Below are 72,089 nucleotides of genomic sequence, written 5' to 3' on the forward strand. Positions count from 1 at the left end.
TTGAATAAATAAAGTTTGTTTTTAAAGATGTCTAAATGTGAATTGGGAGAAACCTCGTTAGTGTATTTGGGACATATTGTTGGACTGGGTGAATTGAAGATAGATCTATCAAAGGACAGAGTCATTGTGGATTGGCCTAAATCCAATAATGTAACAGAAGTTAGGAGATTTTTGGGAGAAACCCATTATTCGAGAAAGTGCATTTCCAACTTCTCATCAATTGCAACTCCATTACATGCCTTGACAAGTGTGAAACAATTTTTTCACTGTGGAGGCAAGCAACAGAAAGCCTTCAATGAATTGAAAGAGAGAATCAATACAACACCAATACTTGCACTCCCTGATTTAAGACATCCATTTGAGATACATACCAATGCAAATGACTATGCCATGGGAGCAGTCTTGACGCAACATGGTAAGCCCATTTGTTAGCATTCTGAAACTTTTACTGGAGTAGTAGTTAACCAATCTAGATATGACAAAGAATTGTACGCATTGGTGCAAAGTGTGAAAAAATGGGAACACTATTTGATAGGAAAAGAAACTATAATTCACATTGATCATCAACCATTGCAATACTTGCAATAACACACCAAGCTACAACAAGTGAGTCATTTGATATGGATGGGTTACCTGCAACAATTCCATTTGATAATAATGTATAAAAAAGTATCTATAACAAAGTTGTTGATATGGTATCCACAACAATTGTTAGTCCATCAATTATTATTAAGCATAATTCTATCATGCATGACATTTGTATTGAAGAGTATGCTTTAGATGACTATTTTAAAGATGTATATGCAACTTTGTGTCAAGGAAACTAATTAGAAGAATTAGATTATTATGTTCATGATAAATTGTTGTATGATCTTGGAAAGTTATGCATTCCATAGGGTGAAAGAATCAACATGATAAGGGAAGCACATACTTCTCTTATTGTTGGCCATTTTGGTGTAGGAAAGAGAGTGACACAATTACCAAGGTATTTTTATTGGCCTTGTATGAATGAAAGTGTGTTGCAACATGTAAGAGGATGTTATTTATGTGCTACTAGTAAGCCTAGCAATAGAAAGTTAGGATTGTATACGACACTTCCAGTTCCTTTGCGTCCTTGGGAAAGTGTTTCTATGGAATTTTTAGGAGGGTTACCTATGTCCAAAAAAAGTCATGATTATCTTTATGTTGTGGTGGATTGTTTCTGCAAGTTGTGTATTTTGATGCCTTGTAAGAAGTAGGTTACAAGTGAACACACTGCACAAATGTTCTTTAAAAATGTATGGGTGCATTGTGGGTTGCCCAAATCTATTATTTTTTATTAAGATTCTCGATTTGTTGGGAAATTTTGGTCAAGCTTATGGGGACTCATGGACACCAAGTTGAAAAAGATCACATCATTCCATCTACAAACCGATGTTCAGACAAAAGTGGTGAACAAAACAGTATTACATCTTCTTTGTGGTTATTGAAACAAACATCCTAATCTTTGGGATGAACACTTACACTACATTCAAAATGCTTACAAACGGGCAAAGAATTCATCGACTCAAACATCTCCATTTGAGGCATACTTGGGATACTTACAAACATAACCTTTAGATTTTAGGTTTGGGAAAGATGCTGCTATTAGTGGAGATAATGAAGATTCATTGAACAAGTTCAATTGGTGCATCGAATGGTTCAAGAACACTAGGAAAAGAGTCAAGCCAAGTACAAGACAAGGCATGATAAGCATCGTGTTGACCACAATTTTCATGTTGGAGATGAAGTTTTACTTTACATGAGCAAGGAGAGACTTCAAGGAGAAGGTAAAAAATTGAAACCAATAAGGTATCGACCTTTTAAGTTTTAGAAAAGATTGGTAATAATGCCTTCTAGTTGGATTTGCCTCCATATATGCAAATGTATTTAGTTGTTAATGTTGAGAATTTTAGATTATATGGGCCTCATTTAATTGAGGATCAAGGAGATAGTGTTCAGATTCCTTTAATAAAATATTTCTCTCCTAAAATTCCTGAATAATTGCAGCAGGATATTATCCTTGACAGAAAAAAAAGAACTTCAAGAAGAGGGAACATGGAATACCTTTGTGTGGGGCTCAATGGTACAAATCCAAGCAAAGCCAGATGGATTGAGATTGGAAGTGTGAGGTAACTATGCCGTCATATTTTTGTTGACTGAAAATAGTCTTTTGGATGTCCAAAACATTCTAGTGTGGATGAGTGATCCAAAGGATTAGTAAACTGCTCAAAATTGAAACAAGTGTTGAAAAATGCTCGAAACTAGTGCCAAAGCGTAGATCTCGCCGACCTGAATCCAACGCAACTTGAATCACTCAAAATCGATATCGTATGCTCCCAATATCGCATTCTGATCTCTTTCCCAAACAAGTAAATTTTTTGCAGGTTGGATGCAGGACTACTAACTGGGCAGTTCATACAATGAATCAACAGGTTGACTGTATAGGTTCACTGGTATTCTCGGACCAATGGGAGGCCACCAAGTGGCCTCATGTGATTAATTTGATTTGGTAAGTTTTGATTGGTGGCTAGAGTTTTTAAGTGGACCAATGGTGGGATGCCACGTGGCACCCCGACACAGCATAAAATTTTGGTATGGGTTGGCCGAAGGCCCGACTGGGTTCAAACAGTGGGATCTGTGAACAAGAAATGCGACGCTCTACTGCATCTTGAATGATGTTACTTAATAAACCATAGCATCGAAATCCTATTTAAAATTTAAGCAATTTGAACTTCGGGGTGGGGGTCGGGGCAAAGCCCCTCGCCCTTGGTCACTACACTACCCATGAGCCCATGGGCAGAGCAACCAAGTGCTCGGGGCTTGGCCCTTACCCACGGTCTAAACCTTGAACCGTACTGGCGAAGGCAGACGCAACACAGAGCTTAGTGGAATGGATGTGGATAATATGGGGGCCAACCCCAAGCTATATGCACCATGGAACTGAATGCTGACGGACTAGGGGGCTAGGCTGACAAGGTTGGGCATTAGCCCCAAGCCTGAGGCTCATTGTCCTATGTGGCCCAAATTTTTCGCCAATAAGCCTTTTTACACATTTAAAAGAAATAACAAATTTCACCTGAACCGACGAGAATCTCACTGATGTTGGGCGAAATTGGCACTTGACAGGCATTGGAATGGAAGAATTGATAGAACAATTAGTAGAGAAGTCTAATTTGTAGAGGAGAGTGAGTAAAGAAGCCTAGTTTGTAGAGGGGTTAGCAGAAAAAATTCTCTAGAACATAACTTCTTTAGTTTTTGGCCAAATTGAGCCCAACAAGAGCCCAAGCGGGGTCTCTTTTTACTATTATGGAGCCATTGGAGACATAATTCTTACACTATGAGCATTGTAAATCTATATAAATACATGTTTGAGCACGTAATGAAAGAGGCCCAACATTGGAAATTGGACGAGGTGATATAGCCGAGAAGAGGGCTGAACTACTTTATCATTTTGTAAAAATATAAAAATATAACACAATACTCTTAGCCTCATAGATAAATTTAAAAGGTACAAATTTTCAATCAAAAATCATATCGAAAATGTGGTGCCTAAAAACTCATGTAAATAATTGTGAAAAATAATATTAATTTATTTTATTTATATATAAAAACAATACTTTCAAATTAATTAATTCCATTGATCAAATTAATACATATTTTTTTATATGACTCTAAATCTATATATTAAACTTAATCTTTGACATCTTCCTAACATTTACATGTTAAAAAACGATTAGATGTTTAACTAAGATTTAAATGTTAAACTTGATCTTAAATTCATATTAAACGTAACGATTAGATATTTACCTAAGATATACATGTTAAACTTGATCTGAAATTCATATGAAACGTAGATCAAATTCATATGAAACGTCAATTCCCAGTTATGATATGTGAAAATACTATTGGAGGAGCAGAGGCAAGCAGCACCATTGTTGTTGTTTACTTGAGAAGACAAACGTGAGTCTGTCTGTCAAAACGAGCAATCAAATTTGTATAGTAATACTCCGCTGCGTTCAGGGCGGGTAATATAACTAGATCCAAGTTTCACGTGGAGAGAGTTCTGAGCAATGTACATAAAATTAGTACATAGACCAATGCAATCGGATAAACTCGTTAATAATTAATAATGGAGGGAAATTTTTAAAACCATATATTTTAAATAACTCATTAATTATGAAAATAGTTTCAAACTATAAATTTAAACAAATATAGAAAATAGTAAAATATTTTTATCTTTTTATTATATAATTATTTTAGAAATAAAAATTAGTTATATATATTATTTTTTTATTAAAAAATTTTGCTCAAATTCATAAATGACTTTTAACCAATATTATAGAATTTTATTTAATATTAATAAAAATAGTAAAAAAATATTAATAGTAAATTAAAATGATTATCAAATTATTAAGTACAAAAAACAAATTCATTTGAATATTTATATTTTTTTAAGGAATATATTAATTTTGCTCTTAAGAACAATTATGTTTTAAAATATATTTATTTATATTTTATATACAAAATGTAAAATTTTTTAAGATGTATTTTTCAATAAAAATATTATCATTACAATAAGACTTGTAGTTGAATAGGTTTGGATTCTCCATCACAACAATACAAAATTACAATTAACAAAATATCTCATTCTACCAATCAGTAAACCCTAAATTCGCTGGATTCTAAACCTTAATTCTAAAATAAATTTAGTATTTTTAATTTAATTTAATTATATTTAAACTAAACGATAATTACTAGCTACTATATAACATTTATTTATTTATAAACAAAAAAATATTATTTAAAAAATAATTTAGATATTTTAGAAAACAAATTTATACGAATAGTTATCAATTATATATTAAAAAATTAACTCTATTACGATAAATTATATTCCGACCACTTATAGCTACTTTATTTATTAAAATAGTGTAACTCAAAGTACAACTTTTTCTAAAAACTAAGACTATTACCCTAAATTATTTTCCTACTACCTTATAACTATTTTAGTTATTAAAACATTACCCTAAATTATTTTTCTACCATCTTATAACTATTTTAATATATTTTTCTACCATCTTATAACTATTTTAGTTATTAAAATAATGTAACTAATTGTACAACTTTTTCTAAAAATAATGTAGGCGCACGTTTTCACAGTGACATGAGGGATTTTCAAACCGCATTACATCATTAGAGATATGTTACTTGATGTTTTACTGTTCGTTCTCCAACAGTTCTCAAAATTTCCACAAGATTATTGATTATTGAAACTTTAAGGTATCAGTCGCTTTCCATGCTCGTCTCATCTAATATTTAAAGTTAGCATCGAGATACATTAACAGGGAGTGAGGATTCTACATCTTGAAGTTATAAATACGAGTTAGCAATAAGTTAACATAAAGCTTGAACAGATATTAAAATCCGTTTAAGCTTATTAAATCTGTATGTATTATTTTTAATTGAGCTATTTTATAAATATATGTATTTATAGGTTGTAATTTGTTGTTGGAGAATTTTATTTTTTTATGTAAAAGAAAGATAGGGTTTTTAGTGGTTTGCTTAATTTTATGAATGGAAAAGGGAGTGTAGCTATCTGTTTGAAGTTATAAAGGTTATATAAATGTGTATAAATTAATAATAATTAAATGAAATATAGTTATAAAAGAAATATGAAATATTTATTTCAAAATAAAGCTCATTCAAAATTTAATATAATTAGGAGAAAATCATTTAACATTTTATTTTGAAAATTTTTCCAAAAAAATGCTTGGTGTCTTGTATAGCAATTCTTTATCTTTCTTCTTACATTATTTGTACAAAATAAGACATGTCTACTCATGCAAAACTTCTAATTATGTATTCACTAATATATTTATTATTCATCCATCCACATGTCTCTTGCATAAATAATTCTAATTTCTAAAAATGTATATTATTGTTTCCTCTCTCAACAATTGTGCCAATTTTCAATGTTTCCTATTATTTTTTCTAACTTTCTTGATTTTTTCATGTATTATTTCATTTTTTAAAAATGTAAAATTGTATATCACATTTATACTAATACATATTGTTAATGTGTAACTTTCATTTTAAATTCCACATAAAAATAAAATTTATTTTTACCCTAATACATACTCTTACTCTTATAAAATACATGTAATTAACCTCACATTAATATTACATTAAAAATTTAAGTATTCATAATATAATTTTGAATTACATTCACATAAAAGATACCTTTCTTAAAATATTTCCCATAGATTATACAAATTATCCTCAAGTGACTTCATAGCACGTTCATGGACGGTTAGAGGGTGGACATATTTGGAGTTTAAGCCTTTGTGATTTATTTATGTATATGTGCTCCAATTTTTCATTTTAATAAAATCTTCAGCCTCTTACAAAATTAACAATTTGTCACTTTTCTCTTTGTATATTAAGATTGCCATCATTTGGATAAAGGCATTATAATGGTGCTTGGGTGGATATTCAATTTAATTAAATATGAGTTTTTTAGCTTAATAAAATGTGAGAGTTTAGGATGATTTATATTTTGTTATTGCTCTACGCACAGGGGAAATGTTTTGCATAAATGATTAAGAGAACTTATAGTTTAAAGAATGTAACACGTGTTTAGTTATAATAAGAATGGACACTCAGGTTTTTTTCATATTTTAAGTTAAGAAAACAAAATATATCACACAAAAAAAATATATATGAATAATGTTTGGGGAATTTATTATTATTATTATAATGATTAAAGTATAAAAAATTAATAATGTATATATATTTTTTTCAATTGTGGTTTAGGTAGATCTATTTAAAGGGATTTATCCGCGGGCTTATTTGATCAGGCCTAACTTGAAAGGTGTCTCGGAAATTTGACCACATAACTTTCCAGTTGGCAAGTTACTTAACAATGAGAATTCTACTAATTAAACTATCCCTTAGAACTATGACGTGTATATATATATATATATATATATATATATATATATATATAATGTAAATTAATTTTAAAAGTAAATAAATATATTAATATAAAATCAATTATATTTATTTTATTTTATTTATTTAATTATTTATTAAAAAATTAATAATAATTATGATAATGTTTAAAAGATAAAAATTAATAATGTAGATTTTATAAATTTCAAATAAAATATAAAAATATAACACAATACTCTTAGCCTCATAGATAAATTTAAAAGATATAAATTTACAATCATAAATCATATCTAAAAAGTGGTACTAAAAGCTGAGGTAAATAATTGTGAAAAGTAATATTAATTTTTTTTATTTATATATAAAAACAATATTTTACAAATTAATTAATTTCATCTTCCTATAAATTAAATTGATCAAATTAATATATATTCTTTTTATATGATTCTAAAGATATAGGTTAAACTTATATATTAAACTTAATCATTAATGATTTGACATCTTCCTAACATTTACATGTTAAACTTAATCTCTTGAACGATTAGACGTTTAACGAAGATTTAAATGTTAAACTTGATCTGAAATTCAGATGAAACGTGAATTGCCAGTTATGACATGTGAAAATACCAGTAGAGATTTGACGGGTAAGAATTAGGATTGGTAAGGCCAATGGTCAGAAGTTCACAATATTCCGTATTTTGTGTGGAGTTTTCCTTCACCATTTGTATCAGTGAAAGAGCGGTACTGCAGTGTCGGTAAGGGTTCACCACTTTCTTTGAAGTTCAGTTTCTCATATCAAAATTTCGACAGATGTGTGAAGTTCACTTTCTTTGTGAGAGATCCTTCCTTGACCGCGTTCAATAAGACTTCAGAAAGCCGCTGCTTGAATGTTTCCAATATCTCATAAAAATATATTTTTTGACGGTTCAGCCCCACGCGAACATAAAAATATGTCGTCGACGGTGGTTTTTAGTTGTCAAACATCACTGTTCGACTTCCAAGTCTGTGCCGTGTTTAAAAGATTCGCAGCTGACGTTTGCCATCTCCCTCCAGTCAATGCGCGTCCCTACATTCCTTAAGCCATAATAAAAACATGCGCAAGGAAATTCATACTGCAATTTACCAAGTGTGATGAAATAATAGTAACGACAAAACGGTGGAAGCTATAAGAAGGCCTCGGCATTTGAAAGAGTGGCTCAGAGCAGAAGCAACCAGCACCAGTGTTCTTAGCGTTGGTGTTTCTTTGAGAAGACAAACGTGAGTCGTGGCTGTCAAAATGAGGAATCAAATTAGTATTTTGAGCTGCATGCTGTTGATTGGAATACTCAGTTGCGTTCATGGCGGCGCGCCAAAGCCATTTGAATCAAAATATGGAGAGAAGTTTATGGGACGGAAGATAGTGGAGGCACCGGGCAATATAACTAGATCCACGTTTCCTGGGGAGAAAGATCAGAGGAACGGAGCGAAAATAGTTCAACAGTAAGTAAATCGCTCACTGCGACATTACGTTCCGTTTTGTTAATCTCTCTGTTGTTGTTTTTTTTAATTATTTGATGTTGGAGGCTGAATTGACACGAGAATGCTTCATATGTGTATTCAAACAGAAGCAGAAGCAGAAGCATTAGTAACAGTACAAGAGAAGAAGAGGAGCTGACCGTGTTGTCATGTGCAACGGGTAATCCCATCGACGACTGTTGGCGGTGCGACCCCAATTGGGAGCGCAACAGAAAACGGCTGGCAGATTGCGGCATTGGATTTGGCAAGGATGCCATCGGAGGCAAGAACGGCAAGTTTTATGTCGTTACGGATGCCGGTGATGATGCCGTGAATCCATCCCATGGCACACTGCGTCATGCCGTGATTCAGACGGAGCCGCTGTGGATCATCTTCCAGAATGACATGCTCATCCAGCTCAGGGAAGAGCTGGTTATTAACAGCTTCAAAACAATCGATGGACGAGGCGCCAACGTTCACATTGGTAAGGGCCCGTGTATCACCATAAAAGATGTGACAAACATCATCATTCATGGCATCAACATTCATGAGTGTAAGCGTCTACGAAACGCTATGGTAAACACCTTTCCTCTGAATAGAAAAATAAATCATGGCGATGGGATTTCCATCTCGACAGCGAGGCACATCTGGGTGGACCATTGCTCTATGTCTAACTGCGAAGATGGCCTCATTGACGCAATCAAGTCATCCACCTATATCACCATTTCCAACAATTACTTCACTCGCCACAACAAGGTAAGCGACCTCACATACTCATTCCTTCATTAATTGCAATTCACTCTATTTTATTCCTTCTCTTCTACCTTGACAATGGCCTGCTTCTCTCCAATGGTAGGTGATGTTATTGGGTCACAGTGACGACCACCATCATGACAAGGTTATGCAGGCAACGGTTGCACTCAACCATTTTGGCAAAGGTCTCGTGCAACGAATGCCAAGGTGAGTAATTATTTGCTATTTCATTCATTTCCCGTCTTGTTTTGCATTTTTGTTGTGAAGGAAAAGTATGAAATAGTTATTATATTATTTAGAGATTAAATGATGAATTAAATGGATGTAGGTGCCGATTTGGATACTTCCATGTGTTTAACAACGATTACACTGAGTGGGGAATGTATGCCATCGGTGGAAGTTCAAACCCCACCATTTTGAGTCAGGGCAATAGATTCATGGCATCTGCAAATCCCTTGGCTAAAGAAGTAACCAAGAGGCAAAACGCCACAGAAAGTGAATGGAAAAAGTGGAACTGGATATCAGAAGATGATATGCTACTAAATGGTGCATATTTCACGCCGTCAGGATCTCAGGTGCTTTCGACCTATGCAACCGCATACAGTGGCAGACCAAAGAGCTCAGCCGTTGTGGAAGAGATCACCAGGAACGCAGGCGTGCTCTCGTGCAAGAAAGGAACTCGCTGCTAACTGCAACTTCTTACCCACAATTATCACACCTGAACTTGAGTAGCCGCAAACATTGCTTTTACTTTTGTAAACTGTGTCTTCTTCAATGTTGCCCTTCTTATCCTTCACATTATCTTTTATAATAATAAGCTATCCGGCATATTGATATTGATCTGCAATTTATTACTTTGTCAATTTCGCAAGTATAAAAGATTCATGTTTATATGAAAATGTAAATTTTAAAAATAATCATTTTAAACTTTGTCCGCAATGAAGGACTTAATCAGAAGAATTATGTGCCGAATTGTCTTGAGTCTTTGGCTAATTTTTTTTTCTAAAATTTTTTTGCAGTAATAGTATTTGAATTATGGTTTTGATGGTGGAAATAGATTTAGCCCCATCGAAAACCTTTGGGACACCCAAAACTTTGAAATTTGACAGCTGTAAAAAAATCAAATTCTATTATTAATATATATTTGAAAATATTATCTATTCAAGAATTTTAATATAATAATACTCATCACTCTTATCTTTTTTATTATAATAATAATAATAATTTAATAATAATTTGATTTTTATCTATTCAAATTTATATCTTAAAAATATCTACAATTAAATAGGAATTATATATATATATATATATATATATATAAATAGTTCATTTTCCAGCCAGCTTTAAATCATATTAGCATGTTCACACCATCATATTCAAATTGATGGATAATGCTCTATCCACAATATAGGTGTGTAACTTACCTCATTTTCATTACATATCCATGTGGTTCTTCATATCTACTTGAGGTCATTAATAGATTTGTAGAAGTAGGCTACCTTAATAGTACAATTCATATATATACAATGTCAAATCAACTCACTCCTTCAAACACCCATTAAAACTATCCAACAACCTTATATAATTGTTGATATGTTTAGGATTCATATATATTCATGGCATGATGAAATTTTAGATTACGGTAATCCCGAACAGTACCAAACATCAATCTAGCCAAAGCACATCAATCAATAAAGTCATGTAATTAAAAAATCTAAAATGCAGTCAATTATTATTGTAAATTATTGTGAAAAAAGACATTAAAATACTAAAATAATGATATTAACTTTATGAACATACAATATTGATACTCTCATAATATGATCATTTATAAAAAAAAAAAAATATCATGAAATTATTAAAACATATATATTAGCCATTATGTACATCCTCCCATCTCTCCCTCTCTCTCTCTTCCCGTTTTATCTCCCACAATTCTCTCTCTCTCTCTCTCTCTCTCACACACACACACACACACACACACAAACACACACACACACATGCTCACTTTCTTTCTTTCCTTGTTCTTCTCTCTTCCATACTCTCCCTCTAACACCCTTCCCCAATGCCCCCTATCCCCCACCTTTCCCTCTCTAAGTCTCCTTCTTCTTAATTCTCTTTCTCTACCTCGTGACTCTATCTCCCTTTTATTCATTTCCTCTCACTCATTAACTCCCTCTTTATCCATTTACACAACTCTTCTCATGTCTCCCCGTCCTTATCATCTTTTGTCTCTCCGCCCTCTCTCCACTCCCTTCATTTCCATATCTATCCCTCCATCCCTTCACCCCTTCCTTATTCCGTCCTTAACAACCAAACCCCAACTCTACCCCTCTCTCCCTCCCTCGCTCCATACATCTTAATGATTCTAGACATAAAAGAACATACAGGTTTTAAAAATAAACACTCATTCCTGAAAGCATGTTTTTTTTATAGATTTCCCACGCATTGTTGAAGCCTAACTCATGCTTTTTGAATGCATACACATTCTTGAAAGCATGCACAAGCAATTGAAATTGTGCACATGTTCTTCAAAATCCAAATTGACATGTATGTGAGGCGATCTGGGGAGTACTAAATCGATAACATTATGAACATGTGCATCTTTTCAAAGATTCTCATTTCTTACTAGATTAGTGAATTCATGAGGGCACCCTCATAATAAATTAAAATCATGGTATAGGGGAACTAGAACAGAATAATTTAGTTAGTAAGTCACACTCAATATGTCACTAAGTATTTAAAATGATGCTAATAGGAATTAGATACTAATGGCATGATTAGCATTGGAATCCAATATTTTGTGAGCCATGTTAAAAATTAAAAATTGAATCGATAGTAAATACAAAAATAGACTAATAAAAGGTTGAATTCAACAAGATTCTACACCCATGGGTTGGCGTATGTGTTACTCTAATCTACTAGATCTATTAGTTGATTTACTCAACTACACAATCAACCATTCTATACCATCAACATATACATTTGGTTTACCCTCTTATTTAGTCCATTTTCAAGCCACATTCATGTATTATTGAGTTAAGTTGACTTCCTATAAAAAGTAGTAATAAAGGAAAAGTTGATTCCTAATGTCCCTTATCTAGGTGATAGTGGGGTGTGAGAAGGTGTGATTCAAATGGAGCCACTCTAGGCCATCTTCTATCATGACATGGTTATATAACTAAAGTAAGAGTTGATAATTTATAGTTTCAAAACAACCTATGAATGAGAAACCAACATCTGTATTTCTAATAGCTTGTGTATAATGATAACAAAAATGTTATAGACATAATAATTCTTGCCATGTGCATTCAAACCTATAAGCATGTAACAAACATTATAGTAAACATATCTCTTCAACCTTCACATGGAGGAAAATATGGGTGGACCATTGCTCCATGTATAATTGTGAAGATGGTCTCATTGACATAATTAACCCATGTTTATTCCCATTTTTAACAATTATTTCACTCACTACAACAAGGCGAACTTGAATATTTAATCACAGACCATGTGTTAACTAATAAATTCACTGGAATTCACACTATTTTATTCATTCTCTTATAGATTGACAATGATAAGATATTTAGGTTGGTATGTTTTTTTCCTATTGTAGGTGTTAATGTTGGGTCAGACTGACAATTGCCATGATGATAGAATTATGTGGGCATAAGAAACCATTTTGGCGAAGGTACTGAGCATCAAAAGACAAGGTGAATATGATTTTTTTTTTCGTTCTACCACTTCCTATATCATTTTGCATTTTTCTTTGAAAGAACAACATTTTTAATATTATTATTTGTATATTAAATTGTGAATTACATGAATGTAGGTGTTGGTTTGGACACATATATGTAATTAAAAATAACTAGAATTCATGACAAGTGTATGTATCCATGGAAGTTCAAAACCCACTATTTTCATTTAAGCCAATTTAAAACAATAATGAAATTAAACAAAATTTAAACTAGAAACCAAAAATTGATGTGGTGCTTAGCTATACATATCACATGAGCTTTTGGGATATGGAATTGCATATAGTTTCACACTAAAGATGGTGGCCCTTATGAAATAAATCACTTGGAATAAAATTATTCTCTCATCAAATAAAAAAACTCAAAGTTAACTAAACTTCTTACCCACTATCATGATTGAATTCAAGCACCCTAAATTTTTTTATTGTTTTCAAAATAGTATCCCTCTCCTTTTAGTTCTCATTTCCACTTTTTTCTTTTTTGGTAAATTGAATTACTTATATTTCATCTAAAAAAAAGTGACTATAGATCCTGACATTTAGATCCATCCAGTAAAACATAAACCCAAAAACCCGAGTACGACAAAGCCATAGAGAAAAATTCTCACTCCATTACATCTAGCATAGTTATCGTTTCCACAATGGAAACAAGCAAGACAAGATGAGACCAAGTCTATAAGTACTTATCTACATTGTTTTCATAGTTGAGATACATTAAGTGGAGAGAAAATGAAGTTCAAAAAAGAAACAAAGTTCCTCTTTGCACCAACAAACCAAAAAGAATTTCTAACATGCCAAAGCAAAGTGTGTCTCCATGAAATCCATAATTCACCTAAAATTGATTTCCATAAAAGAAAATATAATTCCATGAGAACTCTTAGATCACCATCATTTTACTGAGTTAAAAGGTTAAAAACCATATCAAAAACCTTTGGGACACCCAAAACCTTGAAATTTGATAGCTGTAAAAAAAATCAAATTCTATTATTAATATATATTTGAAAATATTATCTATTCAGAATTTTTAATATAATAGTACTCATCACTCTATCTTTTTTATAATAATAATAATAATAATAACTTAATTTATAATTTGACTTTTATTTATTCAAATTTAGATCTTAAAAATATCTATGATATATAATATATATATATATATATATATATATATATCACAAATAGCTCATTTTCCAACCAGCTTTAATTCATATTAGCATGTTCACAACATCATATTCAAATTGATGGATAATGCCCTATCCACAATATAGGTGTGTAACTTATCTCATTTTCATTACATATCCATGTGGTTCTTCATATCTACTTGAGGTAATTAATAGATTTGTAGAAGTAGGTTACCTTAATAGTACAAATCATATATATACAATGTCAAATCAACTCAATCATTCAAACACCCATTAAAACTATCCAACAACCTTATATAATTGTTGATACGTTCAGGATTCATATATATTCATGGCATGATGAAATTTTATATTACAGTAATCATGAAGAATACCAAATATCAATCTAGCCAAAGAACATCAATCAATAAAGTCATGTAATTAAAAAATCTAAAATGCAGTCATTTATTATTGTAAATTATAGTGAGAAAAAAGACATTAAAATACTAAAATAATGATATTAACTTTATCAACATACAATTTTGATACTCTCATAATGTGATCATTTATAAAAAAAAATATCATGAAATTATTAAAACATATATATTAGCCATTGTGTACATACTCCCATCTCTCCCTCACTCTCTCCCTGCTTTATCTCCCACAATTCTCTCTCTCTCTCTCTCTCTCTCACACACACACACACACACACACACACATGCTCACTCTCTTTCTTTCCTTGTTCTTCTCTCCTCCATACTCTCTCTCTAACTCCCTTCGCCAATGCCCCCTATCACCCACCTTTCCCTCTCTAAGTCTCCCTCTTCTTACTTCTCTTTCTCTACCTCGTGACTCTATCTCCCTTTTATTCATTTCCTCTCACTCATTAACTCCCTCTTTATCCATTTCTAGCACTGTTCTCATGTCTCCCCATCCTTATGATCTTTTGTCTCTCCACCCGCACTCCACTCCATTTCCATATCTATCCCTCCACCCCTTCCTTATTCCTTTTTTAACAACCAAACCCCAACTCTACCCCTCTCTCCCTACCTCGCTCCATACATCTTAATGATTCTAGACATAAAAAGAACATACATGTTTTGAAAATACACACTCATTCTTGAAAGCGTGTTTTTTTTATAGATTTCCCATGCATTGTTGAAGCCTAACTCATGCTTTTTGAATGCATGTACACATTCTTGAAAGCATTCACAAGCAATTGAAATTGTGCACATGTTCTTTAAAATCCAAATTGACATGTATGTGAGGTGATCTAGGGAGTACTAAATCGATAACATTATGAACATGTGCATCTTTTCAAGGATTCTCACTTGTTCCTAGATTAGTGAATTCATGATGGCACGCTCATAATAAATGAAAATCATGATATAGGGGAACTAGAACAGAATAATTTAGTTAGTAATTCACCCTCAATATGTCACTAAGTATTTAAAATGATGCTAATAGGAATTAGATACTAATGGCATGATTAGCATTGGAATCCACAGTTTTGCGAGCCATGTTAAAAATTAAAAATTGAATCGATAGTAAATACAAAATTAGACTGATAAAAGGTTGAATTCGACAAGAGTCTACACCCGTGGGTTGGCGTATGTGTTACTCTAATATACTATATCTATTAGTTGATTTACTCAACTACACAATCAACCCTTCTATACCATCAACCTATATACTTGGTTTACCCTCTTATTTAGTCCATTTTCAAGCCACATTCATGTATTATTGAGTTAAGTTGACTTCCTAGAAAAATGTGGTAATAAAGGAAAAATTGATTCCTAATGTCCCTTAGCTAGGTGATAGTGGGGTGTCAGAAGGTGTGATTCAAATGGAGCCACTCTTGGCCATCTTCTATAATGGCATGGTTATCTAACTAAAGTAAGAGTTGATAATTTATAGTTTCAAAACAATCTATGAATGGGAAACCATCATCTGTATTTCTAAGAGCTTGTCTATAATGATAACAAAAATGTTATAGACATAATCATTCTTGCCATGCACATTCAAACCTATAAGCATGTAAGAAACATTATAGTAAACATATCGCTTCAATCTTCACATGGAGGAAAATATGGGTTGACCATTGCTCCATGTCTAACTATGAAGATGGTCTCATTGACATAATTAATTAACCCATGTTTATTCCCATTTTTAACAATTATTTCACTCACTACAACAAGGCGAAATTCAATATTCAATCACAAACCATGTGTTAACTAATAAATTCACTACAATTCACACTACTTTATTCATTCTCTTATAGATTGACAATGATAAGATATTTAGGTTGGTATGTTTTTTTCCTATTGTAGGTGTTAATGTTGTGTCAAACTGACAATTGCCATGATGATAGAATTATGTGGGTATAAGAAACCATTTTGGTGAAGGTACTGAGCATCAAAAGACAAGGTGAATATTAATTTTTTTTTTTCGTTCTACCACTTCCTATATCATTTTTCATTTTTTTGAAAGAACAACATTGTTAATATTATTATATGTAGATTAAATTGTGAATTACATGAATGTAGGTGTTGGTTTGGACACATATATGTAATTAAAAATAACTAGAATTCATGACAAGTGTGTGTCATCCATGGAAGTTCAAAACCCACTATTTTCATTTAAGCCAATTTAAAACAATAATGAAATTAAATAGAATTTAAACTAGAAACCAAAAATTGATGTGGTGCTTAGCTATGCATATCACATGAGCTTTTGGGATATGGAATTGCATATGGTTTCACACTAAAGATGTTGGCCCTTATGAAATAAATCACTTGGAATAAAAGCATTCTATCATCAAATAAAAAACTCAAAGTTAACTAAACTTCTTGCACACTATCATGATTGAATTCAAGCACCCTCAAACATTTTTATTATTTTCAAAATAGTATCCCTCTCCCTTTAGTTCTCATTTCCACTTTTTTTTTTTGGTAAATTGAATTACTTATATTTCATCTGAAAAAAAGTGACTATAGATCTTGACATTTAGATCCATCCAGTAAAACATAACAACCCAAAAACCCGAGTACAACAAAGCCAGAGAGAAGAATTCTCACTCCATTACATCTAGCATAGTTATCATTTCCATAATGGAAACAAACAATACAAAATGAGACCAAGTCTATAAGTACTTATCTACATTGTTTTCATAGCTGAAATACATTAAGTGGAGAGAAAATGAAGTTCAAAAAAAAGAAACAAATTTCCTCTTTGCACCAACAAACCAAAAAGAATTTCTAGCATGCCAAAGCAAAGTGTGTCTCCGTGAAATCCATAATTCACCTAAAATTGATTTCCACAAAAGAAAATATAATTCCATGAGAACTCTTAGATCACCATCATTTTACTGAGTTAAAAGGTTAAAAAGGTTTACATAATTACAAATATTTTCAATATTAGATATAATATGAGTATAAGATGCAAAATCTAATAGAAAGTGATTTCCCTCTTCAACCCTCTGAGGATAGCAGAGGTGATAAACTCTTTCATCTTATGGAATTTTGGAAATCAATCAATACCTAGTTTCACTCTTAACCTCATGATAATTAGTTCTAATATTGACAATGTTCATTTTCTTCTTAGCACTAGTCAAGGAAGAGAGATAATTTTTTTTTTGAGATTGGGGTTAATCACCTCCTTATAACATCGTATTTTTTTCCCTTCCACCTCTTTATTTTCCCAAAATTTCTCCTTGAATTTGGAAGTAATAATATTTTGATTATTATCCAAATTGTCAAATATGATATCCTTCTTTAATTTCTCCTTAAATTTGGAAGTAATATTATTTTTAGTATTATCCAAATTGTGAAACATGATCTCCTCCTTTATTCCTCAATGATATAGCCAATACTCGTGATCCTTATGCCACCCTTTCTTGACTTGAAGGAGGTAATTTTGAGTAGAGTTGGAAGGAATATTGGGAAACCTCTTGCCCTCCATGTTATATGACTTCTTATACATATGAAAACTAGTCATAACCAAGTTTTGTATGTGGGAATGTCTTTCTTGAATTAGGAGGACGGGGTAGAGAGTCTTGTATTCTTGAGGTTTTAGGCAATAAAATACTTTTCGATTGTTTCAATCTTCTTCCGTGAATCTCTAGATATATTTCAACCCCAAACCCCAAACCCCTATAAAACAACAGGAGTGACAAGAGTCTCAAAGAGGATATTTTTTATACCAAATCTAAAAGTCTACCAACTTACAATCATTTTCAACCCATAATAAAATTTCTAGCCTCCATTTATCCTTTTCTCAATGTTATAATTCCAATTGTGCTTATGATGGATGTCATTTCCCAGATATTTGTATGAACGAACTTCTTGCAAGGAGTTGTTTTCATGAATGAAAATATCATAGGTGATATTTTTGGATATTATGACTTTGGTTTTGTTGGTATTTGTAGTCATATCCATTTGAAGTAGAAATCTTGGAGGCTTTTGAGTTCCTTCCCAAGATCATAATAGTTCCTTGGAAAAGTAACAATATAATCAATGTAGAGGAGAAGTTTTATGATCATACAAGTGACTTTGGGGCCAACCCAACCTACATATTCCAAAATCTCTTAGAATTTATACATGTATATGCCAAAAATGCCAAGGGATATGGGAAAAACATACCTGAATCCAATATTTCATATAATTTCCTCCGAACAACCCTAAGTGGCCATAAACTTTGCAATATAATTCTCATATAGCCTTGCCATAAAATATTTGAACTCGATAGGAACCATTACCTCTTCTAGCCTCTTCCATGACTCTTTTCTACGAATAGTGCCAAAAGCTTTTCTAAAGTAAACAAAACCACAAAAGAGATAAATTTGGTTATTGAAGCATTCCTCTCCAATTATCCTAAGAGTAACAAGATGGTCCATGGTTGAATGATATCTCTTACACCCAACTTGGCCATTAGCTCTTTTACCATTGTTTTCAAGCCAAAGACTAATCTTCTTTTCCAAAAATAAGCACATATAGTTTGGCTAAAATATGGCTAAACATCAAGGTCTTGTAATTAGATGGATTATTTTATCCTCGCTTTTAAATATAGAAGCAATAAGGCTCTATATCCAAGTGATAGAGAAGAATTGGTTCACTACGAAATTAAAGTGGTTGTGTATGTGCAAGATGAGGAAATATTCTCCCGTTCCAATAATTTCAACTTTGTATCCTTCAACGTTCTTAGCTTTCTCACTAGCAAGTTTCTTAACCCCAAACTCGATATCCTCCAAAGAAAATATATGATTCTCTATAAGGAATTCAAAATCGTGACCATGGTGTTAGGGGATTCATTGACTTTTAAAGGTAAATATTCTAGTTCTTCAAAGGAATCAAAATTTTTTCTTTAGGCTTAGGAATGACAAATTTCCTCTAAAACTTTTTAGGATCAAACTCAAGGAGGTGTAGTAGTTTCTCTTTCTTTTTATTTGTAAGATATATTTTCTTTCTTTTAATACACAATTTCTAGGTATTTATATTATCAAGCTTTAAGGTTTCGTTTGGAGAATCTCTAATAGTTTTTCTAACAATTTTGAAATCATTATCATACCAAAGATTGGTAGTTCTATTATTCTTTTTATATGACACATTTATTGCTAGAGAACTTGTTAATGGTCATTGTGAAATTATCATGGAGGCTTTCTAGGTATTTATATTATCAAGCTTTAAGGTTTTGTTAGGAGCATCTCTAATAGTTTTTCTAGAAATTTTGCAATCATTATCATACCAAAGATTGGTAGTTCTATTATTCTTTCTATATGACACCTTCCTAGAGAACTTGTTAATGGTCATTGTGAAATTATCATAGAGGTTTTTCAATGTTATCATTATAAGTTAAGAGGTGTAAATCCCTATTTAAATACTTTAAGAAGCTAACATTTTTTGCTCTGTCCAAAAGTAGGTTCCTTTGACTCTCCCAATTGTCATGCATGTGCTTGTTTTGCATGGAAAAGTTTGAAGTTAAGGTTAAAGGTCTATTATGAGAGTCAATATCATGGTAGTCAAGATCATGGTCATTTAATAGGTCAAGATTTACATTTTGGCATAATCTACAACACTATGTTCAAGTCCATAAATACAAATCAACACTAAGCTCAAGTCCATGAATACATATCATTTAGTTGTAATTTGGCCACTTAATTACACCATTACAAATTATAAAACCTTGAAAAATATAAATTTTAACTAACTCTATTTCAAATAAAATTTCAGATAAATCTATTAACTATATAAACTTATATATAATTTAAAATATCAAAATACAAATATTACAATCGTAACGATATCATTTATATATATAAACTTAAACCTTCATTCCTAAAAATATATCCTTATATTCACATGTGCATCTTTATATTCCAATAAAAATTGTTAAGTGTTTTCAAGAAAAGTTTTTCTGGTTCACTTGCATACACGAGCTCTTGTTTTTGCCTATTTTTATGTGTGATTGGGCTGGGCTGAAGTAGTGTTTGTGTGAGGGTGAAGTGAGGATATAGTTTGTTTTTATGTTGTTGACATAGTGTTTGTGTCTGAGTGAAGTGATGATATGTTCTTCTTATGTTTAAAAGAGATCAAAATAAGATTAAATATATTAAATTAGTAAAAAATTAATTAAATATAAATAAATATATTTATATAAAATTAATTAATTATATTTATTTAATTATTTTTAAAAATATATTATTAAAAATTATTATAATGTTTAAAAAATAAAAAATAAAAATAGAAATTTTATAAAATTAAAAAAAAATTTAAAAATATAACATAATAATATTACAATCATAAATAACCTCAAAACATATAAGTTTCCAATCATAAATCTTGTCTAATGAGTAGCCGTTAAAAAATAATTGCGAAAAGTAATATTAATGTATTATGATATTTATATATAAAACTTATATATTTTTAAGTTTATACTTTCATTTTAATTAATTTAAAATTTATTTTCGCTAAATTAATAAATATTTTATTTTTATTATTTTAGCTCAATTTAAATTTATAGATTAAGCTTAATCTTTATTGACATTTTTGTACCGTTTACACGTTAAACATGATCCTTTTAATGATTAGATATTTACCTAGATTTAGGTGTTAAACTTGATCTTAAATTCATATTAAACGTGCAATGCAACTTATGTCATGTGAAAATACTGTTATAGAGATTTGACGGCAAGCAATGAGGATTCGAAAAACCATTGGCTTTCCACATGTCAGTTAAATTTGCATCTGAATACAACAAACTTCGATCTTTTGACTTTTAAGCCTCCAAAAATTCACATTTGATAATTGAATATTGCAAACTGTTAGGGATCGTTAGCTTTCATCGCTTTCTCATGTAATGCTTAAAGTTAGCATCAAGATACAATCGCAGGGTGTGAGGATTGGCCATCCTATAGTTACAAAGATTATGGGAATGTGTACACGTTAGCAATAAGTTAGCATAAAGCTTTAAAAGATATTAAAATGAATTTATCTATATTAAATTTATATGTATTATTTTTAATTCACCTATCTTATGAATATACAATAAGCTAACATAAAATTTCAAAAATATTAAAATGAGATTATGGGAATGTGTACACGTTAGCAGTAAGTTAGCATAAAGCTTTAAAAAATATTAAAATGAATTTATGTATATTAAATTTATATGTATTATTTTTAATTCACCTATTTTATGAATATACAATAAGCTAACATAAAATTTCAAAAATATTAAAATGGGTTTATGCTTACTAAATTTGTATGTATTATATTTTTAATTTAGCCATTTTATGAATATAAGTTGTAACTTTTTGTTGGAGAATTTTGTTTCTTTCGTAAATTGAAGATATGGTTTCTATACTACTTGTTTAGGGTTTTCTTATTGTTTAGTTTTGTGAACGAAAGAGAGAGTGGAGTTACTTTTGAAGTTACAAGGGTGATATAAAAGTGTATAAATTAATAATAATTAAATAATTTCGCTTTTTAAGTAACAAATTATATAGTTATAAAAGAGATATGGAATATTTTTTTTTTTTTTTCTAAATAAGACTATACTATTATTCACAGTAAAAGAGTAAAATTACAACATGTTGAGCATAGTGAGCCAACTAGCCTGAGAGGAAGGCCGTTTGAGACAGACATTGTCCAAAACTGAGAAATTGGATGAGATATTGTTTTGCAGTCCCACGCAGGGGATCCAGAAGAACACAAACAGCGAGAAAACACAACAGAAACTAGAGATTGACCTTGACACGATAACAAAAACAGAGTTTGACACATTTAACAAAAAAGCCCTTTCAACTGGGCCGCAAAACCTATTAAGAAGCTCCAAAGCTAGATTAAACATCTGGTATCTCCTCCACGACCCTGCACCAACCCCTTTTAGCCAGGTCCTGAGCTTGGGTCGCCTCATTTTCGCGCGTGACTGGAGGAACAGGTGCCATTGGATTGACATTGACAATGCTGGCCAGCGGTTCCATCTCTTGCTGCAAGCCTGCAATTGGCATCGGAGCACTGGGTTCGCCCTCTTCATGGGCATCCTCTGTAATTGGCATTGGAGCACTGGGGTCACCCTTTTCTTGGGCTTCCTTTAGAAAGAGGACAGAAACATGTGCAGTGATCCGAGGGCGATTAAGGGAGCAATTGAAGGTGAAGATAGCAGAGCCGAAGGAGGGCGAAGTCGAAGAGCCTGGAGAGCTGGGTTCGAGGGATTGGCTGGGCCTCAAAATGCCCCCTCTTCCACTGCGTGATCGAGGTTCCTGACTCAAGGTGGTGTGACTGGAGGAAGGGCATGAAGGAGCACCCCACACTAAGCCTCTACGGCTGAGCATCCTTTGGCGGAGCCTAGGCATGATAGCAGCGTGAATGTAAACAATACAAACAACAGGAGAGGAACAACGCGGACCGAGCACACAAGCCGGCGGTCGGGAGCCCACAACCACAGCGGACGACGGTGAATAAGAGCCAGAGCCCAACCACCATGAAGCCTTTGCACCAGCAGCACCCGCAACCATCCAAAACAGCATAAGAAATAGCAGCGTATAGCCATGGTGGAAACTGGCTAATAAACAATTTCCTCTACCTCGAGACCCTCCCGCCATAACTATGGCATTCATGGGAGCCAAGGGCCGATAACAGTCATCGAATGTGAGGAGGGACGGCGTATTAATGCTGGCCCCAGACATTCCCTTACACTCTATTATTCCCACCTGCGGATGATCCTCCCCCCACATGGCATTCAGTCCTCTGTACATGGCTGGCAGGTGGCGTCTTGACTTCGCCCACTCCAGTCCCATCGCAGTGAATGTGCCTTTAATCACCCGCATCCGGGGATATGGAATATTTATTTTAAAATAAAAATTAATCAAAATTTAATATCATTATGAGAAAAATATTTAACATTTTATTTTGAAATTGTCTAAAAGAAGAAAGTTAGATGTCTTATATAGCGGCTCATTATGTTATTCTTACATTAATTTACAAAATAAGATATGTTGACTCATCCAAAATTTTTAATTATGTATTCACTAATATATTTATTATTCATCCATCCACATTTCTCTTCCATAAATAGTTTTAGTTTCTAAAAATGTATATTATTATTTCATCTCTCAACAATTGTTCCAATTTTCAATGTTCCTTATTATCTTTTCTAACTTGATTATTTCACCGAATATTTCATTTAAAAAATTCTAATTTCTGAAAATGTATATTATTATTTCCCCTCTCAACAATTGTTCCAATTTTCAATGTTTTTTATTATCTTTTATAACTTTCTTTAATTTTTTCATGTGTTATTCCATTTAAAAAAAAAGATATTATATTAATTTTATACTAATACATATTGTTAATGTCCAACTTCCATTTCAAATTCCACATAGAAATAAAATCTATTTTTACCTTGAATGCGTACTCTTATGAAATGCATGTAATTATCCTCGTATAAATATTATTTTCACGAATTACTTATTCATAACGTAATTTTCAATTGGATTCACATAAAGGATATTTTTCTTAAAATATTTAATTTATATCAACATTACGATTGATTCCAATATAATCAGTATATTAACATTACTATTGATTCCAATATAATCAGTATCAATGGCTAGGTTATGATCATCCATTCAATTAGACATGTTTATGGTAGGAAGGAAATTAATATAACAGCCAAAATTTCTATGTTATCTATGTTTAATTTACTCATATAGTTTAATTAGGCATTTTTATTGTAGGAAGGAAATTAATTTAACATCTAAAATTTCTATGTTATCTACATTCCATTTAGTCATAGTGAGAGGCTCGTGGTCATTGAGGTGTGATTTCTCTATCATGTATTAACATCTCTTTACAACATTTACACATGTCTATTAATAATTAGCAATGTTTATTTATATATTCACAGGAATTTACATATACACATCAAATAGTTCATTTTCCAACAAGTTTAAATCATATGAGCACGTTCACAACTTCATATTCATATTCATAGATAATGTCTAATGCACAACATAGGTGTGTAACTTAACTCAGTTTTTATTACATATCCATGTGGTTCTTCATATCGACTTGAAAGGTTATGAATATATTTGTATAAGTAGATTATTGGAATAGTACAAATCATATATATCCAATCATTAAGTAACTCTTAATATGTTCATGATTCATATATATTCATGACATAAGGAATTATTAAATGATTGTATAATCCAAAAGAGTGCCAAACATCAATCTAGTCAAAGCACATCAATCAAGAAAGTTAGGTAATTAACAAATCTGGAATGCACTCAATTATTAGTGTAAATTACAATGAAACTAAAGGAATTACAATACTAAAAATATATATTTACTTTATCAACATACACTATTGACACTCTCATAATCTGATTATTTTATAAAAAATAACATCACATTATTAAAATAATATATTAACTATATTTAATGAATCTTAAATTATTTCAAATTTAATAAAAAAATAATAAATTTGGGAATAAAACATGAATATAAATATGAATAATGAACATGGATCAATTATAATATGTGCATGATATCTAAAGGTTACATCAAATAATGTTAACCTAAAAAATCTATCTAAATGATGAATATATAAAACATAAAGTAAATACAATGTCATTAAATCAAAATATTTAACACTTATTATAAAATCACATATTTTAGACAAAAGAAAAGTGTTATAACTTTTTTACAGCTACAGTTAAATACAAATTAAAAATAAGTTATAGACAATCAAAGTTCAAATTTACATTATTGTTAAAGCATATATTGTTAAAATAATAATACAATTGATTTCAACAATTCTTAAATATTGTTCAAATCAAGTCTTTTAACAATAACTACAATTATTTATTGCTAGTTATATTTGTCCTTGTGGAAGAGAAACTATCTCCGTAAAATATTTTAACTTGTAGTGCATGCTCGAATTCTAGAAAATTGTGAAGTAATATTGGTATTTAATAAAATGTGTATATATTGAATGTTGAAAATATTGTATGCTATATAAATGATGACATATTTATAAATATGTGAGTTTAGGATGGTTTGTCATTTGTTATTTCTCTCTGTAAAGGGGAAGCGTTTTTCATAAAGAATTAGATTACCTTCCTACAACCTAAAGAATGTAATACATGTTTGTCTATAAACATTTACCTAGTGATAAATAATAAGTATGAATAGAAAATGGCTATAGTGTATTTTTTCATATTTAGAGTCAATGTAGAATATAAAATACAACATTTACTAGAAATATGTATGTTTATTATTATAATGATTGAAGTATAAAAATTAATAATGTGAATATATATATATATATATATATATATATATATATATATATATATATATATATATATATCACAGCTTATGTTTGACATATTCCTCCAGTGGATGCATGTCCCTACATTCATAGTGCAATTTACCAAGTGTGATGAAATCATGATAGTAACAAAAAAACGGTAGATACTATAAGAAGGCCCCGGCATTTGCAAGAGTGGCTCAGAGCAGAAGCAACCGCTACTAGTGTTGTTAGTGTTGTTGTTCTCTTGAGAAGACAAAGATGAGTCCTAGTTGTCAAAATGAGCAATCCAATTAGTATTTTGAGCTGCGTGCTGTTGATAGGAATACTCCGCTACATTCATGGTGGGGCGCCAAAGCCATTTGGATCAAAATATGGAGATAAGTTTATGGGACGCAAGATAGTAGAGCCACCAGGAAATATAAGTAGGTCCACATTTCATGTGGAGAAAGATGAGAGCAACATAATGAAAATAGTTCAAGAGTAAATAAATCGCTCAATGCAACATTACATTCCATTTTGTCAATCTTTCTATTTTCCTTTTTTAATTATTCATTGTTGGAGGTTGAATTGACACTGAATGCTTCAATGTATGCATATTCAAATAGAAGCAGAAGCAATATTAACAAGAGCACAAGAGGAGGAGATGAGCTGAGCCTGTTTTCATGTGCAACGAGTAATCATATTGATGATTGTTGGCATTGCGACTACAATTGGGAGTGCAACAGAAAACAACTGGAAGATTGCAGCATTGGATTTGGCAAGCATGCCATCGGAGGCAAAAAAAACAAGTTTTATGTGGTTACAAATGCTAGTGATGATGCCATGAATCCATCCCATGGCACACTGCACCATGCTGTGATTCAGACGGAGCCACTGTGGATCATCTTCCACAATGACATGCTCATCCAACTCAAGCAAGAGCTTGTTATTCACAGCTTCAAAACAATCGATGGATGAGGCGCCAAATTCCACATTGTTAAGGGCCCATTTATCACCATAAAATATGTGACAAGCATCATCATTCATGGCATCCACATTCATGACTGTAAAAGTATAGGAAATGTTGTAGTAAATATGTATCCTCTGAAGAGTGGGTCAAGAAAAATAAATCATGGAGATGGGATTTCCATCTCGACAGCGAGGCACATATGGGTGGACCATTTCTCTATGTCTAACTGTGAAGATGGCCTCACTGACGTAGTCAAGTCATCCACCTATATCAACATTTCCAACAATTATTTCACTCACCACAATGAGGTGACCTCACATACTCTTTCATTCATTAATTGAAATTCACTCTATTTTATTCCTTATCTTCTACCTTCACAATGCTCTGATTTTCTCCAATGGTAGGTGATGCTATTGGGTCACAGTGACAACCACCATCATGACAATGTTATGTAGGAAATGGTTTCACTTAACCATTTTGGCCAAGGTCTCGTCCAACGAATTCCAAGGTGAATAATTTAATAGTTATTTCATTCATTTCCCATCTTATTTTGAATTTTTTTGTGAAGGAAAAGTATGAAACACCTATTATATTATGTAGAAATTAAATTATAAATTAAGTAGATGTAGGTGCCGATTTGGATACTTCCATGTGTTTAACAATGATTACAATAAGTGGGGAATGTATGCCATCGGTTTAAGTTCAAACCCCACCATACTGAGTCAGGGAAATAGATTCATGGCATCTGCACATCCCTTAGCTAAAGAAGTAACCAAGAGGCAAAACGCCACAGAAAGTGAATGGAAAAAGAGGAACTGGATATTAGAAGAGGATGTGTTGCTAAATGGTGCATATTTCACGCCATCAGGATCACAAGTGCTTTCGACCTATGCAACCGCATATAGTGCCAAACCAAAGAGTTCAGCCCTTGTGGAAATGCTCACTAGGAATGCAGGTGTGCTCTCATGTTATAAAGGAACTGCCTGCTAATTCCGGCATCTTGCTAGCCATTATCACGAATGAATTTGACTTCTCTCAAACATTGTGATTTCTTTTCGAAATTGTGTCTTCTGGCATTTGAGGGCCCATAGACATTGTCATTAATTTTCAAAACCGTGTATCCTTGAATGCCCCCTTCTCACAGTTCTCAATTCCAAAAATTATCGGCAGTCCTATTCACGGTTTGCAACTTTAGCTAATAATGAGGAGCAATTACTTGACATTATCTTTTATCCTAAGTTATCCAACATATGGATGTTTTTTTTTTCCCATAAGGAAAAAGTCGTAATTTCTATTAATATGGAGAAATTACATTTTGCAGATGCACTTGCATTCATAATTTTGGTTCAGAGACCTTCCTGAAGAAGCCTCATTTATCATGACTCTGGCAGGGAGTCCTAGGAGCTGTGACTATATATGCCTGAAATTAGAGGAAAACAAGATGAATAACAGATTACATTCCGGCTCTACGCAGAGAGCCCAGTTAAAGCTGATTCAGCTACTTAGATGTTATACATAAAAAAGCAATAATCAAAAGACAACAAGAAATGTGAACTGATTATATGTGGGTCTAAAACCCATTCCTAAGGAAAATCATGAAAAGGTCTGTGGTGGTGTTGATGGGATGATCCATCAATCACCTCTTGGATCAGCCAGTCGTCCCTTTGATTTTGCGCTGCTTCTTTGGATAGCTGGTCCGCCTCAGTGTTCTGTTCCCTGTAGATGTGGCTGCATTTGAAGGATTCAAATGATGTGATCAGTCTTTTTGTCTCTTGGAGAATATGACTCAGTGAGAAAGCATAGCATTGTGTTGTATCTTTCAGCCAGTTGCAAACAATTTGTGAATCCCCAAATAACTGAAGGTGGCTGCACTGTTTCTGTATGGAAAAATGAATGATATGTTTTGCTGTACTTAATTCAGCAAAATTATTGGTGCCTCGACCAAGATTAATCTGAACTTTATAATAATGATCATCGCTGAGATATAGCAGCGCTCCTCCACCACATCCTGTTTCTTGGGCAGAGCCGTCGAAAAAAGCCCAAGGCTTCGATTTGTCCAGATTTATATGCCTGTAGGTGCGCGTGGGATTTTTTGGAACAGCCTCAGGGATTAATTCAAAATCTGCAATGGTGTGGCTCAGGATAACAGGCCAATGAGGTGCCTTATTCTGAAATACGACCTGGTTCCATGCAATCCATATTGCCCAGCAAACTAGCAAAGGCATGTTAACGGATTTGCCTGTATGTAAATGGCACCAATCGCTCCACGCCTCCATAATATTCTGACCCTGCCAGACTTTGAGGGATGGATAATGAGAAGTAATGTTTTGCCAAAGTTCTTTAGTAACATGACAATTTAGGAACAGGTGTGTTGTGCTTTCCTCATCTAACCCGCATAGGTGGCATCTGAATGGACCATGAAATGATCGCTTCATGAGATTGGTTCCTGTAGGGACTTTATCGAATAGTATGTTGCACATTAAGAGCTGAGTGCGAGGGGCTGCGTCCAGCTTCCTGAGATCTTTCCAGATGGGGAGGATAGCCGTGGGCTTGTAAGATTCCATGAGTTTTAAATATCCCAATCTGGGAGAGTAAGTGTTGTGGTTTGCGATTGCCCAAATAATGTCATTGGGGCCTTCTGTGAGTCAAATGTGCGCCTGCGAGAGAGTGTCAGTAAAGGCCCTCCATTCAAAATGCCACTGTTCGGGTATCTCTAAGGTGCGGGGGGATGCCCAAGCCTGTTGCAAAAAGGTGGAATTCGCGCTATCTCCAATGTGCTTCATATGCGTGATGCCTCTATTATGAAGGTGCATTAACAGTCCATCAGATAACCTGTGTGAATTGCCGCACCCTACCCACGGATCCACCCCAATCCTTACACTGTTTCCTTCTTTGATGTGCCAGGTAATACCTTCCCGCAATAGAGGTAGAGATTGGAGGACAACTTTCCAAATGTTTGATATATTGCGTCCAGGGTTGTGTTGTAGGCAGAACCAATCCATGAGGTGCATTGCCTTGATATATTTTACTTGGGCGACTCGAGACAATAGGCTGTCTGTGGTCAAGCGATTCCACCCGAGTTTGGCAGCCAGCGCCTTGGCAAAGTGATCGAGGTTCTTAATGCCCCAACCGCCCCATCGTTTGGGTCTTGCAATGGTAACCCATTTCACCCAGGCAAATTGCTTCCCTGTGTGATGACCTTTCCATAAAAATCTGGCACAAATGTTTTGTAATCTGTTCAGGATGCCGCGGGGTATCCAAGCCAAGGTCATCCAGTATACTGGAGTGGCTTCAATGACAGCTTTTATGAGTGTCAATCTACCAGCTCTTGAGAGATATCTGTGATACCATACCTGCAGTCTTTTCTCCACCTTTGCTATTAACCAAGTCCAATCTGCAATCCGGTAGCCAAGAGGTTTTAGTCTGTACCCCAGATATTTGATGCCGTCAGCTAATGATAATGAGATGAAAGGGAATCGCTGGAATGCAATTGTACATTCATGTTGAGAGCAGCCCACAGCCGTGATTGTAGATTTGCTTTCATTTATCTGCATGTCTGTGGCCTGTTGGAAGAGTGCAAATATATGCTGGAGAGAAGTGGTGTCACCTATGCATCGATTAAGAAAAATGAGAATATCATCAACAAATAAGAGGTGAGTTAGATAAAAATTATCGGAGATATTGATGCCATTGATCTGGTTCCTATCTCGGGCAAATGTGATGAGCCGACTCAATCCTTCCATAATGAGAAGGAATAGAAGTGGAGATAATGGGCATCCTTGCCTGAGCCCTCTTTCTGAGGTAAAGAAAGATGTGGCTTCACCATTGAGAAGTACGCTGTAGGATACATCGGTTATGCAGCTCATTATCCATTTAGTGTAGCTATAGGGAAAGCCAAGGTGTGTCAGGAGTAGCCTGATGTAGAGCCATTTGGCTCTATCGAAAGCTTTGGAAAGGTCTACCTTTAATATCAGGCCCTTTTGTTTTTTGATATGAAGGGTATGTAGGAGCTCTTGAGCGATGGCAATGGCCTCACGTATCTGCCTGTGATTAAGGAAAGCGAATTGTTCAGGGGATATGTGGCGAGATAATATAGGCTTCAGACGACTGGCGATGATCTTGGCAATAATTTTATAGAGGCAATTGCAGAGGGAGATGGGGCGGAAGTCATTGAAAGATGTCGGATGATTGGCTTTCGAGATAAGTGCAATGAAAGTGGATTTAATAGCGGAAGATATTCTGCCATTTCTTCTGCACTGCTCAATGATATTGAGGAGAACATTGCCCAGAAGATCAAGGAAAGCAATGTAAAATTCGATGGTCCAACCATCAGGGCCAGGGCTTCTATCTTTCTTGAACCATTTAATGGTGGTTTCGAGTTCTTCCATGGTTACTTCCTTAGTGAGTTCCTTTGATTCTTCTTGTAGAACGAATCCGGGAAATTTTTCTGCCACTCTCATAATCTCCAGGATATTGGCCTCTCTGGGGGCTCTAAAGATGTCTTTGAAATGATCGATAGCTAAGCTGGCCAGGTTCCTCTAAGATGAAATTCACTGATTTTGTTCATCCCTTAGTTCCCATATTGAGTTGATACCTTTGCGGCTGTTGGCGAATTTATGGTAGAAATTTGTGTTGTCATCTCCCTCAGTAAGCCATATGGCCCTGCTGCGGAGCCTCCAACTTTCTTCTCTATCCTTCAGAATCTGTGAATAAATAACATATCAACATCCATATGTTATCCAACATATCGATGTTGATATGCTATTTATTACCTTTTCAATTTCACAAATATAAAATATTTGTGTTTATAAATATAAGTGATTCATGTTTGCATCAAAACGTTTAAGAAATTTTCAACCACATTCTCATTGTGAGTTTCATGATCAACAGAGTCATTAAGAATATAACGTGTAGAAGTTCCATGTGCTTAATTTAGTAGAACAACCTTCATGTAATTTTCAATTGGTTCATGATTATACCATGTTTATGTTACTTATTCATCATCATCAACATAGAAGTGTCCTTCAGGGAGGGAAATCATATTATCAGCCACAACTACATCTTCTTATTCATCCACTTCTTCTTGTGCTTCAACATGTGCTTGGACATGCCCTTCTTATTGACCATAAACATGAAACACATGTCTACAACCAGTATCATGCATAAGACAATCATAATTCAGAGGCCAGATTCCAATCCTCCTCAAGCCAGCCCTAATATTTGATGGTGTGAGAGCCCTTTTAATAGGCTTTACTTGCAAGCTCTAGTAGCTCAAACCCTTCGATTCTTTGTCATCCACGAAGCTCACTTTAACCTAAAATAGTTCTAGAAAGGTCCAAACACACTAAGATCAAAGGGCTACAATATGTTAGTGGTATAAGATGGTAGTGTTAATATTTTGATGCCCAAATTATTTTCCTCCTCACTTGTTTCCACAACAACAAGGCTTCCATGGCCATCTAAAAACAATAGGTGTATGTTCTTAAGCGAGACACCACTTGGTATAGATGCATAAAAGTGACAAAGCCAATTCAAAAAAAAATCTTTAGTCATCCATGAATGGGGATGTGCAGCCATGCATGCACATAGTTCACAATTTTGTATATAGTTGTTCAATTGATTTTTACTTTTGAATAGATAAAATCATTGGATTGAAGCACCAATTGCATTGACGCAACATAGAATAGTTATCCACTCCCTGCTTTTAGGAAAAATATTTGGCACATTTTGTCTCCCTCTCTTGGAAATTACCCGCATACCACAATTCCTTCTTGCATGTAAACTTGTTTCATCAAAGCTAGTATTATAGAAACTAGAAACAATTACAGGGTGTAGATTTAAAACCTTCTGTATGTCAAGGACCTTAGTTGTACACAATACAAGGTTTGGATGCCTTTTTTTAAACCCAAACCACCATGGTTTACCAGGAAACCCATCTTTGAATGGGTTTCACCTTCCGTGATCAATTTGAGAAGCTATGGATTTGAGTTTTATCAACTCTAGCCCATGTCCCAATTGGTCAATCTCCTTACACAACTCAAGCACCTCAACCTCCTCCTCTTCAGTTATAACTGTAACAGGTCCTCTATGTTTTATATGAGAGAGCTCATTTATCCAATAATGAATTGATAAGGGAGAAATACCATGATTTTTTGCAGATGCTAGAAGTGAAACCATTAAACTATATATCGTCAATTACAACTAGCATTTCATCTTTTTTTCAACCTCTTATACCATTGATCTTGTTAGTTGAACTTGGACCTTAGAATATGGTTGATGGTGGTAAAAAATCATCTTCTGCCTCATGGTCATGCTCAAAAAATATTTCTTGGAGCATTTTCACATTTGCATGATCTGTCCTATCATAATTTGATGAAGTGCATCACAACTGGGCACCTCTGGTCTCCCACCTACCACTTCTCCTTGTACAAGCAACATAACTAACTCTTGCCATAAATGAAAATACCTACAGATTTATTGCATGCATTTAGTTAACAATAGTATATTATATAGGCTCAAAGAAATGTTCAAATTAAACATTCGTATATGCTATTAGTATTTTTCCCTTCCTACAATCAATTAACAACATGTTAATTGATTCAAATATTCTAGGAGATTTCAATAGAGAATTTGCTATAACATGGGTGATAATAAAGACAATTCACAATTAAAAATAGTAGCATCTTAATAAATTTTCACACATATTCCTTATTCATAGCATCCTTGAAAGACAAATCTACAGAAGGAGTTTTTTATATGTATTCAAATATATCACTATTTGTATTTTTAGATAACTTGTTTTTCCACTTAAAATAATATGACTACATTTGCACTTGGAAAATGACTGCGAGCGTGTTGAAATTGACCTAGAATTGGTTGTAGTTTTTCAATTATATCAATAAATGTTTTTGATATAAAAAGTTATGACTTATAATAAGATGAGGTAGACATTGGAGGAATTTCAAATAAAACAAGTGACACCTAGTTTTTGTTCTCATTAAGATGTTGATATGGTCTACTTCTTTTCGATAACTTGTTTTATGACTTAAAATAAAATGATGTACTCTATTTTAAGGCCTAAAATATATGGTTATTTTTTCAATGTTATTATTCTTATAGATAACACTCTCCTTTCATGAACGAAGTTCTAAGATTTCCTTATTAAAGGTTATATTGAGCTATTAATTACCTTTAAAAAGGCTTAGCCTCATGTCCATGAACAATGACTCGACCAACATAAAAATCGATCAATTTCTTTATAATGGTTAGTGATTCTCAAATTATAGGAGTGGTTCTTAGTTTGGTAATATTATTATTCCTATAGATAACACTCTCTACGAATGAAGGAAGCTTTAGCCTTGCCTTGCTATTCTCATATAGCGGTTGTTTCTTGTGATTCTTAAACTTATTTCTATTGCTATAATCTCAAATTTGCTATGAGAAGGAATTATATTACAGGAATTTTGAGATTGTTTTCCATGTCATTGCTTGAGACAGTAGTGTGTTGTTTATATTATGTTCGTATGAATAAACAGTTAAAGTTTAGAATGAAATTAACAGTATCAATATTTTTTGGTCATCTGTTTAATAGATTGTATCATTGCATTACCTAAACCAAAAGAGCATAATCCTAAAAAAAGATAGAATATACTTACTACTTTTCCATTCTTTATACAACAGAATATACTTAAATATTTAGCTATAACAATGATTTTCTGTTCCTGGTTAAAGATAATGCCTTTTTAGGAATTAAATAATAAGCCCAGAGTTGGTCACTTATCTGTTTATGATTGTTTTAGAGATGTATAAATACTTTCTATTTTTCTGGAAGGCCTCACCACCTAGCCATGGACCTGGCAATTACATCCAACATCCCCCTTCTATCACTTCATGCTCCTGATAGTTACTAAGCATACACAATCTGGTATCTTGGCCTTCAGGACTATTGTCCAACCTCAAGTTGCATACCAGTTTGACTGTTAGCCATAGTTTTTTTTCCCACTAGTTACTTGTGCCTAGCTCAAGGAAAAATCTTGCTCATCCTCTCCTGCCTTCTGTTTGTCCCCCTTTCCCCATTCTTTTGCCTCTTTGGGGGAGGAAAGGTGGAAACTGTTTCTAAATGTCCAAGGAGTGATGTAACTATTTTCATTCAGCTTGCTTTAAAAACTCTTTAAATTCTTTAAATAAAAATATCATAATATTCTAGCTTTTCCAGCCTTAATTCTTTAACAAACTGTGTTAAGAAAAATAACATTTTTTGAAGTACTACGTAAAACTTGGTAAGACAAATTAATTTTGTACAATAGAGGGTGTTACAGCTTCCCCCCCTTATGAGGAACACTGCCTCTAGTGTTCCTTTAAGAAAATAATGTCGGATAGTATTTCTGCATGGTCTCCTCTTCTGAGCCAAAGTGCTTCCATTTCACTTTAGCCTGGGTGATGGCTCACTTCTGCAAGGTGGTTTCTCTCTGATCGAGAATATGAAGAGGTTATGCAAGAGACTCTCCCTCTTGTTTGACCTGTATATTTTCCTAGTTAATTATATGATCAGGGTTGTATACATATTTTTTTAGCAAGGAGACATGCAAGACATTGTGGACTCGAATGTGGCGGGGGAATGCTAATTTGTATGCCACTGGTCCAATTCGTTCCAGTATTTGGAATGGTCCACATTACCAGGGTGCTAGCTTGGCTCAACCCTTCCACTGTAAAGTGCTTCTCCGGGGTTTAACTTTCAAGTACACATGATCCCACGAATGAAATTATTTATGAGTCATTTTTTTATTTGCATAAATATTTTGCCTATCCTGAGTGACTTTTAAGTTCTAGCGGATCGTTTTCACTGTGGCCTCCATTTCAGCTAATATATCATGACCCAATGCTAACTTATTAACCAAGCTATTCCAACCTATGGGTACCCGACACTTTCTTCCATACAACACCTCAAAAGGGATCATGCCTAATGATTCGTGATGGCCATTATTATAGGTGAACTCTACCTATGGAGGTAGTCCTCCCACTTGTGCGGTTGTGGCATTACGAACATCCTCAACATGTCTTCCTGGACTTGATTCACTCTTTCTTTCTGACCATCCATCTTTGGATAGTAGGAAGTACTGAATTGAATCTGAGTACCTAGCCCATCAAAGAGGGTTTTCCAAAATGTGGATGTAAATTTTACATGTCTCTCGGATATTACTACCTTGGGTATCCTGTGTAATCAGAAAATTTCCCTCATGAATATATCTGTGATTTCTACAGTCTTGTAGGTGGATTTTATAGGTATGAAATGGTCGGTTTTGATTCGCTTATCCACTACCACCATAATCGAGTCATGCTGCTTCGTAGTGCGGGGTAGTCCTTTGATGAAATCTAGAGTGATCATCTCCCATTTCTACTCGAGAATGCATAACGATTGTAATAGACCAATAGGATGCTGATGCTCTGCCTTCACCAAATGACACTCTAAACACTTTGACAAGTATTCCGCAACATGTTTCCTTAAACCTAGCTAGAAATAATTTTTCCTGGTGGCGAACAAAAGTTTTTGGTATCCTGGGTGAGCGGTGTAAGGCTTCCTGTGAAATTCAACCAGTAACAATTGTTTGACAGAATTTTGGTTGGGAACATAAATCCTGTTTCTGAATGTTAAAAATTTGTTAGAGTTTATAGCATAATCAGATTGTTCCCCCTCTTCCGATCCTCTGATGCTTGCTGCCAAAGGAATGCATATTCTGGGCCTTTGAGGGATGCTTCCCTGATGATTTGAAGAAGGTTAGATTTTATTTGACTGAATTGTATTTCGTAGACACAATGCATTTTCCTGCTCAATGCATCAGCCACTGGATTCTATTTTCCTTTAAGGTGCTTCATATCGAAGTCAAATTCACTCAAGAATGCGCTCCACCTGGCTTGTCGAGCATTTAAGCTAGACTGGTTAAAGAAATTTGTTAGGCTGCTATGATCAATTAATAACAAAAATTTCTTTCCTAGGAGGTAGTGCCGCCACATTTTAAGTGTGCGCACTAGTGCGGTTAACTCCAGATATATGCAGAGTATCGTTGCTCATAGTCCTTCAGTTTCCACGATTCATAGGCTATGACTTTTCCTTCTCGTGTTAATATCCCACCGACACCCTCCTTAATTGCATCTGTGCATACCACAAATTATTTTTCCGGATCTGCTACCTTTAGCACCAGTGCAGTGGTAAGTAATTTCTTTAACTGCTCAAAACTTCGTTGACAATCCATTGTTGAGTGCAAGGCATGGCCCTTTTTCTGTAGGAAGGTCATAGGAAAAGTTATTTTTGAAAAGCCTTTAATGAATCGATAGTAATAACTTTCCCGGCCCAAAAATGATCTAATGTCAGCAACATTGGGGGTTGTCCATTCCATTATATTTTTCATGTTTTCTAGATCTACTGCTATTCCCTCAACTGATATAACATGGCACAAGTACTGAATCTGGTCTTTCTAAAAATAGCACTTGCTATACTTAGCATACAGCTAATTGTCTCACAAAATCTGCAAGACTATTCTCAAGTGCTTCTCATTCTCCTCCTCATTTTTTGAATAAATTAATATATCATCAATAAAAATCAGTACAAATTTATCTAAAAAAGGCTAAAAATGCCATGCATAGGCACATGAAAGTGGTTGGGGCATCGGGAAGGCCGAAAGGCAGTACTACGAACTCGTAATGACAATAATGAGTTTGGAATGCAATTTTGCAAATGCCATCATCCTTTATTCTGATATGGTGGTAACCAGACCTTAGATCATTTTTTGAGAATACGCTGCCCCCTGCACCTGATCAAATAAATCATCAATATGAGGTAAAGAATACTTCCTTTTTACGGTTCGTTTATTTAGCTTACAATAGTCGATGGATAGCCTTAAGGTCCTATCCTTCTTTCGAACAAACAACACAGGGGCTCCCCAAGGAGATACACTAGGGTGATTGTACCCTTTATCTAAAAGTTCCTAAAGCTGAATTTTGAGTTCTGTTATCTCCGGAGTGCTCACGTGGTAGGGAGCTTTCGAAACAGGAGTTGCTCCAGGTACTAGTTCAATGGTAAAATCAATATCACGTCTAGGTGGCAATCCAGGGATGGTTTCAGGAAACACATCCACAAAATCCTGAATTACAGGAATAATCTCCAATGAAGTCATCTTATTTTTGTCATTAGAGTATCCTACTTTGATAGCATAAATCTAGCAACCCTTTCTAATGCATCTTCCTAGCTGGTTAGTAGTAATAGGATGCAATTTAATGTTTTTCTTGATTCCTTGAACTTCCTTTCTTTGCCCCAACTCTATAAGTTAGCTTACATATTTCTCTTTACAATCCACTAGGGACCAACGCCCTTCCAATTAGTCCATCCTTATTAGTACATCGTATGAACCTAAGGGAAGTATATTTAGATCAACATGGATGGGTTGTCCTGAAACTATTATATGGTAGTTTTCTATTTTCATAGATACCTTTCTCTTAGTTCCGGTGGCTAGCTGAGCTAGCCAAGATTTCTTAAATTTGTGTCTTAGCAATTGACGTTTCTCTACCACTTTGGGACTAATGTAACTTAGGCTAGCACCTCGAGTACATAAAAAAAAACAAGTTGATCATCAATCATACCTTCGCACTCGATCATGGTGGGCTCGTATTCTTCTTCATGATCGTCCAAAGCATCATTAATTCTGGGCATACTTCTTGCTATATCTCCAACTATGGAGGTTTCCTGCATATTTGAAAGATGCTCCATTCTAGCTTTGCGTGGGACGTTCTTGTAATAATGAGACTCCCCACATCCCCAGCGTTGCAGAGATTGTTTTGGTGGTTGATCAGTGGCAGGTTTACTAATTCCATTTATCTGTCTATTTTCAGTGTACGCTGGGACCTTGGGTGCATTCTTGGTAAACTTCACAAAAGTTCTTTGCTGATTACTCCTTCCATTTACATTCCATTGTCTGTTTGGGGGTAAATTCTTCATTCTTCTGATTGAAGTTGCTTTGCGCACTTCAATTTTCTATTTCATTTGCTGATAACAGATATGAGATTTTGGCACAACATCATCGATTGTTCTAGGATAGTCAAATTCTAACTTTTCCTTCATAAAATTGGATAGACTACTAATAAATCACTGAATTTTGGCTTTTTACTCCAGCATATAAGTGAGATATCGTAACAGGGAGGTGAATAGCTTCACATATTTGTCCATGGTCAAGGTCCCAAACCTTAGCTCATGGAACTCCTTTTATTTTTCATCATAGTAACATTCGGTCAAATATTTGTCCTTAAAATGTTTCTGGAATTATTGCCACGTCACTTGTTCTTCGTCAATCTTTCTCACAGTTTTAATTTCTTCCCACCAGAGCATGGCCTTTCCCTTTAATTGGTAAACTTCCAATTGTGCTTTAAGTTTGTCAGTATATTCATAAATCTGAAAATATTTACCCATGTCAATCAGCCATGCTTCAACGGCCTCTTTAGATTCTCCTTCGAAAAGTGGCGGTTTATTTTTTTAATTCACCCTGTAATTCCATCTTCTGTATTTTGTCTTTATTTGGTCAGAAACATTATTCAAACGCCACTCTTCATCCTCCTTTTGTCCATCTCCTGATTCTCCATTTTCCTCACCGTGGTGGATTGTTGGGGACTTCTCTTTATCCTCTGTACTGGGGTCTGGTCCTCATTGATTTTGTCGGTCAGACAGACTTTTGAGAATCTTTTCCTTCTCCTGCCTCAGTTGTTCGTTATCTATCCTCAAATTCATCATTCCAGTATGTAACTGTTGCACAGTTTCAAGTAGGGCAGCGTTGGCTTTCCAGGATTCTTCTCCCAACTTTATCCATATATCTGGATTGGCCTCAACGTAAGGCACTTCCCGTTGGTTTGATAATCTGGGTGTCCTCGGTATTTCTGTTTCTTGGTTCTTTCTTCTACCCCTGTGTTCACATAGACATAGATATAAGTATTTTGTAATTTAATTAAATGTGTAATATCTCTCCCATAAGTCTCTGTGTGCGAGCATGGGCTCTGATACCATTTTTAACTCTCATCACTATACAATATGATTTTTTTATTTTTTATTGAACTGTAACTTAAAGTATTACTGAATATTATCCTAATCTCTTGCATTTATTTAACCGTAATGTCCATGCATATATTCGAAAAGATTCAGCTTGATTGGAAAGGGTTATTAAAGTGTTAGTTTATGGTTGTCTGGTGAAACTACATGAGTTGTTGGATCTACCCCACCAGGCGCTTGCTCGAAAACCATGGAAATTACACCACCGGGATAAAATATTATGATGTGGCGCTGCCACTTGAGGTTCGGCTTTAATTTTGATAGCCCGACCTGCTGCGAGAGGTCTAGGGCATTAATGGAAATGTTTTTATACCCTAAGATCCATGGTGGATGAATCCGACAAGTCCAACACTTCCTGCTAAACCTAAGCATCTCCTCCATCTGTCAAAATTGCCCATTTCTCATTTGGGTGTGGAATTTATCAAGTATTGTGGCTCTGCAACTCTATTAAGGTCGGTAGGGAATATATGGTGGTTCTGTGTATATTTTCATGGTTGATAGGGGGCACCATGTTGGCACCAGACCTCCACGTTTCGTCGTCCTCAGGCGAGCTCTTAGGTAAGATTGTAAGGGTTTCTGCTATACGCTGAACTCAATTTAATTTCCTCACTTAGAAGGAAAACTACTAAAGGTTACTTATGTTGCAGGTGTGCTCTTCGAGTGCTACCTCATTCCTCCAACCGAATCGCAAAGCACAAGGAAGGTCTTTCCTCCGAGGCAAGGGCTTTAGGTTTGCACTGAGAAATTCTTTATTTCCTTTTTTGTTTTTATTTTAGAGACGGTTAACTATCTGATGGTGACTACAAGTCTTCGTCTCTCCCTCACCTGAGGTGACTCTTTCTCAGGTAAGAAGGAAACCTAAAATGTTTTTGGTCTTATATCTGGTTAAAAAATTATTCACGAAAGCCAAGGTTTAATCCTCTGGTTTACCCTTGTAGGTAAACCCTTTGTCCAGTGTCTTTCTTGAAGTGTAGATGTGGAAGACACCCTAACAACATACTCATCTTCTGTGTCTTCAGGTTCGTCTGCTATGAAACCCTCTAACGACATTGAAAAAGGGAATTTACTTTGTTTTTTTTGTCTACTGTTGAGAGTATTTAAGGGTTTTTATAATTTAGCAGATGAGAGGGTTTCCTGGCTTGAAGATCATCTCAGCAAAACCTTCATTGCATAAATAGTTTTTAGCTTCCCTTAAGAGGGTTTCCTTGATGCAAAGCTTGGCTATTTGCTTTTTTGGTTGTTTATGGGTTTTCAACTTGGCTGCGCGATATCCTCACTGGATATTTATATTTATGACTCGAATGGTTTATAAATTATAATGTTGTACTCGTGATATTGTTTCTCTGTTTATTTGAAGTTTATTGTTTCAATGGTTTCATGTAATCTCTGCTAATACGAGGTCAGTTGGCTTTCAGTCCTTCCTTCTAGGTTGGACAGAGATCCAAAACAAACCATAACTAGTCTTTCATGATTTTATATGTATTCAACATTTTGAATGAAGATTAAATGGAAGAAAAGTTCGATAGCTTTGGATAGATTGTCACCCTTCATATGTTGAAATGATTCCAATGTTGTTTAATTGTAGCGATAGGGTTCCATCCGATTTATTCATTACATTAATATGATTTATGGTTCTATTCTCAGATAGTTGTTGTTTCTTGTGATTCTTAAACTTATTTCTATTGCTATAATCTCAAATTTTCTATGAGAAGGAATTATCTTGCAGGAATTTTGACATTGTTTTCTCTATCATTGCTTGAGACAGTAGTGTGTTGTTTATCTTATGTTCCTACGAATAAACAGTATAAATATTTTTTGGTCATCTGTTTAATAGATTGTATCATTGCGTTATCTCTACCAAGAGAGCATAATCCTAATAAAAGATAGAATATGATTACTACTTTTCCATTCTTAACACAACAGAATATACTTAAATTTTTAGCTATAACAATGATTTTTTGTTCCTCCTTGAAAATAATTCCTTTCTAGGAATTAAATAATAAGCCCAGAGTTGGTCACTTATCTGCTTATGATTATTTTAGAGTTGTATAAATACTTGCTGTTTTTCTGGAAGGTCTCACCACCCAACCATGGACCTGGCAGTTATGCCTAGCATCCCCCTCCGAGCACTTCCTACTCCTGACAGATACTAGGCGTACACAATTTGGTATATTGGGCTTTAGGACTATTGTCCATCCTCAAGTCACATACCAATTCGACTGTTAGCCATAGTTTTGTTTCCCACTGGTTTCTTGTGCCTAGCTGAAGGAAAAATATCAGCAACCTCTCCTGCCTTTTGTTTGTCCCCCTTTCCCCAATCTTTTCCCTCTTTTAGGGAGGAAAGGTGGGCGTTGTTTGTAACTATCCAAGGAGTTATGTAACTATTTTCATTCAGTTTTCTTAACAAACTGTTTAAATTCTTTAAATAAAAATATCATAATATTCTCGCTTTTCCAGCCTGAAAATAAATGTTTTTGCAACAGAGGGTGTTACATGGATACTATATGTTTATTGCTGGAAGGATTAATTGTTTGGTTGACTTAGGTAATTTTGACTTCAAATTCTCGTCACTATTCTCTAGTGGGCATGAAAGGATGGTATTTTTTTAACGCTTTATAGAACTTGAAAATATGGTATTGTTGGTAATGTTTTATTTTTAGGTTAATTATTTTACTTATATTGAAAAGTATAATTATATTAATTTAATAAAATTTTCAAGAAAATTTTAAAGGTAAAAATGTTTCTTAAATTTTAGAAGTTTTAATAAATCTTATTCATATCTAATATAAAAACGTTAAAATATGATATTGCAAAATATTCAAATTACCTTTTAGATTTATACTTCACCTGCTTTCAATGAAAATGGACTGTAAACGCAATGATTTTGTGGTGGGCATGAAAGGATGGTATTTTTTAAATTCTTTATAGAACATTAAAATATGGTATTGATTATAATGTTTTATTTTTATTTTAATTATTTTATATATATCATATATTGAAAAGAGTAATTATATTAATTTAATATTAATTAAATAAAATCCTCTGAAAAATTTTAAAGATAAAAATGTTTCATAAATTTTCAAAATTTTAATAAATCTTATTGATCTCTAGTATAATTACTCTAAGATATGATATTGTAAAATATTCAAATTATCCCTTAAAATTATATCCCCTTAGATTTACACTTCATCTATTTCTCTAGTAGGCATGAAAGGATGGTATTTTTTTAATGCTTTATAGAACATGGAAAAATTGTATTGTTTGTAATGTTTTATCTTTATGTTAATTATTTTACATATATCATATATTGAAAAGTATAATTACACTAATTTAATATAACATTTTGTAGATAGAAATGTTTCTTAAATTTTAAAAATTTTAATCAGCAAAAATATTCATATATCTTTCTTAGATTTATACTTGACATGATTCCAATGAAAGTGGGTCATTATGAGTAATGAAAATATTATGGCAAGATTTTTTATTAACCGCTTCTATATTTTACTCTTCATGTGAAAGGTTGTTTCCCAAATTGTGATTTTTATCTGAAAACTAGGTAGTTGGCTCATAAGCACTTCGATGTTACATTGAGTATCGAGATAAATATTTGTTTGATTCATATTTATTTAATTAGTTTCTATAATGTTTTTATTTCTTAAAATTTTGGTTTAAATTATATTAAAACTTTATCAAATAACAAATTTAAATTGTTATATTGGTATTTAGATGCATTTTAAAAATGGGTAACAAATAAGTAATTTACAATATTATAAAAAATATTTGTAATTTGTGGGAAAAAAGACAAAAAAAACATAATTAAAATTTACTTTATTGAGTAATTTCCCTTCCACGAATTTCCGGGGGAGTATGATTTTGGATTACTTTTATTTCCACATTTACCATTAAATATCACTTTTCTATGTTGGGGTTTGAGAGTAGAAGTGATTGTTACCTTAGAATTTATGCATACTTCAATTTTTTCATTAGAAAACTTTAGTAACTTTTGTTTTCAAAGTTTTTCGTCAAACATGATAATGTGATGTCTTCTTATTTTTTATTTTAAGGGTAGAACACATTTTTTATTGCCATTGTGATTGGTTACACTCAGTTTCTCTTTTTTTTTTCTTTTTTGCAGTTTCAGTCACAACCTCAAATATCGTAGGAAGCTCATGGATGATGTTGAAAAGACGCCTCTTGTCATTTTCCCCAAATCTAGAGTGCACACCAGAATAGAATGCCACTACAAGTAACCATCCATTAGTGGGAATAGCTACCAAAGATATCCAATATTTTTCTTTAATTCCACCCCTTTCAAAGTTAATTCACATATATGGCTTAAGAAGCTCAAGTGGAACTTCTTCAGTAGGTAGATTAACTTCCCATTTTTCGCTTGGAAGGTCGTATAGATGCAAATTATTTTTGTCGATCACATTACAGGTAAAATTCCTCCTCGAACTTATTCAACACTATGGTATTCGAGCCCCAGGAAACTTGAATAGGGATTGTTACTCGCCCAACCCAATCCAGTTTGTTCTTTGACTTACCGTGCAGGTGCTTGTGCATGTATGAAATTTCCAGCCCACCAAAGCTCCCAATGCAACATTAACCGGATAGGTAGATTTATTAACTGCCCAACAAACCATCAGACCTGGTTCTTTTGCCTAAATCCCACACACATGATACCCTCCCATTGCAATGACCTGTAACCAGAGATTCCATCGCGGGTGGAACACCCATCTACACATAGATATGGTTGTCCAAACGAGGCTTCCAATCCACAAACAAATCCATCTCTAACTATCAAACCCCGAAAACCTATTCCCAGTGGAGCTCTGTATACACTGGCCACATCACTTTCGAGGCAGGTCATGAGTTTGGATCCATCCGCACTCACACCATATAGAGTGATAAAATTAGAGAATCTCAATTACTTTATTATTCAAATGTAATTACATATATGCAAGAAGTGTTGTCTCAAGTTAGGTAGACTATATAGGACACACAATCTGTTGGTTGAGGAAATCTCTCAACCACACACCAAACTAGGAACAAGTACATAAAGCCAACTCCTATAGAATAGGAATTGACTCCTTACATAGAAAGAATCACAACTAGAGACACGTAGGAATTACATATTCCAACACTCCCCCTTAATGGGTACATGTCTCCATATCAATGTGCAAAATCTAGTTGTGGTCAAATATACCAAAAAGAGTATGTTGATGTCCATATAAAGGAACAACCATCTATTGGAATGCATGGGTGCAAACCGCTGCAACCGCTAGTCTTGTAGGATGACCTTCACATACATGGTTCTGTCAACCATTATAACTGCACACCTATACCTGTACTTGTACCTGTAAATCCCCCTCCAATATCATCATGGGTTTTATTGGATTACCCATAACCATGCTCTGGGTTTTAACGGATCACCCTCAACCATGCCACCAAGGGCTCTCATCCACCAAGGCTAAAGACAATGACCAAGTCTCAACTCAGCCATGAAAGCTCAACACAGCCATGAAGGCTCTCCAGCCACTATGGGCCACAAACCTGCCACTCTAGGCTACAAACCTACCACTAGGGCACTCCAAAGATGCGAATCAACCAGGCCAAGGGTTTTCTCAGCTAACCCTAAACCATGCCAATGGGAATCTTTGTCCCACTTCACTCTTACATGTAGTTTCTAGCTTACCACAAACAGATATTATGAATACAAAGTGGTTTTAGATTACCAAGAACTATATGGGGATACACATGCCTTACAAGGCTTACATTTCACACTCCAACTCTGGAGTTACCAGGTACACAGTTTACAAACACCACTATAAAACACCCTAGACTTGCTTACTTAATAAAATGTGACTCATAAAATAATATGCTAGTGAGTCTATTCCAGAAACTCACACTAACACACACAAACTTTCACCTAGTTGTCCATCATCTTCCAATATTTGATGCATCTCCTCTAATGCCATCTTCACAGTCACGTCTTCATCATATCCCATGGTTAATCATTCCTACAAATAAATTTATCTATCGTTGGAATTGGCCAATTCCAACATAGATTCAAACTCATGACAATAGTGGGCCAAACTAATTGTCAACTTCTAATTTTTAGCCATATTTACATTAATTACATGAGCATTTTAATGACTTGAATCAACGTGCTAAGAAAAAACGATGGAATAGCTTATATAACGAGTCACTTTTCAATGACAACTTTATCACTCCAATTCCAGAATAAGAAATAGAGGGACAATTTATGCAACTGGCGGAGGCATTTCAGTCACTGGAGTCATAGGAGTGCTTTTAGATTTCTCAAGTGGACTTTTGTCTTTTGAAGCATCTCCAGCTTCGACTTCATTTCTATTTCGGTGATTGTCATCACATTGTTCAAAGTAATTGCCTACACCCGCAAGATGGCTCGCCCATGAAGATTCTTCTTCGTCATATCATTCCTCGTTCCTCACAATCCTCTCCATTACTAAAAGCCTCTTTCACATCGAAACCTATGAGAATAAATTCATCTTTGTTAAGTTCATCTTCCTCATCATGTTGATCCTTTTCTGGACAATTATGCCCTATGGCATGGCGATGGCCTCTGTACCTACATCGCCCTTCCTCAACGGATATAATCACTAGCAGTTTTGTTTGTCAGCATATGCACTAGTAGTTAATTGCAGGCACCACACAAATTCACAATGAGTAGAAATCAAAAAATTCTAACACGACATTGACAGGCTTTCTTTCAGCCTCATCATAGTGGGACTCACAACAAGTGTCAAGGAAAATTCCAATCTTCCATAAATAAAAAACACAATTTCCACACATTCACTAATTCTTTTGATAGGGCACTCATTTTCGACATATGAAGAAATACACATGAATCTTTGGATAAACTTACACGTAAGGAATTGAAGAACAGTTCCTTCACCATGACTTAGATCTGATACAGTCAATGTCTCAGGGGAACTGGATTGTACTATCTCTTCAATGGGTTCTGGAAAATCTCTCGTCGTCTCTAACAAAAGCCTTTCTCAATGCTTAGCCTAGAATAAATCAGAATTGATAGCTCCAACATCTCTTCTCTTTTAGCTACGCCACGCTCTCCAGAGTGAAAATCCATCCACAGAACCACTGAAGAGCCACAGATCGGACAAGCTAAGTGTAGAGATGCTCCTCCGCTTCTCCCCTCCACTTTCACTGTACCATCGATTGTCGGAGGCTGTAATATTTTAACTGATCACACCAAAAAATGAAGATAGCCACTACTTAAACGATCCATGCTATGAAATGCTCACGCTGATCCATCGCTAAAAATATCCACGCTATGTGGAGGAACCAATCGTCAAGAACTCTACCTTCCAAAAGATCCCCGCAGGTCTTCATTGGCAACATAATTTACAATGTCCTGTATATGTCAGACCAGAGCAGCATCATGCTTAACAACAGGTGCTTAAAAAAACTGATGGACAAACCACATACACTAAAATCTTTATCTCCTCAGCCCGGGCCAAGCCCATGAGGGGCCAGGCCGTTAGGGCTCTTATACCATGATAAAATTAGAGAATCTCAATTACTTTATTATTCAAATGCAATTACACACACACACACACACACACACACACACACACACATATATATATATATATATATATATATATATATATATATATATAAGAAGTGTTGTCTCAAGATAGGTAGACTATCTTGGACACACAATCTATTGGTTGAGGAAATCTCTCAAACACACGAAACTAGGAACAAGTAGATATTGCCAAATCCTATAGAATAGGAACTAAATCCTTACATAGAAAGAATCACAACTAGAGACAAGTAGGAATTAGATATTCCAACATAGAGCCGATCTGTTTTCTCCATAAGAAGCCATCAAAGAAGCCATAGACCTCATTTCCAACTGCACACCATTCTCACAAGTATTGTCCCTCGCCATTACCCAAAAGAAAAAAATGCGGATCTCAACCTCTAGCTCTTTGTGGATGCCATTAACCCTAGATTGCGCTCTGCATTATGATATTTAAGAAAGATCCCATATCGTAACTATCACACAACAAATTGAATCGTAACTGACTAATACTCGTTTTTAATTGGATGGCAGATGTTACTTCCATCATCTAACACTTGAATCAAAGGTAAATAAAGGTACAGGTGGCACAGGAGGGGAGTTCTTTTGAGATGGAATGCCTTACGGCATAAATATTTAGTTGTTCATGTGAAGTAATATAATTTTATATCAAAAAAAAATATTTTCAGTTTTGAGTATGAGGAGGATGTATAACTCTTATATTTTTTAAAATATTTCAACAAAGTAGTTCAATAACTTACTTGAATATCCACATTAATTAATTTTTGTAATTATCAACTTCCTTTAGTGTGCTTCGGATAGCTCAATTGCCTGTGGGCGTGGGAATGAAGTCTCACCAAATTAAAAGTCTTGGGTTCAAATCTTGTGTTATCCCCTCGATCGGGGTGTGAAGTTGGACATGATGAAGACGTAGTCCTACCAAGCTTACAAAAAATAATAAAAAAATTATCAACTTTCTTTATATGTTTAAAAATTATTTTACGCTTGATTATAATAAAATATTGCAATGCATAAAAAATAAGAAATAATTGGGAAAGTAAAAAAATTGATTACTTTCTAATATGTGTACCATTTAATTCTTTATATAAAGTTAATTTATGATATTTGAATAATAATAATAATAATAATAATAATAATAATAATAATAATAAATTCAATATATATCATAAATCAACTATTTCAATATTAATATGTATTTTAGAATATATTAAATAAAATTATTTTTAAGTTCTAAATGGAGGTCTCTATCAGGAGACTAGGGTTTCCCTAGTCACCGATAGTTTTCTTACAAGCCTAAAGCATGCTCGAGCTTGTTTGGATGGTTTAATTGTAGGGATTATTATGCTTGTTGAGTCTTTAAACCCGTAGCTTCTCTTGTTTTTGTTGTCATCCATGTTTTCTCTACATTCTGTTCACAATGACATGGAGAAGGAAGCAACTTTCAAAGCCTCGCTATTGTCTCAAAAACCTTAGTGACTTCTCCTCCCAAAAACAAAATTGTGAAGAAATTATCTGAGACCCCTATAGTGGATCTCTCTCCTTAATATTTGTGCAGGAGAGCCTTGTCTCTCTTAAAAAATATGTTGGCTGGAAATTTCATGGGCTTTTGGCAAAATCTAGAAGCTGTTGAAACTTGGATCATAGAACAATGGTTCCTGAAGATTCAAGGACAAGTAACTTTCATTGAAATTGGAAGGGGATTCCATGTCCTCTTGTTTCTATACAAAAAGGAAAGAGATTTTTATTTTCATATCAGGTTTGTATTTCATGGGCTCCATAGGCCTCTTTATCACTCCATGGACTCTTGATTTCAATTTAGATTATGACATCACTAGATTTCTAGTGTGGGTTCAGTTTTCACACCTCCTTGTTCATCTCTAGGGCTTGATGCACTGAACACAATGGAAAAAATATGTGCTACTATCTAAATAAAGAATAACCAAGAGGAGGAAAATTTTCTTGTTCTTGCATCTATGTTGACCCTAAAGACAAACCTTGGAGAATGGATCCATATCATAGAATTGGACTATGAGCATATTTAGTTTAAATACATAATTTGTCATTGTCAGAGGAACTTCACCAAAAAATTCCCCTAGGAAAAGATATGAACAAGCCCCAACCATTGTTTCTAAAGGTATGAGTTTCCAACCAACATAAAAGAAAATACGAAAATAACATAACAAGCTTACAGACCCAAAAAATTTGTTGCAACATATTCAATCCCGAAACCTTCCTTCAACAAAAACTCTTTTAAGGCCCTTCAAGATCCTGGACAAGAAGAAAATACCCCTATGAAGGAATCCCCTAATGAGGATTAGGGAAATTCAAAAGTGTCAGTGGAAAAATAATAGTAAGCCTCTTCATTGGTCATCCCTCTTGGTCCAAGCCATATTCTGAGAAAACATTAGAGGAAATTTTAGCCTAAAAGCAACATGAAGAAATTAATAAAAGAATGCTATGTAGATAATTTTTTAATATTACGTTATTTTTATCTATGGAAATTAGAGTAGTTCATGCAAAATCATGCATGGGAGAAAACACTAGAAAAGCCTTCTTGTCAAGTTCAATGTAAGCCCCTCTCAGATAGGAAATTCAATAAAGAAAACCGAGAACGCAAAATAGATTCTAACTTGGCTTCAGGTTTCCAACTCTGTGCAAATTATCTGCTCCAAAAGCCCCACAAATAGCTCAATGTACTATTTTTTCATTCTCTTATGCTCAGAATACTAAGAATATATTGTTGTAAACATGAAGAAGGTCTTAGTTGTAATACCTATGGAGATTAATGGGATATGTATCCCATGAGTTTAGTTATTGTCTCAATGAAAGATCCTATAAAGAAATGACAATGCATTGAATTCCCCTCATATTTCTTCTGACTAGGCACAAATCTAATAAAATCACTTCTCATTTGTGTCTTATATATATGTATATATATATATATATATATATATATATATATATATATATATATATATATATATATACTTATAAAATAACTTTAAAAATGTAAATTATTATGGTTAAAACATTTTAATATTTTAATTATTTATAATTCTAACCATTTTTAGGTATTTTGTTCAATAAAATTTGTCTAAAATCCAACAAAGACGGGTTGGAATTCTAGGTTTGGGTTGTGTTGTGTACACAATCCAAGTGTCCAAGAGATATTTGGAAGGGTTTAATCCATTTTGGTATTCAAAAATACACACGGTGTGTGTAGCATGTGCATTTTTTCATTTTATAATTGTACATGTGAATGCATAAATATGTATAACGAGTATAGATCTATCTTAACAATATGTTGAGTAAAACATCACTGAATTGTCACCCTTAAAGGATAAAGAATTTCCTCAAATTTTAATATTTTTCAACTCCCAATATATTTATAGTTAAAATAGATATACTTTAATTTTCTCATGTCAATCTCATGTTAAGCATGAAAGGAATCATACATCTCCCTTATAGTAAATAATACTACATTCAAATGTTTTAACAATAATATCATTTTACTTTCTACTTCACTAACATTGAAATGATTTTTTGTTATTAATAGTTTTTCAAATGCCATATATAAACTATATATTAAGATTTGCATGAATTACAATAGTATCTCAAACATAAGTATACAATTTTGCATGAATTACAAGGGTCTCTCAAACATAAGTATAAAGACATAATCACATTTTTAAAAATTTTGAGTTACCTTTTCTTTTTATATACTTGTAAATTTGGTACACTATTATTTCATTTAAGTTGGACATCTAAATATTTTATTTATAGTTGACATTTTTTAGTCAACTCTACAATGAGTTTTTTTTTATATCCTTGCAATTTTGGTACATGACTAATTGACATTAATTGACATATTTTTTGATTATTAATATCTTTTCAAATGATATATGTGAACTCCATATAAAAAATTGAAGGGCATACATATCTCCAAAATCACCTATAGGCCAAATAAGGAATATCTTACTTTCAATCACCTTACCTTACGTTACATTATTTAAGGTCCTATTTTAAGATTTCTTTATGAGTGACATTGAATTATTTTTTATTAATAACTTTTTAAAATGTAGTGTGAAATCTATGTTGATTACTTAAGAAGCTATACATTTCTCTCATATTGGGTTGCAAAAGGTTTTTTTTTACACCTACTAAGTTTCTCATATTTAATCACTTATATATGAAATAGATTTTGAAATATTTATTTAATGGGAACAAATTAAAATGTCATACTATCTCATATATGTTAGTTATTAATGTTATGCAACTAAAGATACAACTATTTCATAAAAGTCACAAATAAGTCACTTACAACATGTGTATTCCACTGGGACTTGAACTTCAAATCTCATGGTTTACACAATACTTCACAACAAAAGAATCCCTAATTAAAATTCCCATAATAATCTTTTTTTCTATTTTCAATTTAGATTTACAACATCAATTTTTTTATATGTTTGTAATCTTTTACATTAACCTGGAAAAAATTTATAATCAAAATATAACGCATACAAAATCTACCATAAACTCATTTTTTTAATCTTTATTTTCTACATACTTATATTTATATTTATATTTATATATATATATATATATATATATATATATATATTCAGGAGGAAGTTTAAAGTTAAGAATCTCAACCAATCAATATTAATCACCACTAAAACTACCCTTGCGAGAAAATATATTATATATTTTCAATAAAATTTATATATGGAAGATAATAAAACAAAATAATAAAATAAATAACTTAATTTTTTATTTCCGCTTCAGGGTTTTCTGTTCTTTAGAAATTCGTTTAAATATAGAAATTCGTTTAAATATCGATCACTCCTGCATTAAAATATAAATAAGAAAAACAAAAATTTAAGTTTGAAATATTCAGTAGATTAGAACGTTGCCTTAGCTTTGCCGGCTCGGTTTACGTTCACACTCTATGGTTCGTATATATTTTTCCTTTCTTGGTAATGTCCCTATAAACATGGAACACGACAATTTCAAATTGAAACTATTGGACGTAGGCGCACGTTTTCACAGTGATATGAGGGGTTTTCAAACCGAAGCATCCCTAATCTCACAGCATTACATCATCACAGATAATCGTTTGACGACTTGCAGTTCGCTGGCCAGGCTTTCCACGTGTCTTTGCATGCATCTGAATACAAGAAGCGTCGATCTATTGACTTTTACGCCTCAAATTTATCAAAATATTATTGAATATCGCAAAGTTTAGGTATCGTTCGCTTTCCTCATGTGATAGTTAAAGATAGGATCCAATACAATAAGATGGAGTGAGGCTTCCACCTCCAAGTTACAAAGGTTAGATTTCAAGTTATAAAGGTTATATGAATGTTTACAAGTTAGCAAAAGGTTAACATAAAGCTTTAAAAAGATATTGAAATAGGCTTATCCATGCTTTTTTTTAACTTAACGGTCTTTTGAATATTAGTTGTAATTCGTTTTTGAGATTAATGTTTTTATTATGTTGTAATTCGTTTTTGAGATTAATGTTTTTATTATGTAAAATGAAGATAGGTTTTTTTGATGATAGTGTTTTAGAATTTACTATTTGAATTTATAAAATTTATATGAATGTGTAAAAATTAACAATAACCAAATGACGTGAGCATTTTACTAATAAATTATGTAGTTATTAAAGAGATATGAAATATTTATTTCTAAATAAAAATTTTCAATACTAAAATAACTATCTAGATGTCTTATATAGCCATTCTCTCTCACTCTTCTTACATTGTTTATACAAATTCAACATGTCTAAAAAATTTCTAATCATTAAATAACTAATATCTTTATTATTCATTCATCCACTTGTCCCTTTCATAAATAATTCTAACTTCTAAAAATGTATATCATTATTTCTTGGCTCTGTAATTTTTCAAATTTTTAAAGTTTCCCATTATCATTTTTCTTGATTATTTCAAAAAACATTTTATTTTTAAATTAAAAAATGTAAGATAATATATTAAACTTATACTAATATGTATTGTTAATATCTAACTTCCGTTTCAAATTACATAAAGAAATAAAATGCATTTTTACTCCAATGTTCACACTCATGAAATCCATGTAATTATCTTTATAGGAAGGTTACTTTCATGAATTTATTTATTCATAATGTAATTTTGAATGGGATCCAAATAATGGATATATTTCTTAAAATATTGAATATGTATCAACGTTACTATTGATACCAATACAATCAGTACCAATAGTGAGGTTATGGTCATCTTTTCAAGTAGACTTTTTCATAGTAGGAAGAAAATCAATATAACATGGAAAATTTCTATGTTAAATATATTCCATTTACTCACATAAGAGGCTGGTGGTTATTGAGGTCTTAAGGATTGCAATTAGGTATAACATGGTCCTGATACTTTGTGAGTTGCTTCATATGATCTTCCCTCATGGAAATGTGAAATTTATTTATCATGTATCAACCTCTTCTTACAACAGTTACACATGTATAAGATTAATTAGAATATATAGAAAGACGCGACTCAACCAGGCCGAGGGTTCTCTCGGCTAACCCTAAACCATGCCAATGGGAATCTTTGTCCCACTTCACTCTTACATGCGGTTTCTAGCTCACCACAAACGGATATTACGAATACAAAGTGGTTTTTAGATTACCACGAACTATATGGGGATACACATGCCTTACAAGGCTTACATTTCACACTCCAACTCTGGAGTTACCAGGTACACAATTTACAAAGACCACTATAAAACACCCTAGACTTGCTTACTTAATAAAATGTGACTCATACCCAGATGCGGGTGACTCTACCAGCATTCAATGATGGACTCCTCCAGACAAACATCTGGCCTGAGGGATGGCAGGCGGAAGGATTGTATGGTACACGTCGTAGGTTGGTATATCAGGTTCAGGGCAGGGGAATTAAATACCGCGCAGCCTCGAATTTGGTTTGAATTCAATGCAAGCATGGCTGCTTTGCATACACTTTGGCTCATTGACATGGATCCGCGTAACGCAGTTAATGACTATGTTTATTATGAAGCAAAGCCGCTTCAGATCCGCTGTATAGTCATTCGGGTCTGGATGTTAGAAAGGTTCTGGAAATGCCCTGAATTTCTCAGCGCTTTCATTACTTCTAGTTTGCTCTGTTTCAATCGTTCTCGCAGTCCTTCAGTCTCTGTAACCATGCCTCGAAGATGAGGAATCCCACGCAGAGGCAGTCACTCAGGGAACAGAGGAAGCCTCCTTCGACATGCCCCTCAGAATGTTGCACCCATCGCCTTAGCTCCTCCTTCTTCTCTGCCTTCGGACCAAGATAGGCTTCTCCCGAATAATTCTTATCAGACCTCCAGGTTTACCTTCCAAAGTCGGCTCAATAGGCCCATGGTGACAGTAAATTTTACCATATTTGTCTCGAAGGAGGAGAGCAACCAGTTCAGTTCGTCACCTTCCGCTCCCTCACTTTCTCAGGATGATACTGTTCTGCTAGGGGACCTGACGGGGAGAGTGTTTCATGCGGACCACATGCAAGAGGATGCCCCTGTTTCGGAAGCGCCTCAGCAGCCTGATCCAATACAGGAAGATGATTTAGCTTGCAAGACATCTCAACGAGAAGCTGGTATTCTACATTTGGTTACTAATCCTGATGGTGGTGAGCCGGTACTGGACGAAGACGGTCTCGTGACCTGGGTAGCTTCTACTAGCCAAGCAAAGGAGGATACGCCAGCTTCACCAAGTCATGCAGATTGACCACAGATCCTTTCTGCCGGTTCGCTTTCTCGCTTATATGCTATGCAATCTTGGTCTTGTGTTTTTCAGTCTGAAGTTAGAGGTCTATGTATGGTTTATTCTCATGCTACAGGCAGTAACAACAGCCAATACAGGCTTAATTTTTTGTCTTAAAAATGCCTATGCTAGTTGCTACTTTGTTTTTTTGGTCAATGTAGGTAATGAAGATGGTAGGTCTGGTAAGTTGGGTCAGTCTGTCAGGAACCAAAGCAAAATTTTTGAAGTCTGTACTGTAAATCTGGTTGAAGGGCTGAACTGTAATGTCCCTGATTTTCTGGCTAAGGAAAGGCTTCGACCTCCTCTGAGGTCTTGACCTCATTTTATATATTTTTTCACTTTTTTAATAGAATTAGTATTTACGGAGAAAAAAGTAAAAATAAAATGTGACTCATAAAATAACATGCTAGTGAGTCTATTCCAGAAACTCACACTAACTCACACAAACTTTCACCTAATTGTCCATCATCTTCCAATCTTTGATGCATCTCCTCTAATGCCATCTTCACAGTCATGTCTTCATCATATCCCATGGCTAATCATTCCTACAAATAAATTTTTCTATTGTTGGAATGGCCAATTCCAACATAGATTCAAACTCATGACAATAGTGGGCCAAACTAATTGTCAACTTCTAATTTTTAGCCATATTTACATTAATTACATGAGAATTTTAATTACTTGAATCAATGTGCTAAGAAAAGACGATGAAATACCTTATATAACGAGTCACTTTCCAACGACAACTTTATAACTTCAATTCTAGAATAAGAAATAGAGGGACAATTTATGCAACTAATGGAGGCATTTCAGTCACTGGAGTCACAGGAGTGCTTTTAGATTTCTCAAGTGGACTTTTGTCTTTTGAAGCATCTCCAGCTTCGAATTCATTTCTATTTTGGTGATTGTCATCACATTGTTCAAAGTAATTGCCTACACCCGCAAGATGGCTCGCCCATGAAGATTCTTCTTCGTCATGTCATTCCTCGTTCCTCACAATCCTCTCCATTACTAAAAGCCTCTTTAACATCAAAACCTATGAGAATAAATTCATCTTTGTTAAGCTCATCTTCCTCATCATGTTGATCCTTTTCTGGACAATTATGCCCTATGGCATGGCGATGGCCTCTGTACCCACATCGCCCTTCCTCAACGGATATAATCACTAGCAGTTTTGTTTGTCAGCATATGCACCAGTAGTTAATTGCAGGCACCACACAAATTCGCAATGAGTAGAAATCAAAAAATTCTAACGCGACATTGACAGGCTTTCTTTCAGCCTCATCACAGTGGGACTCACAACAAGCGTCAAGGAAAATTCCATCTTCCATAAATAAAAAACACAATTTCCACGCATTTCACTAACCCTTTTGGCAGGGCACTCATTTTCGACATCTCAAGAAATACACATGAATCTTTGGATAAACTTACACGTAAGGAATTGAAGAACAGTTCCTTCAACGTGACTTAGATCTAATACAGTCAATGTGTCAGGGGAACTTGACTGTACTATCTCTTCAATGGGTTCTGAAAAATCTCTCACCGTCTCTAACGAAAGCCTTCCTCAGTGCTTAGCCTAGAATAAATCAGAATTGACAGCTCCAACATCTCTTCTCTTTTAGCTACGCCATGCTCTCCAGAGCAAAAATCCATCCACAGAACCACTGAAGAGCCACAGATCGGACAAGTTGAGTGCAGAGACGCTCCTCCGCTTCTCCCCTCCACTTTCACTGTACCATCGATTGCCGGAGGCTGTAATCTTTTAATTGATCACACCAAAAAATGAGGATAGCCACTACTTAAACGATCCATGCTGTGAAATGTTCACGCTGATCCATCGCTGAAAATATCCACGCTGATCCATCGCTGAAAATATCCACGCTGTGTGTAGGAACCAATCGTCAACAACTCTGCCTTCCAAAAGATGCCCGCAGGTCTTCATTGGCAACATAATTTACAACGTCCTGTATATGTCAGACCAGAGCAGCAGCATGCTTAACAACAGGTGCTTAAAAAAACTGATGGACAAACCACATACACTAAAATCTTTATTTCCTCAGCCCGAGGCAAGCCCATGAGGGGCTAGGCCGTCAGGGCTCTTATACCATCATAAAATTTGAGAATCTCAATTACTTTATTATTCAAATGCTATTACATATATACAAGAAGTGTTGTCTCAAGATAGGTAGACTATCTTGGACACACAATCTGTTGGTTGAGGAAATATCTCAACCACACACCAAACTAGGAACAAGTAGATATTGCCAACTCCTATAGAATAGGAACTGAATCCTTATATAGAAAGAATCACAACTAGAGGCATGTAGGAATTAGATATTCCAACATAGAGCCGATCTTTTTTCTCCATAAGAAGCCACCAAAGAAGCCATAGACCCTGTTTCGAACTGTACACCATTCTCACAAGTATTGTCCCTCGCCATTACCCAAAAGAAAAAATGCGGATCTCAACCTCTAGCTCTTTGTGGATGCCATTAACCCTAGATTGCGCTCTGCATTATGATATTTAAGAAATATCCCATATCGTAACTATCACACAACAAATTGAATCATAACTGACTAATACTCGTTTTTAATTGGATGGCAGATGTTACCTCCATCATCTAACACTTGAACCAAAGGTAAATAAAGGTACAGGTGGCACAGGACGGGAGTTCTTTTGAGATGGAATGCCTTACGGCATCAATATTTAGTTTTTCATGTGAAGTAATATAATTTTATATCAAAAAAAAATATTTTCAGTTTTGAGTATGAGGAAGATGTATAACTCTTATATTTTTTAAAATATTTCAACAAAGGAGTTGAATAACTTACTTGAATATCCACATTAATTTATTTTTGTAATTATCAACTTTCTTTAGTGCGCTTGGGATAGCTCAATTGCCTATGGGCATGGGAATGAAGTCTCACCAAATTAAAAGTCTTGGGTTCAAATCTTGTGTTATCCCCTCGATCGGGGTGTGAAGTTCGACATGATGAAGACGTAGTCCTACCAAGCTTACAAAAAATAATAAAAAAATTATCAACTTTCTTTATATATTTAAAAATTATTTTAGGCTTGATTATAATAAAATATTGCAATGCCCAAAAAATAAGAAATAATTCGGAAAGTAAAAAAATTGATTACTTTCTAATATGTGTACCATTTAATTCTTTATATAAAGTTAATTTATGATATTTGAATAATAATAATAATAATAAATTCAATATATATCATAAATCAACTATTTCAATATTAATATGTATTTTAAAATATATTAAATAAAATTATTTTTAAGTTCTAAATGGAGTTCTCTGTCAGGAGACTAGGGTTTCTCTAGTCACCGGTAGTTCTCTTACAAGCCTAAAGCATGCTCGAGCTTGTTTGGATGGTTTAATTGTAGGGATTATTATGCTTATTGAGTCTTTAAACCCGTAGCTTCTCTTGTTTCTGTTGTCATCCATGTTTTCTCTACATTCTACTCACAATGACATGGAGAAGGAAGCAACTTTCAAAGCCTCGCTATAGTCTCAAAAACCTTAGTGACTTCTCCTCCCAAAAAAAAAACTGTGTAGAAATTATCTAAGACCCCTGTAGTGGATCTCTCTCCTTAATATTTTTGCAAGAGAGCCTTGTCTCTCTTAAAAAATATGTTGGCTGGAAATTTCATGGGCTTTTGGCAAAATCTAGAAGCTGTTGAAACTTGGATCATAGAACAATGGTTCTTGAAGATTCAAGGACAAGTAACTTTCATTGAAATTGGAAGGGGATTCCATGTCCTCTTGTTTCTATACAAAAGGGAAAGAGATTTTATTTTCATATCAGGTTTGTATTTCATGGGCTCCATAGGCCTCTTTATCACTCCATGGAGTCTTGATTTCAATTTAGATTATGACATCACTAGATTTCTAGTGTGGGTTCAGTTTTCACACCTCCTTGTTCATCTCTAGGGCTTGATGTACTGAACACAATGGAAACAATATGTGCCACTATCTAAATAAAGAATAACCAAAAGGAGGACAATTTTCTTGTTCTTGCATCTATGTTGACCCTAAAGACAAACCTTGGAGAATGGATCCATATCATAGAATTGGACTATGAGCATATTTAGTTTAAATACATAATTTGTCATTGTCAGAGTAACTTCACCAAAAAATTCCCCTAGGAAAAGATATGAACAAGCCCCAACCAGTGTTTCTAAAGGTATGAGTTTCCAACCAACATAAAAGAAAATACGAAAATAACATAACAAGCTTACAGACCCAAAAAATATGTTGCAGCATATTCAATCCCGAAACCTTCCTTCAACCAAAACTCTTTTAAGGCCCTTCAAGATCCTGGACAAGAAGAAGATACCCCTATGAAGGAATCCCCTAATGAGGATTAGGGAAATTCAAAAGTGTCAGTGGAAAAATAATAGCAAGCCTCTTCATTGGTCATCCCTCTTGGTCCAAGCCATATTTTGAGAAAACATTAGAGGAAATTTTAGCCTAAAAGCGACATGAAGAAATTAATAAAAGAATGCTATGTAGATAATTTTTTAATATTACGTTATTTTTATCTATGGAAATTAGAGTAGTTCAAGCAAAATCATGCATGGGAGAGAACACTAGAAAAACCTTCTTGTCAAGTGCAATGTAAGCCGCTCTCAGATAGGAAATCCAATAAAGAAAACCAAGAACGCGAAATAGATTCTAACTTGGCTTCAGGTTTCCAACTCTGTGCAAATTATCTGCTCCAAAAGCCCCACAAATAGCTCAATGTACTATTTTTTCATTCTCTTATGCTCGGAATACTAAGAATATATTGTTGTAAACATGAAGAAGGTCTCAGTTGTAATACCTATGGAGATTATTGGGATATGTATCCCATGAGTTTAGGTATTGTCTCAATGAAAGATCCTATAAAGAAATGGAAATGCATTGAATTCCCCTCGTATTTCTTGTGACTAGGCACAAATTTTATAAAATCACTTCTCATTCGTGTCTTATATATATATAACAAAGCTACTTATAAAATAACTTAAAAAATGTAAATTCTTATGGTTAAGACATTTTAATATTTTAATTATTTATAATTCTCACCATTTTTAGGTATTTTCTTCAATAAATTTTGTCTAAAATCCAACAAAGACGGGTTGGAATTCTAGGTTTGGGTTGTGTTGTGTACACAATCCAAGTGTCCAAGAGATATTTGGAAGGGTTTAATCCATTTTGGTATTCAAAAATACACGTGCATTTTTTCATTTTATTATTGTATATGTGAATGCATAAATATGTATAATGAGTATAGATCTATCTTAACAATATGTTGAGTAAAACATCATTGAATTGTCACCCTTAAAGGAGAAAGAATTTCCTCAAATTTTAATATTTTTCAACTCCCAATATATTTATAGTTAAAATAGATATACTTTAATTTTCTCATGTCAATCTCATGTTAAGCATGAAAGGAATCATACATCTCCCTTATAGTAAATAATAGTACATTCAAATGTTTTAACAATAATATCATTTTACTTTCTACTTCACTAACATTGAAATGATTTTTTGTTATTAATAGTTTTTCAAATTCCATATATAAACTATATATTAAGATTTGCATGAATTCCTTTCTTGGAACACGACATTCTCAAATTGAAACTATTGGACGTAGGCGCACGTTTTCACAGTGATATGAGGGGTTTTCAAACCGAAGCATCCCTAATCATCACAGATAATCGTTTGACGACTTGCAGTTCGCTGCCAGGCTTTCCACGTGTCTTTGCGTCGATCTATTGACTTTTACGCCTCAAATTTATCGAAATATTATTGAATATCGCAAAGTTTAGGTATCGTTCGCTTTCCTCATTTGATAGTTAAAGATAGGATCCAATACAATAAGATGGAGTGAGGCTTCCACCTCCAAGTTACAAAGGTTAGATTTCAAGTTATATGAATGTTTACAAGCTAGCAAAAGGTTAACATAAAGCTTTAAAAGATATTGAAATAGGCTTATTCATGTTTTTTTTTTAACTTAATGGTCTTATGAATATTAGTTGTAATTTTTTTGTTGAGATTAATTTTTTTATTATGTAATTTTTTTGTTGAGATTAATTTTTTTTGATGCTAGTGCTTTAGAATTTTCTATTTGAAGTTATAAAATTTATATGAATGTGTACAAATTAACAATAACCAAATGACGTGAGCATTTTACTAATAAATTATGTAGTTATTAAAGAGATATGGAATATTTATTCTAAATAAAAATTTTTAATACTAAAATAACTATCTAGATGTCTTATATAGCCACTCTCTCTCACTCTTCTTACATTGTTTGTACAAATTCAACATGCCTAAAAAATTTCTAATCATTAAATAACTAATATCTTTATTATTCATTCATCCACTTGTCCCTTTCATAAATAATTCTAACTTCTAAAAATGTATATCATTATTTCTTGGCTCTGTAATTTTTCAAATTTTTAAAGTTTCCCATTATCATTTTTCTTGATTATTTAAAAAAACCTTTTATTTTTAAATTAAAAAAAGTAAGATAATATATTAAACTTATACTAATATGCATTGTTAATATCTAACTTCCATTTCAAATTACATAAATAAATAAAATGCATTTTTACTCCAATGTTCACACTCATGAAATCCATGTAATTATCCTTGTAGGAAGGTTACTTTCATGAATTAATTTATTCATAATGGAATTTTGAATGGGATCCAAATAATGGATATATTTCTTAAAATATTGAATATGTATCAACATTACTATTGATACCAATACAATCAGTACCAATAGTGAGGTTATGGTCATCTTTTCAAGTAGACATTTTCATAGTAGGAAGAAAATCAATATAACATGGAAAATTTCTATGTTAAATATATTCCATTTACTCACATAAGAGGCTGGTGGTTATTGAGGTCTTAAGGATTGCAATTAGCTCTAACATGGTCCTTATACTTTCTGAGTTGCTTCATATGATCTTCCCTCATGGAAATGTGAAATTTATTTATCATGTATCAACCTCTTCTTACAACAGTTACACATGTATAAGATTAATTAGACTATATATATATATATATATATATATATATATATATATATATATATATATATATATATATCCAACAAGTTCTTACTCATATTAGCACGTTCATAACTTCATATTCAAGTTGATAGATAATGTCCTATCCACAACTTAGGCATGTAACTTAACGCACTTTGCATTACATACCCATGGAGTTCTTCATATCCACTTGAGTGGTCATTATTAGATTTGAATAAGTATATTACTTGAATTGTACAAATCATATATATCCACCATCAAACAAGTTACTTGTTCATACACCCAATCAAACTATTTGACAAAATTAAGTAACCCTTGATATTTTCATGATTCACATATATCCATGACATGAAAAATTATTAGAGTGTATAATCCAAAAGAGTACCAAACATCAATCTAGTCAAAGCACATCAATCAAGAAAGTCAGATGATCATCAAATCTAGAATGAACTCAATGATTATTCTAAATTATAGTGAAAAGGGAGGCATACATTGCTAAAAAATGATATTAACTTTATCAACATACAATATTGATAATCTCCTAATCTCATTATTTTCACAAAAATAACATGACATTATTAAAACATATATATTAACCCTTTTTAAGGAAGCTTAAACTTGAATTATTCCAAATTTAATTAAAAATCATATCTGTGGGATAAAAATATGCATATGAATAATTGAAGATGGGGTAGACATTAGGTATCCAATCACTCTGATTGATTTTTAGTGTCTGAATCAATGTTTGATCTTTACCAAAGAAACTATTATCCCCTATCTTGGATCAGATCATTGGCCAATTCATTTGGAGATTTATTTTAAAGAAGCCCCATGTAACAAACTTTTTTGTTTTGAGAGATTTTGGCTTAAAGCACCTGAGTTCTTAGAGAAAGCTAGAGTATGGTGGGAGACAATTACAATATGAGGAAATATTATGATGCATAACTCGTAGTTGAAACTTGACGAATTCAAAGCAAATATTCTGTCATGGAAAAAGGCGGAATTTTGTAATACATTAAAGAAAAACAAAGGTTGGAATATTAGATAAAGGATATTCAGTAGCATATGATTATAGAAGGATGCTGTTTTGATTTATTGATGAAGGAGGGGATAACACTAAATAAGCTTCAAATGAGAATACAACAGGAAGAAACATTATGGCGACAAAATCTAGAGTTCAATGGTTGAAAGAGGGGGGGAAGTAACTTTTTTTACAAATCTATGATTCAACACAGGCATGTGAGTTGTGTTTTCTCGTTGACTGGAAATGATAGATAGAGAAAGCTACAACATTAGTAAATTGAGGAGGAAGCTATAGCTTATCATAGGGATGTACTAACAAATCCTTCATAAAATATAAAATTTTCTATCGATAATATTAGAACATGTACTCCAAAAAATATCAGTAAGGAGCAGAAATCAGCTTTAATGTGACTAATCGGTTTCCAAGAAGTGTAGTAAGTAATCAGGTCTATGCCTCAAAACATATCACATGATCTAGGTGGCTATACTTCAATGTTTTTCAAAGTTGGTTGGATTTGTTTGGACAAAGAGATTCATGAGGTGGTGGAGGAATCTAGGAAGTTTTAGTTTATGTGGGGAGGTTTGAATGCTACCTTTTCTACCCTAATTCATAAGGTTGGAAACTAATAATATCCTATTGGTTTTAGAACCATTCCCTTGTGCAATCTCATTTACAAGGTGATTTCCATTGTTATTTTTAATCATTTGAAGCCAATATTGACCATACATATTTCTTTGGAACAAACTGGCTTTGTAGAGGGAAGACACATTTCTAATGGAATTATAATAGTGCGAGATATTATTCAATCTTTGAAAATTATGAAGAAACCAATAAGGATCATCAAGCTACATTTTTCGAAGGCTTCTGATAGGATTAGCTAAGCTTATTTATTGCAAGACCTAGATGCTTTTAGTTTCTCTTGGAAATGGATCTCATGGGTGAGATATCTTATATCAAAACCCTTTTTATCTATATTTATTGATGGTTCACCTTCTAGTACTTTTAACTCGTCACGTGGGCTCAGGAAAGGAGATCCCTTATCCCCCTTTTTATTCATCTTCGCAATGGGAGGACTAGGGAGATTCTTTAAAAAATTCTACAGGGATTGTTTGAGGGTTGCATTTATTTGGTGAAGGCCTCCCTATGAAACAACAATAATTTGTTGATGATGTATGTCTATTTGGTAAACCAACCCTTATAGAGGTGAAAGAGTTTAGTTCCCTTCTCTAAATTTTTATGAAATTCTAAGGTATCCTTGTCAATTATCTCAGTGTGCCATTAGATTTAAATTCAAAGCACACTTCGTATTGGACACATTTCATTTTAAATCTCACCAACAAGATTGAAAATTAGGCATTTTGACCTTTTTATTTTACAACGAGATTGGACCTCATGAAATCTATGTTTCAGGTCATTCCCGTTTACCAAATGTTGTTTATGTCTACACGTAAGTTTATTTGGAAGACTTTTATCTATAAACGGAGGTATTTCCTGTGAAGGGGTGCAATAAGGAAATAAAATGATCCTTGGTGGCATGGGAAACTGTAATTCTACTAAGGTTTGCTGAAGTGTTAGTTTTGCATGACTCGGAAACATTAAGTGTGGCATAGGGGTAAACTTATGGTGATGGTGGTTGGTAGGTTGGATAGATTTATGGAAGAAGATCTAGTTGCAAAATAATGCTCCCCTCGTGTAGCAAGAGGAAGATTAATATATAATTTGATTGTTGATGGATCAAGTATATGGAGATGGGATCAGGAAAATAAAAAGGTGGTGATGAGCCATGCTTTTTGGGAGATACATAAGGGGGGTTAAACCGTGTTTTGGGAGGAAGCAGGGAAATAGTTACCACAAATTACTAAGAGAGAAGGCATTAGAATTTTGAAACTTTTTACGACGAACTTAGGAGCAGTTCGGGTTAGGCACTATTGGAAGGTGGAGGTAGATGATGAACTTTGGAAGATGTGGAACATTAAGCAACTCTATCCCTTCTCATCTCAGGTATTACCATGGGAATTATTTCAACAAGAATTATTGGAAAGAAAAATACAATTCTCACGAGAGAAAGATTTTTGGTGTCTGGGTAATAGTCCTACAAGAATGTTAAATGTAAAGGAAGCTCATTCATTTCTTATAGCCCATGAAAATCAAGAGAAAAACAATATTTGGAGCAACATCACATCAGACATTCACTATCCCAAAATTTTGACTTACCTATGGTTGATTGTAAGGCACAAACTACTTACTTAGGAGCGGATTAGAGAAAATGGTGTTGTAGGACCTCCTTCTATACACTTTGTTCACATGCTGAAGAAACTATAGAGCATATGCTTAATTCATTTACATTTTCAAAGGGAGTATGGTCCATTCATTCCTTCATCTTCGATAATAATAATTAGAACCAAGTCAATATAGTAGAATCATTAGTTCGATGCAATTGTTCTATGTTAAAAAACCCTATAGTTAATAGTGATTGGATCCTAGTTACATGTTTTGTTCTCTGGAAATTGTGGAAGGAAAGGAATGCAAGAATTTTTAGGGATAAGAAGAGTTTGGTTACTGTGTTAAATAACGTGATTATACAAAAAATTAGAGAAACCCTTCCTATTGTCTCTTGGTCAATTGGTGATTGAAAGGTAGACATTTTAGAGGTAGCAACCTTGAAGAGACTAAATTTGACTTAAAACATGATAATTCTCATAGATAAGCCTCCTCAAGACCTAAATCCTTCATAAAATACTTATTTACCCCCTCATTGTGTTATTATCAAATTTACTTTTGATGGACCTTCTAAGGGTAACCCTAGAATTTCCTATTCTGGAGTTGTATTTTGTGATTGGAACTTGTCTGCATCAAGAATATTTTCTTAGAGTTTTGGATCGAATAGTAAAAATATGGTAGAGTTTTTGTCTTACGTAGAGTCGCATGTGTAGGGAATAGAAGAGGGAACACAAATACAAACTGGTTTTTATAGTAACAAATAAATGTATTCTCAACTAACTTATTTTTTCTATTCAATTAACATGTAACGTTGTTGTATGAGATAGAGTGCTCTCCATATTTTAAAAAAATAATAAAGCCAAGTCACTTCATAGGACTTGAAAACATTTTATTGAACCTACCATTTAATTGGAGAGGAGCACATGCATGAATTTCATACTTGAAAAAAGTATAACGGAGTGTCAACAAAGTTCATGCAAGCACACAGGGTATCACGAGCACATGCATGAATTTCATATTTGAAAAAAGTATAACAGCGTGTCAACAAAGTTCATGCAATCACACAAGGTATCACGAGCACATGCATGAATTTGATACTTGTAAAAAGTATAACAGAGTGTAAAGAAAGTTCATGCAAGCACACACGGTATCACCAGTTGATTACTCTATGGGCATAAATCTAGTCATGGTAATGGGTTTTGTGGCCTAGGTTGGGTGCGATCCCCTAGTTGAAAAAATAGTGCAAGAATACACACAATTATGTATTTTAGAGATGAGGACTAGTTTTGAGAAGAAAACTCATAGACACGAGTAACTATATTTTTTTTAGATATTTAGACATTTCATGGTATTGGGAGGAAGCAAATTCTACAACTTAGCATGGGGTAGATGTCTAATTCCCTTGCTCAATCTTGAGTTTACATTTGTCCCTTTTAAAATAAAAATAAATATTTTCTACATAAAAAAACAATGTCAACCAATAAAAAACGAAAATCAATATTCATATTTGGTTACTTTTAATTAAAAGAATTCTAAAACATCAATAATCATAATCTCACTTTTTTTCTCCATTATTGATATTACAATTGAGTCTTAGAAATATGTCTTAAACATATTTAACTCTCACTCTTAATTATAAATAAAATAGTTAATTGTTCATGTGAAGTAACATAATTTTATCTCAAAAAATATTATATTTTCAATTTTGAGTGTGAGGAAGATGTATAATTTTTAAATTTAGGTCTTTAATAAATTACTAGAATATCATGTAAATTAATTTATTTTAATATCAACTTTATTCATATATACAAAGAAATAAAATAATTTTAGTTTTGTTTATAATAAAATATTCCAATGCCCAAAAATAAGAAATTATTAAGAAAAAAAAATCAATTACTTTCTAATATGGGTAATAAGAAGGAAATGTAAAACTCATTTCATTATTCATATAAAATTAATATATGATATTTAAAAAATAATAATGATAGTGAATAATTTAATATAAATTATAGATATAGTATTTAAATATTTATGTGTATTTAAAAATACATTAGTATCCAAAACAATATTTTTATATGAACATTCTGATTCATAAATAAAATATTTCAATGCACATGTTAAGTAAAATGTTTTCATATCAAATACATATATAAAATAAATTTATTTAGTAACAGGCCGCTAAAATGTCATGAGGAGAGAATGTTTCCTCCAGTTTTGATCTTTTTCAACCCATGATAGATCTATAGTTAAAATGGATATACTTTATTTTTCATGTGTCAATACTATGTTGATCATTAAAGGAATTATACATCTCCCTTATAGTAAACAATACAACATTCAAATGTTTTAACCATAATAGTTTTTTACTTTCTACTTCACTTAACATTGAAATAACATTCTTGTTTTAATAGTTTTTCAAATTCCATGTATCATCTCCCTATTAATAGTCACATGAATTACACAACTCCCTCAAAGATAATTACAAATAACCTATGAACATAATAATAACTTATTCTTTTTCACTTACCCTTTCATTTTATATACATGTGAATTGGGTACAAAATTATTTCACTGAAGTTGGGCATTGAAATATTTTATTTATAGTTTACATGATCTTTATTGAAGGAATTAAATATCTTCCTCATATAAGAATTTAATTTCCATGTATTTCCAAGCGAGAGATGAGAAGATATTGATATTAAGTGACATGTTTTTTTTATTAATATATTTTCAAATGACATATATGAACTCCATATAAAATATTGAAGGATATACACATCTCCAAAATCACCTATTCGTTCAATAAGAAATTTCTTACTTTCGATTACTTTACATTAATTAAGGGGCATTTAATATTTATTTATGAATTACATTGAATTTTCTTTTATTAAAAAATTTTAAAAATGTTTTGTGTGAGCTCTATCTTAATAATATAAGAAATTAGATATCTCCTTCATATTGGGTTGTAGAGGGCGTTTTTTTTAAGCCTATTAAGTTTCTCAATTTTGATCTTTCATATATAAAATGGATATTGAAATATTTATATAATGCGAAGAAATTGAAATATCTAATTTATTTATGTTTAATTTTTTTTTTCCATATTAATATATTTTTAAATACCACATTTCAACTTCACAAAAATTTACACACATATTCTTATCTCTATATATAAAGTTGACACAAATTTATTTTATTTAAAATTTAAGAAATTACACATCATTTTTATGACTGAAGAAGAAAAGTAAGGACAAAAATCTAACATAAATAAAACATATAATAACTAAATATAAAAATAATTAAAATTCCAAGAATTAAAAGGAAAAAAAATATTGTATTACAATACTCTATATAAAATAAAAGAGTATATAAAATATGCAATTACATTTAAGCAACTGTTTTAGGGAAACTTAGTTCCCCACAAATGAGATCTAAAATGAATAGCTAAATTTAAAAACATTTTTTTAAAGATAATTAAAATAAGAAAATCATTATTTATTTATAAAACTTATAAAAAAGAATTGAATCATTTTTACTAAAAGGAAGAATTTATTTAGATATTCCAAAAGGTAAATTCATATGAGTAGTTATCAATTGTATATTAAGAAATTGACAGTATTAGAGTAAAATTTATTTATACTATTTCTTATATATTATTTACTAATATTGTGCGATTGAAAATATAACAATTTCGTAAAAGTCACAAATAGGTCGATTAAAGAATATATTTGATTGGAACATAATTAGGGAAACTAAACTAAGTGTTTACCAAAGAACTCTAGTTAAGATTTTTTCAGTATACTTATAGGATTAGGAGTTTCAAGTGAGAAAGCATTTGAAGTAGCTTTTAACTTTTTCTATTAATATAGGTTTTTTATTATTTTTTTCTATTTCAATTATTGCTTCTTAATTTTGACTTTTCTTATTTTTTTCAATATTTTATTTTATTTTATTTTATTTTTTATTTTATTTTATTTATTTATTTATTTTCGGTTGGTTTAATCCACCGGATTTAAACTTTGAATCTCATGATTTATACAATAGTTACCAAATTGGGTCCTATTTCCCAAAAATTACCTAAATTTGCCAAGTAGGTACCAAATTTGCCAATTCAATCAAGTACAACTTTTGTATGATGCATTATAGCTTAGTCAAAACTTTCTAGTAGCTCACCTGAATTGTGGCCTACAACTTTTGTGTGATGCATTATAGCGTACTTAAAACTTTCTAGTAGCTCACCTAAATTGTGCCCTCCAACCTTCACTGTAGAATGTGATTCATGCCCCCAACACATGATCTTCCTTTCCATAGAGTTAGTGGATCATTGGGACAATCATTCAGTCACTCATATCTGACCCAAATCATTCAGTCATTCATATCCGACTCAAATCAACTAAAATAATGTCACTCATATCCCACCCAGATCAACTAGAGCAATGTACAAACATAACTTGATAAGTATCTGGCATAACTTGATAAGTATCTCGCAATTGGTAACTGACTTGAACAAGAGAAATACTTGGAACCTCCATTCTAAACTAAACAAGTGCAAGCTTGGAACCTCCATTCTACCTACTCTCTCCTTATCACCCAGCCCGTTATGCCCAACATGAGCATCGGTGGATCAGGGGAAGGAAGAATCTCAATCCATAAATGTATGAAGCAGAATACCCTCTCTAAATTACTTCAATAGGTAGTAAATCCAATCAACAACTACTTAATACAATTAATCAACAAGTTGCAAGTTTCATGTTTTGACCTGCCGAACCATGGTGGAAATAATACAGCGAAGGATACGAAGGAAAATCCAGGTTGTATAAGACGGCCACTGTGAAGGTCTCCTCAGTTTCCACCCAAGTTGTATAAGAGGGTCACAGTTAAGGTCTCGTCAGTGTCTTTTCGTAGATTTTATAAATTGTGTTTATATAAAAAAATAATTCCTATATGGTAAAGATTATAAAATGGCATATTGCAATTGTAAACTAGTAGTTCTTATATATAAAATAAAATAAACGGTAACTCTCATATCTAAAATAATAGAAAAATATTAAGTGGCAATGTTTGTAAATCACATTTATATTTTCTAAATTTTGTATCATTTTTTTAATACCTAATATTTCAATTTTTGCATTGAATTTTAGTTTTGAATTTTGTTTCTTATTATTAGATTTTACTTTTACATGTTTTCGAGTGAAGGATATTTATAAATTTGATGCATTTTGTTCCTTATTATTTCTAAACTATTTTAGTGAGAAAGGTTCTATAACATCTTAGATAGGGGAAATTAATATTAGAGATAAGTAGACATAAATATTTCTATTAAAAAATAATTTAATAAATTTTCATTGAAATTTTAGTATAATCATTGTTCATTTAAATTTAAAAATTAAATTAAAAGAAATGCTTAAATATTTGTAAAATATGTATTATTGAATTCTATATTAAATTTTACATAGTTGAATTTTTTTTTATATCCAATAAAATGAATTCGAATTTAGTTACCATGATTTATATAATATTTCACAACAAACACGGTCACCAATTAAACTTCCCACCCCTCTTTTTGTTTTTTTTTCTTGTTTTCAATGTAAACCTACAACCTCAAATTTTATATTTTTATTTTTTTTTGTTGGCTAACCAACCAGGAAGCTTGAACCTCGAATCTCAAAAAATGATCTAACCCTCGAACAAATGTATTATATATTTTCAATGAAACTGATATACTTGAGATAATAAAATAAAAAACTTTAATTTTCTTTTTCAATTCCGAATAAAAATGGTCTTCTATTGCTTTCAAATAGATACGTTTAAATAACGATCATTCATACATTAAAATATCATACAAATGTATTATATATTTTCAATGAAACTGATATTTTCACAGCATTACATCATTATAGATATGCTACGAGGTGATCGTTTGACGACTAACTGTTAGCTAGCATGTCAGTTAAATTTGCATCTGAATACGAACTTTGTCAAAAGATTATTGAATTTTGCAAACTTGTAGGTATTGTTCTTGCAAACTTTTTAGGTATCGTTCGCTTTCCACTCTTTTTTCATGTGATAGTTAGAGTAAGAGGGAGTGAGGGTTCCTCCTTCAAGTTACGAAGATTATATGAATTTGTACAAGTTAGATTTAAAAGATATTGAAATAAGTTTATATATAGATTTTAAGATTATATGAATTTGTACAAGTTAGTTTGTTTTATGAATATTAGTTGTATATGTGTTGCTTTTAATTTAGCGATAAGAATTTTATTTTTTTCTATAAATTGATCATAGGTTTTTCGTGCCAGTGGTTTAAGGTTCTATCATTCTCTACCATAGTAAATGGAAGAGGAAGTGAGGCTTTTGATTTGAAGTTACAAAGATTATATAAATGTTTACAAATTAACAATAATCAAATGATCTAAACATTTTATTAATAAATTATGTAGCAATTAAA

General features: G+C 33.0%; 2 protein-coding genes and 1 pseudogene across 2 annotated transcripts; 2 read left to right on the top strand and 1 right to left on the bottom strand.

Annotated features, from left to right (window-relative positions):
- The first annotated feature begins 8,197 nt into the window (after positions 1–8,197).
- On the top strand, positions 8,198–9,939 carry LOC149159473 (putative pectate lyase 18). Its single transcript, XM_089433491.1, has 4 exons — positions 8,198–8,448; positions 8,580–9,219; positions 9,320–9,423; positions 9,545–9,939. Exons 1-4 carry the CDS (start codon positions 8,246–8,248, stop codon positions 9,903–9,905), a joined length of 1,308 nt encoding a protein of 435 aa, XP_089289617.1. The 5' UTR covers positions 8,198–8,245; the 3' UTR covers positions 9,906–9,939.
- A 16,548-nt stretch (positions 9,940–26,487) lies between these two features.
- LOC149159474 (putative pectate lyase 18 pseudogene) lies at positions 26,488–27,841 on the top strand (annotated as a pseudogene).
- Positions 27,842–28,434: 593 nt separating this feature from the next.
- On the bottom strand, positions 28,435–29,415 carry LOC149159475 (uncharacterized). Its single transcript, XM_089434325.1, has one exon. It carries the CDS (start codon positions 29,413–29,415, stop codon positions 28,435–28,437), a length of 981 nt encoding a protein of 326 aa, XP_089290451.1.
- Between the last annotated feature and the right edge of the window lie 42,674 nt (positions 29,416–72,089).

Source organism: Pinus tabuliformis, chromosome 5_2, assembly GCF_031772625.1.
Source record: "Pinus tabuliformis cultivar Carrire ecotype Pingquan chromosome 5_2, CPIR1, whole genome shotgun sequence".
Lineage (NCBI taxonomy): Eukaryota > Viridiplantae > Streptophyta > Pinopsida > Pinales > Pinaceae > Pinus > Pinus tabuliformis.

What these genes read in the sequence shown, in the direction of transcription:
- LOC149159475 (XM_089434325.1), bottom strand. Translation starts at nt 29,415, where the DNA reads ATGGAATCTTACAAGCCCACGGCTATCCTCCCCATCTGGAAAGATCTC.
- LOC149159473 (XM_089433491.1), top strand. Translation starts at nt 8,246, where the DNA reads ATGAGGAATCAAATTAGTATTTTGAGCTGCATGCTGTTGATTGGAATA. An exon ending in ACTTCACTCGCCACAACAAG is followed by an intron (nt 9,220 to 9,319) that starts GTAAGCGACCTC and finishes CTCCAATGGTAG; the next exon opens with GTGATGTTATTGGGTCACAG. An exon ending in CTCGTGCAACGAATGCCAAG is followed by an intron (nt 9,424 to 9,544) that starts GTGAGTAATTAT and finishes AAATGGATGTAG; the next exon opens with GTGCCGATTTGGATACTTCC.